Raw genomic sequence first — 71,109 nt, forward strand, 5'->3', positions numbered from 1 at the left:
CCGAGCTTTGTGTCTGGGGCCCTATGGCTGGGAGTGACCGGCTGGCTCCTGAAAAGCTACGATAGGCAGGATGGTGACCAGACCCATGGTGGCACCAGTGCCAAGTTGGGCTGATTTGATAGTACCAAGTGGCTCCTGCAATCTGCCATCAAAAGTCGGCAGGCGAATTATGTTTTCCAGGGAAAAGGGCCGTTGTTTTTGTTTGGGGGCCTGTGGCAGGGAGTGGCCGTCTGGCTCCTTAGAATCCACGATACGCACCATGGTTCCCAGACCTGAGGTGGCAACAGTGCCAAGTCGGGCTGGTTTGATAGTACCAAGTGGCTCCTGCAATCTGCCATCAAAAAGTTGGCAGGCGAGTTTTGTTTTCCAGGGAAAAGCGCCGTTGCTTGTGTTTGGGGGCCTGTGGCTGGGAGTGGCCGGCTGGCTCCTTAGAATCCACGATACGCAGGATGGTTCCCAGACCAGAGGTGGCACCATTGCCAAGTTGGGCTGGTTTGATAGTACCAAGTGGCTCCTGCAATCTGCCATCCAGAAGCTGGACAGCTTACTTTTGTTTGACAGGGAAACGGGCCGAGGTTTGTGTCTGGGGGCCTATGGCTGGGAGTGACCAGCTGGCTCCTGAAAAGCTACGATAGGCAGGATGGTGACCAGACCCATGGTGGCAGCAGTGCCAAGTTGGGCTGGTTTGATAGTACCAAGTGGCTCCTGCAATCTGCCATCAAAAACTTGGCACGCGAGTTTTGTTTTCCAGGGAAAAGCGCCGTTGTTTTTGTTTGGGGGCCTGTGGCTGGGAGGGGCCGGATGGCTAATTAGAATCCACAATACGCAGCATGGTTCCCAGACCAGAGGTGGCACCAGTGCCAAGTTGGGCTGATTTGATAGTACCAAGTGGCTCCTGCAATCTGCGATCCAGAAGCGGGGCAGCTTACTTGTGTTTGCCAGGGAAACGGGCCGAGGTTTGTGTCTGGGGGCCTATGGCTGGGAGTGACCGGCTGGCTCCTGAAAAGCTACGATAGGCAGGATGGTGACCAGACCCATAGTGGCACCAGTGCCAAGTTGGGCTGATTTGATAGTACCAAGTGGCTCCTGCAATCTGCCATCAAAAAGTCGGCAGGCGAGTTTTGATTTCCAGGGAAAGGCGCCGTTGTTTGTGTTTGGGCGCCTGTGGCAGGGAGTGGCCGGTTGGCTCCTTAGAATCCACGATACGCAGCATGGTTCCCAGACCCAAGGTGGCACCAGTGCCAAGTCGGGCTGGCTTGATAGTACCCAGTGGTTCCTGCAATCTGCCATCCAGAAGCGGGGCAGCTTACTTTTGTTTGCCAGGGAAACGGGCCGAGGTTTTTGTCTGGGGGCCTATGGCTGGGATTGACCGGCTGGCTCCTGAAAAGCTACGGTAGGCAGGATGGTGACCAGACCCATGGTGGCACCAGTGCCAAGTTGGGCTGGTTTGATAGTACCAAGTGGCTCCTGCAATCCGCCATCAAAAAGTTGGCAGGCGAGTTTTGTTTTCCAGGGAAAAGCGCCGTTGTTTGTGTTTGGGGGCCTGTGGCTGGGAGTGGCCGGCTGGCTGCTTAGAATCCACGATACGCAGGATGGTTCCCAGACCCAAGGTGGCACCAGTGCCAAGTTGGGCTGGTTTGATAGTACCAAGTGATTCCTGCAATCTGCCATCCAGAAGCGGGGCAGCTTACTTTTGTTTGCCAGGGAAACGGGCCGAGCTTTGTGTCTTGGGGCCTATGGCTGGGAGTGACAGTCTAGGTCCTGAAAAGCTACGATAGTCAGGATGGTGACCAGACCCATGGTGGCACCAGTGCCAAGTTGGGCTGGTTTGATAGTACCAAGTGGCTCCTGCAATCTGCCATCAAAAAGTTGGCAGGCGAGTTTTGTTTTCCAGGGAAAAGCGCCGTTGTTTGTGTTTGGGGGCCTGTGGCTGGGAGTGGACGGATGGCTAATTAGAATCCACGATACGCAGCATGGTTCCCAGACCAGAGGTGGCACCATTGCCAAGTCGGGCTAGTTTGATGGTGAAAAGTGGCTCCTGCAATCTGATATCCAGAAGCGGGGCAGCTTACTTTTGTTTGCCAGGGAAACAGGCCGAGCTTTGAGTCTGGGGGCCTATGGCTGGGAGTGACCGGCTGGCTCCTGAAAAGCTACGATAGGCAGGATGGTGACCAGACCCATGGTGGCAGCAGTGCCAAGTTGGGCTGGTTTGATAGTACCAAGTGGCTCCTGCAATCTGCCATCAAAAAGTTGGCAGGCGAGTTTTGTTTTCCAGGGAAAAGCGCCGTTGTTTGTGTTTGCGGGCCTGTGGCTGGGAGTGGCCGGCTGGCTCCTTAGAATCCACGATACGCAGGATGGTTCCCAGACCCAAGGTGGCACCAGTGCCAAGTTGGGCTGATTTGATAGTACCAAGTGGCTCCTGCAATCTGCGATCCAGAAGCGGGGCAGCTTACTTTTGTTTGCCAGGGAAACGGGCCGAGCTTTGTGTCTGGGGGCCTATGGCTGGGAGTGACCGGCTGGCTCCTGAAAAGCTACGATAGGCAGGATGGTGACCAGACCCATGGTGGCACCAGTGCCAAGTTGGGCTGATTTGATAGTACCAAGTGGCTCCTGCAATCTGCCATCAAAAAGTCGGCAGGCGAATTATGTTTTCCAGGGAAAAGGGCCGTTGTTTTTGTTTGGGGGCCTGTGGCAGGGAGTGGCCGGCTGGCTCCTTAGAATCCACGATACGCACCATGGTTCCCAGACCTGAGGTGGCACCAGTGCCAAGTCGGGCTGGTTTGATAGTACCAAGTGGCTCCTGCAATCTGCCATCAAAAAGTTGGCAGGCGAGCTTTGTTTTCCAGGGAAAAGCGCCGTTGCTTGTGTTTGGGGGCCTGTGGCTGGGCGTGGCCGGCTGGCTCCTTAGAATCCACGATACGCAGGATGGTTCCCAGACCAGAGGTGGCACCAGTGCCAAGTTGGGCTGATTTGATAGTACCAAGTGGCTCCTGCAATCTGCCATCCAGAACCTGGACAGCTTACTTTTGTTTGCCAGGGAAACGGGCCGAGGTTTGTGTCTGGGGGCCTATGGCTGGGAGTGACCAGCTGGCTCCTGAAAAGCTACGATAGGCAGGATGGTGACAAGACCCATGTTGGCACCAGTGCCAAGTTGGGCTGGTTTGATAGTACCAAGTGGCTCCTGCAATCTGCCATCAAAAACTTGGCAGGCGAGTTTTGTTTTCCAGGGAAAAGCGCCGTTGTTTTTGTTTGGGGGCCTGTGGCTGGAGTGGCCGGATGGCTAATTAGAATCCACGATACGCAGCATGGTTCCCAGACCAGAGGTGGCACCAGTGCCAAGTTGGGCTGGTTTGATAGTACCAAGTGGCTCCTGCAATCTGCCATCCAGAAGCGGGGCAGCTTACTTTTGTTTGCCAGGGAAACGGGCCGAGGTTTGTGTCTGGGGGCCTATGGCTGGGAGTGACCGGCTGGCTCCTGAAAAGCTACGATAGGCAGGATGGTGACCAGACCCATAGTGGCACCAGTGCCAAGTTGGGCTGATTTGATAGTACCAAGTGGCTCCTGCAATCTGCCATCAAAATGTCGGCAGGCGAGTTTTGATTTCCAGGGAAAGGCGCCGTTGTTTGTGTTTGGGCGCCTGTGGCAGGGAGTGGCCGGTTGGCTCCTTAGAATCCACGATACGCAGCATGGTTCCCAGACCCAAGGTGGCACCAGTGCCAAGTCGGGCTGGCTTGATAGTACCCAGTGGTTCCTGCAATCTGCCATCCAGAAGCGGGGCAGCTTACTTTTGTTTGCCAGGGAAACGGGCCGAGCTTTGTGTCTGGGGGCCTATGGCTGGGATTGACCGGCTGGCTCCTGAAAAGCTACGGTAGGCAGGATGGTGACCAGACCCATGGTGGCACCAGTGCCAAGTTGGGCTGGTTTGATAGTACCAAGTGGCTCCTGCAATCTGCCATCAAAAAGTTGGCAGGCGAGTTTTGTTTTCCAGGGAAAAGCGCCGTTGTTTGTGTTTGGGGGCCTGTGGCTGGGAGTGGCCGGCTTGATAATTGGAATCCCCGAGTCGCAGGATGGTTCCCAGACCAGAGGTGGCACCAGTGCCAAGTCGGGCTAGTTTGATGGTGCAAAGTGGCTCCTGCAATCTGCCATCCAGAAGCGGGGCAGCTTACTTTTGTTTGCCAGGGAAATGGGCCGAGGTTTGTGTCTGGGGGCCTATGGCTGGGAGTGACCGGCTGGCTCTTGAAAAGCTACGATAGGCAGGATGGTGACCAGACCCATGGTGGCACCAGTGCCAAGTTGGGCTGATTTGATAGTAGCAAGTGGCTCCTGCAATCTGCCATCAAAAATTTGGCAGGCGAGTTTTGTTTTCCAGGGAAAAGCGCCGTTGTTTGTGTTTGGGGGCCTGTGGCTGGGAGTGGCCGGCTGGCTGCTTAGAATCTACGATACGCAGGATGGTTCCCAGACCAGAGGTGGCACCAGTGCCAAGTTGGGCTGGATTTATAGTACCAAGTGGTTCCTGCAATCTGCCATCCAGAAGCGGGGCAGCTTACTTTTGTTTGCCAGGGAAACGGGCCGGGGTTTGTGTCTGGGGGCCTATGGCTGGGAGTGACCTGCTAGGTCCTGAAAAGCTACGATAGGCAGGATGGTGACCATATCCATGGTGGCACCAGTGCCAAGTTGGGCTGGTTTGATAGTACCAAGTGGCTCCTGCAATCCGCCATCAAAAAGTTGGCAGGCGAGTTTTGTTTTCCAGGGAAAAGCGCCGTTGTTTGTGTTTGGGGGCCTGTGGCTGGGAGTGGCCGGCTGGCTCCTTAGAATCCACGATACGCAGGATGGTTCCCAGACCCAAGGTGGCACCAGTGCCAAGTTGGGCTGGTTTGATAGTACCAAGTGATTCCTGCAATCTGCCATCCAGAAGCGGGGCAGCTTACTTTTGTTTGCCAGGGAAACGGGCCGAGCTTTGTGTCTTGGGGCCTATGGCTGGGAGTGACAGTCTAGGTCCTGAAAAGCTACGATAGGCCGGATGGTGACCAGACCCATGGTGGCACCAGTGCCAAGTTGGGCTGGTTTGATAGTACCAAGTGGCTCCTGCAATCTGCCATTCAAAAGTTGGCAGGCCAGTTTTGTTTTCCAGGGAAAAGTGCCGTTGTTTGTGTTTGGGGGCGTGTGGCTGGGAGTGGACGGATGGCTAATTAGAATCCACAATACGCAGGATGGTCCCCAGACCAGAGGTGGCACCATTGCCAAGTCGGGCTAGTTTGATGGTGAAAAGTGGCTCCTGCAATCTGATATCCAGAAGCGGGGCAGCTTACTTTTGTTTGCCAGGGAAACAGGCCGAGCTTTGAGTCTGGGGGCCTATGGCTGGGAGTGACCGGCTGGCTCCTGAAAAGCTACGATAGGCAGGATGGTGACCAGACCCATGGTGGCAGCAGTGCCAAGTTGGGCTGGTTTGAGAGTACCAAGTGGCTCCTGCAATCTGCCATCAAAAAGTTGGCAGGCGAGTTTTGTTTTCCAGGGAAAAGCGCCGTTGTTTGTGTTTGCGGGCCTGTGGCTGGGAGTGGCCGGCTGGCTCCTTTGAATCCACGATACGCAGGATGGTTCCCAGACCCAAGTTGGCACCAGTGACAAGTTGGGCTGATTTGATAGTACCAAGTGGCTCCTGCAATCTGCCATCCAGAAGCGGGGCATCTTACTTTTGTTTGCCAGGGAAACGGGCCGAGCTTTGTGTCTGGGGGCCTATGGCTGGGAGTGACCGGCTGGCTCCTGAAAAGCTACGATAGGCAGGATGGTGACCAGACCCATGGTGGCACCAGTGCCAAGTTGGGCTGATTTGATAGTACAAAGTGGCTCCTGCAATCTGCCATCAAAAAGTCGGCAGGCGAATTATGTTTTCCAGGGAAAAGGGCCGTTGTTTTTGTTTGGGGGCCTGTGGCAGGGAGTGGCCGGCTGGCTCCTTAGAATCCACGATACGCACCATGGTTCCCAGACCTGAGGTGGCAACAGTGCCAAGTCGGGCTGGTTTGATAGTACCAAGTGGCTCCTGCAATCTGCCATCAAAAAGTTGGCAGGCGAGTTTTGTTTTCCAGGGAAAAGCGCCGTTGCTTGTGTTTGGGGGCCTGTGGCTGGGAGTAGCCGGCTGGCTCCTTAGAATCCACGATACGCAGGATGGTTCCCAGACCAGAGGTGGCACCAGTGACAAGTTGGGCTGGTTTGATAGTACCAAGTGGCTCCTGCAATCTGCCATCCAGAAGCTGGACAGCTTACTTTTGTTTGCCAGGGAAACGGGCCGAGGTTTGTGTCTGGGGGCCTATGGCTGGAAGTGACCAGCTGGCTCCTGAAAAGCTACGTTAGGCAGGATGGTGACCAGACCCATGGTGGCAGCAGTGCCAAGTTGGGCTGGTTTGATAGTACCAAGTGGCTCCTGCACTCTGCCATCAAAATGTTGGCAGGCGAGTTTTGTTTTCCAGGGAAAAGCGCCGTTGTTTGTGTTTGGGGGCCTGTGGCTGGGAGTGGCCGGATGGCTAATTAGAATCCACAATACGCAGCATGGTTCCCAGACCAGAGGTGGCACCAGTGCCAAATTGGGCTGGTTTGATAGTACCAAGTGGCTCCTGCAATCTGCCATCCAGAAGCGGGACAGCTTACTTTTGTTTGCCAGGGAAACGGGCCGAGGTTTGTGTCTGGGGGCCTATGGCTGGGAGTGACCGGCTGGCTCCTGAAAAGCTACGATAGGCAGGATGGTGACCAGACCCATGGTGGCAGCAGTGCCAAGTTGGGCTGGTTTGATAGTACCAAGTGGCTCCTGCAATCTGCCATCAAAACTTGGCAGGCGAGTTTTGTTTCCCAGGGAAAAGCGCCGTTGTTGTGTTTGGGGGCCTGTGGCTGGGAGTGGCCGGCTGGCTAATTAGAATCCACGATAGGCAGGATGGTTCCCAGACCAGAGGTGACACCAGTGCCAAGTCGGGCTAGTTTGATGGTGAAAAGTGGCTCCTGCAATCTGCCATCCAGGAGAGGGTTAACTTACATTTGTTGGCCAGGGAAAAGGGCGAGGTTTTTGTCTGGGGGCCTATGGCTGGGAGTGACCGGCTGGCTCCTGAAAAGCTACGATAGGCAGGATGGTGACCAGACCCATGGTGGCACCAGTGCCAAGTTGGGCTGGTTTGATAGTACCAAGTGGCTCCTGCAATCTGCCATCAAAAACTTGGCAGGCGAGTTTGTTATCCAGGGAAAAGCGCCGTTGTTTTTGTTTGGGGGCCTGTGGCTGGGAGTGGCCGGCTGGCTCCTTAGAATCCACGATACGCAGGATGGTTCCCAGACCTGAGGTGGCACCAGTGCCAAGTTGGGCTGGTTTGATAGTAGCAAGTGGTTCCTGCAATCTGCCATCCAGAAGCGGGGCAGCTTACTTTTGTTTGCCAGGGAAACGGGCCGAGCTTTGTGTCTGGGGGCCTATGGCTGGGAGTGACCGGCTGGCTCCTGAAAAGCTACGATAGGCAGGATGGTGACCAGACCCATGGTGGCACCTGTGCCATGTTCGGCTGATTTCATATTACCAAGTGGCTCCTGCAATCTGCCATCAAAAAGTCGGCCGGCGAGTTTTGTTTTCCTGGGAAAAGCGCCGTTGTTTGTGTCTGCGGGCCTGTGGCTGGAGTGGCCGGCTGGCTCCTTAGAATCCACGATACGCAGCATGGTTCCCAGACCCAAGGTGGCACCAGTGCTAAGTTGGGCTGGTTTGATAGTACCAAGTGGCTCCTGCAATCTGCCATCAAAAATTTGGCAGGCGAGTTTTGTTTTCCAGGGAAAAGCGCCGTTGATTTTGTTTGGGGGCCTGTGGCTGGGAGTGGCCGGCTGGCTCCTTAGAATCCACGATACGCAGGATGGTTCCCAGACCCAAGGTGGCACCAGTGCCAAGTTGGGCTGGTTTGATAGTAGCAAGTGGTTCCTGCAATCTGCCATCCAGAAGCGGGGCAGCTTACTTTTGTTTGCCAGGGAAACGGGCCGAGCTTTGTGTCTGGGGGCCTATGGCTGGGAGTGACCGGCTGGCTCCTGAAAAGCTACGATAGGCAGGATGGTGACCAGACCCATGGTGGCACCAGTGCCAAGTTGGGTTGGTTTGATAGTACCAAGTGGCTCCTGCAATCTGCCATCAAAAACTTGGCAGGCGAGTTTTGTTTCCCAGGGAAAAGCGCCGTTGTTTGTGTTTGGGGGCCTGTGGGTGGGAGTGGCCGGCTGGCTAATTAGAATCCACGACAGGCAGGATGGTTCCCAGACCAGAGGTGACACCAGTGCCAAGTCGGGCTAATTTGATGGTGAAAAGTGGCTCCTGCAATCTGCCATCCAGAAGCGGGTTAACTTACTTTTGTTTGCCAGGGAAAAGGGCCGAGGTTTTTGTCTGGGGGCCTATGGCTGGGAGTGACCGGCTGTCTCCTGAAAAGCTACGATAGGCAGGATGGTGACCAGACCCATGGTGGCACCAGTGCCAAGTTGGGCTGGTTTGATAGTACCAAGTGGCTCCTGCAATCTGCCATCAAAAAGTTGGCAGGCGAGTTTCTTATCCAGGGAAAAGCGCCGTTGTTTTTGTTTGGGGGCCTGTGCCTGGGAGTGGCCGGATGGCTAATTAGAATCCACGATACGCAGCATGGTTCCCAGACCAGAGGTGGCACCAGTGCCAAGTTGGGCTGGTTTGATAGTACCAAGTGCGTCCTGCAATCTGCCATCCAGAAGCGGGGCAGCTTACTTTTGTTTGCCAGGGAAACGGGCCGAGCTTTGTGTCTGGGGGCCTATGGCAGGGAGTGACCGGCTGGCTCCTGAAAAACTACGATAGGCAGGATGGTGACCAGACCCATGGTGGCACCAGTGCCAAATTGGGCTGATTTGATAGTACCAAGTGGCTCCTGCAATCTGCCATCAAAATGTTGGCAGGCGAGTTTTGTTTTCCAGGGAAAAGCGCCGTTGTTTGTGTTTGGGGGCCTGTGGCTGGGAGTGGCCGGCTGGCTCCTTAGAATCCAAAATACGCAGGATGGTTCCCAGACCTGAGGTGGCAGCAGTGCCAAGTTGGGCTGGTTTGATAGTAGCAAGTGGTTCCTGCAATCTATCATCCAGAAGCGGGGCAGCTTACTTTTGTTTGCCAGGGAAACGGGCCGAGCTTTCTGTCTGGGGGCCTAAGGCTGGGAGTGACCGGCTGGCTCCTGAAAAGCTACGATAGGCAGGATGGTGACCAGACCCAAGGTGGCATCACAGCCAAGTCGGGCTGTTTTCGTAGTACCAAGTGCGTCCAGCAATTTGCCATCCAGAAGAGGGGCAGTTGAGTTTTGTTTACCAGAGAAAAGGGCCGTGGTTTGTGTTTGGGGGCATATGGCTGAGAGTGGCCGGCTGGCGCCTGAAAATCCACGATAGGCAGGATGGTTCCCAGAGCCAAGGTGGCACCAGTGCCATGTTGGCCTGGTTTGATAGTACCATGTGGCTCCTGCAATCTGCCATCCAGAAGCGGGGGAGCTTACTTTTGTTTGCCAGGGAAACGGGCCGAGGTATTTGTCTGGGGGCCTATGGCAGGGAGTGACCGCCTGGCTCCTGAAAAGCTACGATAGGCAAGATGGTGACCAGACCCATGGTGGCACCAGTGCCAAGTTGGGCTGGTTTGATAGTACCAAGTGGCTCCTGCAATCTGCCATCAAAAAGTTGGCAGGCGAGTTTTGTTTTCCAGGGTAACGCGCCGTTGATTTGTTTAGAGGCCTGTGGCTGGGAGTGTCCGCCTGTCCTCTTAGAATCTACGTTACGCAGCATGGTTCCCAGAGCCAAGGTGGCACCAGTGCCAAGTTGGGCTGGTTTGATAGTAGCAAGTGGTTCCTGCAATCTGCCATCCAGAAGAGGGGCAGCTGACTTTTGTTTGCCAGGGAAACGGGCCGAGGTATTTCTCTGGGGGCCTATGGCAGGGAGTGACCGGCCGGCTCCTGAAAAGCTAAGATAGGCAGGATGTTTACCAGACCCATGATGGCACCAGTGCCAAGTTGGGCTAATTTGATACTACCAAGTGGCTCCTGCAATCTGCCATCCAGAATCGGGGGTGCTTACTTTTGTTTTCCAGGGAAACGGGCCGAGGTTTGTGTCTGGGGGTTTATGGCTGGGAGTGACCGGCTGGCTCCTGAAAAGCTACGATAGGCAGGATGGTGACCAGACCCATGGTGGCACCAGTGCCAAGTTGAACTGGTTTGATAGTACCAAGTGGCTCCTGCAATCTGCCATCAAAAAGTTGGCAGGCGAGTTTTGTTTTCCAGGGAAAAGCGCCGTTGTTTGTGTTTGGGCGCCTGTGGCACGGAGTGGCCGGGTGGCTGCTTAGACTCCACGATACGCAGGATGGTTCCCAGACCCAAGGTGGCACCAGTGCCAAGTCGGGCTGGTTTGACACTACCAAGTGGCTCCTGCAATCTGCCATCCAGAATCGGGGCAGCTTAATTTTGTTTGCCAGGGAAACGGGCCGAGCTTTGTGTCTGGGGGCCTATGGCTGGGAGTGACCGGCTGGCTCCTGAAATGGTACAATTGGCAGGATGGTTCCCAGACCCATAGTGGCACCAGTGCCAAGTTGGGATGATTTGATAGTTCCAAGTGGCTCCTGCAATCTGCCATCAAAAAGCTGGCAGGCGAGTTTTGTTTTCCAGGGAAAAGCGCCGTTGTTTGTGTTTGGGGGCCTGTGGCTGGGAGTGGCCGCCTGGCGCCTTAGAATCTACGTTACGCAGCATGGTTCCCAGACCCAAAGTGGCACCAGTGTCAAGTTGGGCTGGTTTGATAGTACCAAGTGGCTCCTGCAATCTGCCATCCAGAAGCGGGGTAGCTTACTTTTGTTTGCCAGGGAAACGGGCAGAGCTTTCTGTCTGGGGGCCTATGGTTGGAAGTAACCGGCTGGCTCCTGAAAAGCTACGATAGGCAGGATGGTGACCAGACCCATGGTGGCACCAGTGCCAAGTCGGGGTGGTTTGATGGTGCAACGTGGCTCATGAAATCTGCCATCTTGACGCGGGGCAGCGGATTTTTGTTTCCAAGAGAAATGGTCCGTGGTTTGTTTTTGGGGCTATATGGCTGGGCGTGGCCTGCTGGCTCCTTAAAAAGCTACGATAGGCAGGATGGTTCCCTGACCCAAGGTGGCACCAGTGCCAAGTCGGGCGGTTTTCGTAGTACAAAGTGCGTCCTAAAATTTGCCATCCAGAAGAGGGGCAGTTGAGTTTTGTTTGCCAGAGAAAAGGGCCGTGGTTTGTTTTTGGGGGCATATGGCTGATAGTGGCCGTCTGGCGCCTGAAAATCCACGATAGGCAGGCTGGTTCCCAGACCAGAGGTGGCACCAGTGCCAAGTCGGGCTGGTTTGATAGCACTAAATAGCACCTGCAATCTGCCATGCAGAAGCGGGGCAGCTTACTTTTGTTTGCCAGGGAAACGGGCCGAGGTTTGTGTCTGGGGGCCTATGGCTGGGAGTGACCGCCTGGCTCCTGGAAAGCTACGATAGGCAGGATGGTGACCAGACCCATGGTGGCACCAGTGCCAAGTTGGGCTGGTTTGATAGTACCAAGTGGCTCCTGCAATCTGCCATCAAAATGTTGTCAGGCGAGTTTTGTTTTCCAGGGAAAAGCGCCGTTGTTTGTGTTTGGGGGACTGTGGGTGGGAGTGGCCGGCTGGCTCCTTAGAACACACGATACGCAGGATGGTTCCCAGACCAGAGGTGGCACCAGTGCCACGTCGGGCTGGTTTGATGGTGAAAAGTGGCTCCTGCAATCTGCCATCCTGAAGCGGGGTAGCTTACATTTGTGTGCCAGGGAAACGGGCCGAGGTTTATGACTGGGGGCCTAGGGCTAGGAGTGACCGGCTGGCTCCTGAAAAGCAACAATACGCAGGATGGTTCCCAGACCCAAGTTGGCACCAGTGCCAAGTTGGGCTGGTTTGATGGTACCAACTGGCTCCTGCAATCTGCCATCTAAAAGTTGTCAGGCGAGTTTTGTTTTCCAGGGAAAAGCGCCGTTGATTTTGTTTGGAGGCCTGTGGCTGGCAGTGGCTGCCTGTCGTCTTAGAATCCGGGTTACGCAGCATGGTTCCCAGAGCCAAGGTGGCACCAGTGCCAAGTTGGGCTGGTTTGATAGTACCAAGTGGCTCCTGCAATCTGCCATCCAGAAGTGCGGTAGCTTACTTTTGTTTGCCAGGGAAACAGGCCGAGGTTTGTGTCTGGGGTCTATGGCTGGGAGTGACCGGCTGGCTCCTGAAAAGCTACGATAGGCAGGATGGTGACCAGACCCATGGTGGCACCAGTGCCAAGTTGAGCTGGTTTGATAGTACCAAGTGGCTCCTGCAATCTGCCATCAAAAAGTTGGCAGGCGAGTTTTGTTTTCCAGGGAAAAGCGCCGTTGTGTGTGTTTTGGGGCCTGTGGCTGGGAGTGGCCAGCTGCCTCCTTAGAATCCACGATACGCAGGATGGTTCCCAGACCCAAGGTGGCACCAGTGCCAAGTCGGGCTGGTTTGTTAGTACCAAGTGGTTCCTGCAATCTGCCATCCAGAAGCAGGGCAGCTGAATTTTGTTTGCCAGAGAAAAAGGCTGTTGTTTGTGTTTCGGGGCCTGTGGCTGGCAGTGGACGGCTGGCTCCTGAAAATCCATGATACGCAGCATGGTTCCCAGACCCAAGGTGGCACCAGTGCCAAGTAGGGATGGTTTCATAGTACCCAGTGGCTCCTGCAATCTGCCATCCAGAAGAGGGGCAGTTGAGTTTTGTTTTCCAGAGAAAAGGGCCGTGGTTTGTGTTTGGGGCCTATGGCTGAGAGTGACCGGCTGGCTCCTGAAAAGCTACGATAGGCAGGATGGTGACCAGACCCATGGTGGCACCAGTGCCATGTCGGGCTGGTTTGATAATACTAAATAGCTCCTGCAATCTGCCATCCAGACACGGGGCAGCGGATTTTTGCTTGCTGGAGAAAAGATCCGTGGGTTTTTTTTGGGGGTATATGGCTGGACGTGGCCGGCTGACTCCTTAAAAACATCGATACGCAGGATGGTTCCCTGACCCAAGGTGGCATCACTGCCAAGTCGGGCTGTTTTCGCAGTACCAACTGCGTCCTGCAATTTGCCATCCAGAAGAGGGGCAGTTGAGTTTTGTTTACCAGAGAAAAGGGCCGTGGTTTGTGTTTGGGGGCATATGGCTGAGAGTGGCCGTCTGGCGCCTGAAAATCCACGATAGGCAGGTTGGTTCCCAGAGCCAAGGTGGCACCAGTGCCATGTTGGCCTGGTTTGATAGTACCATGTGGCTCCTGCAATCTGCCATCCAGAAGCGGGGCAGCTTACTTTTGTTTGCCAGGGAAACGGGCCGAGGTATTTGTATGGGGGCCTATGGCAGGGAGTGACCGCCTGGCTCCTGAAAAGCTACGATAGGCAGGATGGTGACCAGACCCATGGTGGCACCAGTGCCAAGTTGGGCTGGTTTGATAGTACCAAGTGGCTCCTGCAATCTGCCATCAAAATGTTGGCAGGCGAGTTTTGTTTTCCAGGGTAACGCGCCGTTGTTTTTGTTTAGAGGCCTGTGGCTGGGAGTGTCCGCCTGTCCTCTTAGAATCTACGTTACGCAGCATGGTTCCCAGAGCCAAGGTGGCACCAGTGCCAAGTTGGGCTGGTTTGATAGTAGCAAGTGGTTCCTGCAATCTGCCATCCAGAAGAGGGGCAGCTTACTTTTGTTTGCCAGGGAAACGGGCCGAGGTATTTCTCTGGGGGCCTAAGGCAGGGAGTGACCGGCCGGCTCCTGAAAAGCTAAGACAGGCAGGATGTTTACCAGACCCATGATGGCACCAGTGCCAAGTTGGGCTAATTTGATACTACCAAGTGGCTCCTGCAATCTGCCATCCAGAATCGGGGGTGCTTACTTTTGTTTTCCAGGGAAACGGGCCGAGGTTTGTGTCTGGGGGTTTATGGCTGGGAGTGACCGGCTGGCTCCTGAAAAGCTACAATAGGCAGGATGGTTCCCAGACCCATAGTGGCACCAGTGCCAAGTTGGGATGATTTGATAGTACCAAGTGGCTCCTGCAATCTGCCATCAAAAAGTTGGCAGGCGAGTTTTGTTTTCCAGGGAAAAGCGCCGTTGATTGTGTTTGGGGGCCTGTGGCTGGGAGTGGCCGCCTGGCGCCTTAGAATCTACGTTACGCAGCATGGTTCCCAGACCCAAAGTGGCACCAGTGCCAAGTCGGTGTGGTTTGATGGTGCAAAGTGGCTCCTGCAATCTGCCATCCTGACGCGGGGCAGCGGATTTTTGTTTCCATGAGAAATGGTCCGTGGTTTGTTTTTGGGGCTATATGGCTGGGCGTGGCCTGCTGGCTCCTTAAAAAGCTACGATAGGCAGGATGGTTCCCTGACCCAAGGTGGCACCAGTGCCAAGTCGGGCGGTTTTCGTAGTACAAAGTGCGTCCTAAAATTTGCCATCCAGAAGAGGGGCAGTTGAGTTTTGTTTACCAGAGAAAAGGGCCGTGGTTTGTTTTTGGGGGCATATGGCTGATAGTGGCCGTCTGGCCCCTGAAAATCCACGATAGGCAGGATGGTTCCCAGACCAGAGGTGGCACCAGTGCCAAGTCGGGCTGGTTTGATAGTACTAAATAGCACCTACAATCTGCCATGCAGAAGCGGGGCAGCTTACTTTTGTTTGCCAGGGAAACGGGCCGAGGTTTCTGTTTGGGGGCTTATGGCTGGGAGTGACCGCCTGGCTCCTGAAAAGCTACGATAGGCAGGATGGTGACCAGACCCATGGTGGCACCAGTGCCAAGTTGGGCTGGTTTGATAGTACCAAGTGGCTCCTGCAATCTGCCATCAAAAAGTTGGCAGGCCAGTTTTGTTTTCCAAAGAAAAGCGCCGTTGTTTGTGTTTGGGGGACTGTGGCTGGGAGTGGCCGGCTGGCTCCTTAGAACACACGATACGCAGGATGGTTCCCAGACCCAAGGTGGCACCAGTGCCACGTCGGGCTGGTTTGATGGTGAAAAGTGGCTCCTGCAATCTGCCATCCTGAAGCGGGGTAGCTTACATTTGTGTGCCAGGGAAACGGGCCGAGGGTTATGACTGGGGGCCTAGGGCTAGGAGTGACCAGCTGGCTCCTGAAAAGCAACAATAGGCAGGATGGTTCCCAGACCCAAGGTGGCACCAGTGCCAAGTTGGGCTGGTTTGATGGTACCAACTGGCTCCTGCAATCTGCCATCTAAAAGTTGTCAGGCGAGTTTTGTTTTCCAGGGAAAAGCGCCGTTGTTTTTGTTTGGAGGCCTGTGGCTGGCAGTGGCTGCCTGTCGTCTTAGAATCCGGGTTACGCAGCATGGTTCCCAGAGCCAAGGTGGCACCAGTGTCAAGTTGGGCTGGTTTGATAGTACCAAGTGGCTCCTGCAATCTGCCATCCAGAAGCGGGGCAGCTTACTTTTGTTTGCCAGGGAAACGGGCCGAGGTATTTGTCTGGGGACCTATGGCTGGGAGTGACCGGCTGGCTCCTGAAAAGCTACGATAGGCAGGATGGTGACCAGACCCATGGTGGCACCAGTGCCAAGTTGGGCTGGTTTGATAGTACCAAGTGGCTCCTGCAATCTGCCATCAAAAAGTTGGCAGGCCAGTTTTGTTTTCCAGGGAAAAGCGCCGTTGTTTGTGTTTGGGGGACTGTGGGTGGGAGTGGCCGGCTGGCTCCTTAGAACACACGATACGCAGGATGGTTCCCAGACCCAAGGTGGCACCAGTGCCAAGTCGGGCTGGTTTGATAACACCAAGTGGCTCCTGCAATCTGCCATCCAGAAGCGGGGCAGCTTACTTTTGTTTGCCAGGGAAACGGACCGAGGTTTTTTTCTGGGGGCCTATGGCTGGGAGTGACCGGCTGGCTCCTGAAAAGCTACGATAGGCAGGATGGTGACCAGACCCATGGTGGCACCAGTGCCAAGTTGGGCTGGTTTGATAGTACCAAGTGGCTCCTGCACTCTGCCATCAAAATGTTGGCAGGCGAGTTTTGTTTTCCAGGGAAAAGCGCCGTTGTTTGTGTTTGGGGGCCTGTGGCTGGGAGTGGCCGGCTGGCTCCTTAGAATCCACGATACGCAACATGGTTCCCAGACCAGAGGTGGCACCAGTGCCAAGTCGGGCTGGTTTGATGGTGCAAAGTGGCTCCTGCAATCTGCCATCCAGAAGTGCGGTAGCTTACTTTTGTTTGCCAGGGAAACGGGCCGAGGTTTGTGTCTGGGGGCCTATGGCTGGGAGTGACCGGCTGGCTCCTGAAAAGCTACGATAGGCAGGATGGTGACCAGACCCATGGTGGCACCAGTGCCAAGTTGAGCTGGTTTGATAGTACCAAGTGGCTCCTGCAATCTGCCATCAAAAAGTTGGCAGGCGAGTTTTGTTTTCCAGGGAAAAGCGCCGTTGTGTGTATTTTGGGGCCTGTGGCTGGGAGTGGCCAGCTGGCTCCTTAGAATCCACGATACGCAGGATGGTTCCCAGACCCAAGGTGGCACCAGTGCCAAGTCGGGCTGGTTTGATAGTACCAAGTGGTTCCTGCAATCTGCCATCCAGAAGCGGGGCAGCTGAATTTTGTTTGCCAGAGAAAAAGGCTGTTGTTTGTGTTTCGGGGCCTGTGGCTGGCAGTGGACGGCTGGCTCCTGAAAATCCATGATACGCAGCATGGTTCCCAGACCCAAGGTGGCACCAGTGCCAAGTAGGGCTGGTTTCATAGTACCCAGTGGCTCCTGCAATCTGCCATCCAGAAGAGGGGCAGTTGAGTTTTGTTTTCCAGAGGAAAGGGCCGTGGTTTGTGTTTGGGGCCTATGGCTGAGAGTGACCGGCTGGCCCCTGAAAATCCACGATAGGAAGGATGGTTCCCAGATCCAAGGTGGCACCAGTGCCATGTTGTGCTGGTGTGATAGTCCCAAGTGGCTCCTGCACTCTGCCATCCAGAAGTGGGGCAGCTGAATTTTGTTTGCCAGAGAAAATAGCTGTGGTTTTTGTTTGGGGGCCTATGGCTGGGAGTGGCCGGCTGGCTCCTGAAAATCCATGATACGCAGCATGGTTCCCAGACCCAAGGTGGCACCAGTGCCAAGTGGGGCTGGTTTCACAGTGTCAAGTGCCTCCTGCAATCTCCCATCCAGAAGCGGGGCAGCTGAGTTTTGTTTGCCTGTGAAACGGGCCGTTGTTTCTGATTGGGGTCTGTGGCCGAGAGTGTTCAGCTGGCTCCTGACAATCCACAATACGCAGGATGGTTCCCAGACCCAAGGTGGCACCAGTGCCAAGTCGGGCTGGTTTGATAGTACCAAGTGGCTCCTGCAATCTGCCATCCAGAAGCGGTGCAGTTGAGTTTTGTTTGCCAGAGGAAAGGGCCGTGGGTTGTGTTCGGGGGCATATGGCTGGGAGTGGCCGGCTGTCTCATTAAAAAGATCGATACGCACGATGGTTCCCAGACCCAAGGTGGCACCAGTGCCAAGTCAGGCTGTTTTTATAGTACCAAGTGCGTCCTGCAATTTGCCATCCAGAAGAGGGGCAGTTGAGTTTTGTTTGCCAGAGAAAAGCGCCGTTGTTTGTGTTTGGGGGCTTGTGGCTGGGAGTGGCCGACTGGCGCCTTAGAATCTGCGATACGCAGCATGGTTCCCAGACCCAAGGTGGCACCAGTTCCAAGCTGGGCTGGTTTGATAGTACCAAGTGGCTCCTGCAATCTGCCATCCAGAAGCGGGGCAGCTTACTTTTGTTTGCCAGGGAAACGGGCCGAGGTTTGTGTTTGGGGGCCTATGGCTGGGAGTGACCGGCTGGCTCCTGGAAAGCTACAATAGGCAGGATGGTTACCAGACCCATGGTGGCACCAGTGCCAAGTTGGGCTGATTTGATAGTACCAAGTTGCTCCTGCAATCTGCCATCAAAAAGTTGGCAGGCGAGTTTTGTTTTCCAGGGAAAAGTGCCGTTGTTTGTATTTGGGGGCCTGTGGCTGGGAGTGGCCGGCTGGCTCCTTAGAATCCACGATACGCAGGATGGTTCCCAGACCCAAGGTGGCACCAGTGCCAAGTCGGGCCGGTTTGATACTACCAAGTGGTTCCTGCAATCTGCCATCCAGAAGCGGGGCAGCTTACTTTTGTTTGCCAGGGAAACGGGCCGTGGGTTTTGTTTGGGGGCATATAGCTGAGAGTGGCCGGCTGGCCCCTGAAAATCCACGCTAGGCAGCATGGTTCCAGGATGCAAGGTGGCACCAGTGCCAAGTCGGGCTGGTTTGATGGTGCAAAGTGGCTCCTGCAATCTGCCATCCAGAAGCGGGGCAGCTGATTTTTGTTTGCCAGAGAAAAATTCCGTGGATTGTTTTTGGGGGCATATTGCTGGGAGTGGCCGGCTGGCTCCTTAAAATGCTCGATACGCATGATGGTTCCCAGGCCCAAGGTGTCACCACTACCAGGTCGGCCTGCGGTTTTAGTATCAAGTTCATCCTGCAATTTGCCATCCAGAAGAGGGGCAGTTGAGTTTTGTTTGCCAGAGAAACGGGCCGAGGTTTCTGTTTGGGGGCATATGGCTGAGAGTGGCCGGCTGGCCCCTGAAAATCCACGATACACAGCATGGTTCCCAGATCCAAGGTGGCACCAGTGCCAAGTTGGGCTGGTTTGATAGTCCCAAGTGTCTCCTGCAATCTGCCATCCAGAAGCGGGGCAGCTTACTTTTGTTTGCCAGAGAAATAGGCCTAGGTTTTTGTTTGGGGGCCTGTGGCTAGGAGTGGCCGGATGGCTCCTAAGAATCCACGATACGCAGGATGTTTACCAGACCCATGGTGGCACCAGTGCCAAGTTGGGCTGGTTTGATAGTACCAAGTGGCTCCTGCAAACTCCATCAAAAAGTTGGCAGGCGTGTTTTGTTTTCCAGGGAACAGCGCCGTTGATTTTGTTTGGGGGCCTGTGGCTGGGAGTGGCCGGCTGGCTCCTTAGAATCCACGATACGCAGGATGGTTCCCAGACCCAAGGTGGCACCAGTGCCAAGTCGGGCTGGTTTGATTACACCAAGTGGCTCCTGCAATCTGCCATCCAGAAGTGAGGCAGCTAAGTTTTGTTTGCGAGAAAAAAGGGCCGTGGTTTTTGTTGGGGGCCTGTGGCTGGGAGTAGCCGGCTGGCTCCTTAGAATCCACGATACGCAGCATGGTTCCCAGACCCAAGGTGGCACCAGTGCCAAGTCGGGCTGGTTTGATAGTACCAAGTGGCTCCTGCAATCTGCCATCCAGAAGCGGGGCAGCTGAGTTTTGTTTGCCAGAGAAAAAGGCTGTGGTTTTTGTTTGGGGGCCTGTGGCTGGCAGTGGCCGGCTGGCTCCTGAAAATCCACGATACGCAGCATGGTTCCCAGACCCAAGGTGGCACCAGTACAAAGTGGGGCTCGTTTGACAGTGTCAAGTGCCTCCTGCAATCTCCCATCCAGAAGCGGGGCAGCTGAGTTTTTTTTGCCAGGGAAACGGACCTTTGTTTTTGATTGGGGTCTGTGGCCGAGAGTGGTCGGCTGTCTCCTGACAATCCACAATACGCAGGATGGTTCCCAGACCAAAGGTGGCACCAGTGCCAAGTCGGGCTGGTTTGATAGTACCAAGTGTCTCCTGCAATCTGCCATCCAGAAGCGGGGCAGCTGAGTTTTGTTTTCCAGAGAAAAGGGCCGTGGGTTGTGTTTGGGGGCATATGGCTGGGAGTGGCCACCTGGCTCCTTAAAATGCACGATACGCCGCATGGTAACCAGACGCAAGGTGGCACCAGTGCCAAGTCGGGCTGTTTTTGTAGTACCCAGTGGCTCCTGCAATTTGCCATCCAGAAGCGGGGCAGCTAAATTTTGTTTGCTAGAGAAAAGGGCTGTGGTTTGTGTTTGGGGGCCTATGGCCGAGAGTGGTAGGCTGGCCCCTGAAAATCAACGATAGGCAGGATGGTTCCCAGATCCAAGGTGGCACCAGTGCCAAGTTGGGCTGGTTGTATGGTTCAAAGTGACTCCTGCAATCTGCCATCCAGAAGCGGGACAGCTGAGTTTTTTTTGCCAGAGAAAAGGTCCGTGGTTTCTTTTTGGGGCATACGGCTGGGAATTGCCGGCTGGCTCCTTAAAATGCTCGATACGCAGGATGGTTCCCAGAGCCAAGGTGGCACCACTGCCAAGTCGGGCTCTTTTTGTAGTACCAAGTGCGTCCTGCAATTTGCCATCCAGAAGAGGGGCAGTTGAGTTTTGTTTGCCAGAGAAAAGGGCCGAGGTTTGTGTTTGGGAGCATATGGCTGGGAATGACCGGCTGGCCCCTGAAAATCCACGATACGCCGGATGGTTCCCAGATCCAAGGTGGCAGCAGTGCCATGTTCTGCTGGTGTGATAGTCCCAAGTGGCTCCTGCAATCTGCCATCCAGAAGTGGGGCAGCTGATTTTTGTTTGCCAGAGAAAAGGTCCGTGGTTTGTGTTTGGGGGCCTATGGCTGGGAGTGACCGGCTGGCTCCTGAAAAGCTACGATAGGCAGGATGGTTCCCAGAGCCAAGGTGGCACCAGTGCCAAGTTGGGCTGGTTTGATAGTACCAAGTGGCTCCTGCAATCTGCCATCCAGAAGCAGGGCAGCTGAGTTTTGTTTGCCAGAGAAAAGGGCTTGGTTTGTGTTTGGGGGCATATGGCTGCATGTGGCCAGCTGGCTCCTTAAAATGCACGATATGCAACATGGCTCCCAGACCCATAGTGGCACCAGTGCCAAGTCGGGCTGGTTTGATAGTACCAAGTGGCTCCTGCAATCTTCCATGATCACGTGGAGAAATACTTTCTGGTTTCAGCCATATGCTCTTTCTTCTCTCCCTCAACTTCTCTATCACCTCTCATCTGGTTCACATGCGCTGTCTTCAAGGTCCACAGGCTACTTTTCACAGAATCTTCTGGCCTGATGAAGTAAGAATGATGAATAGAACAGAGCTGGGATCTATTTTCCAGTTTGGATAAAATGCATTCTGCACACAAATCCAAGTAGAACGTGCTGCCCCAATGCCCAGAAAATCTTTCACTCCTGCTAGTGTTCTACGTCAACCGCAACTTAGTCTGAAAGAAAAGCTTTTTCTCTGAGAGCATCTGAGAGGTTTGCATGAAGCCCTGATATCTGACATATGCAATTTTGAATAGGAGAGGAAAAAGAAAATGGCAAGGAGTTTTTAATTTTAGTGGTTTCAATTTTAATTTCCGTGCACTTTTTCAAAACTTGTGAGCTCAAATGCCCATCAACATCTTTTAGTCATCTGTAAGTCAGTATTCATATAAAATGTGCTTCAAATCCAAAGAATTTCAAATTTGCACTCCAAGCTTCTATGCCTAGATTTATGATTTCCTACACATATTAGATGAAAGGAAGGCCTTTTTTACTGTGGGAGTGCTGGAACACTGGAACAGGTTGCCCAGGGAAGTTGTGGGTGTCCCATCCCTGAAAGTATTCAAGGTCACCTTGGACGGGGCTTGGAGCAGCAACAAAGGAGAAGCTTGATGGTAGAGAAACAAAGTTGGACTATAGAAGAAACTCGGATTCAAGTATAGGATCAAGTTTTCTCTCAGCTCTTGGGGTAAATTCAAAGTTGTACAAAATGACATTTATCTGTGCTATTCACTACTGTAACAGAAAGTTTCATGAAAACTGTACAGAAGATAGTAAATTTTAAAAGAGATAAGAATTACAGCATAAAATCCATGGGATAGGTTACAACATGAGACACTCTCTAAGAGAAAATCTCTGTGTTTCAGCACTTCATCGGGGTAAGATTTCATGAAGTGCCAAAGAAGGCGGCAAAATATCATTCGGGACATTATTTACTGGAATTCAGCCTGGCCATTAGTAGGAACTGCCTTTGAACATATCATGTAGATATACCACACACGCTTTCCCTTCACTGAAAAATTACTGTTTACAACAAATAAGCAATTGACGATCAAAATTGATTGAAAGCATCTTAAACATGTCAAGTATTTCATTGTAGATGATCTGTGATCCAAATGCTTCTTCCACCTTCGAGAGGGACAGAAGAATTCTTCCATATCATGATGGTTTAAAATTGTATCAACCAATGTTTTCTGCTGAAAAGATATCATCTATTTTTTTCTATTTTTGGAAGAAAATATTCCTAGACATACAACAGGTGAGAACTAAGTAATTTTAAAGAAACAAATGAAATGAAAATATTCTGTAAATAGAATGAAATGAAAAGCTGTGTTTTAAATAGGAGCTAAATATTAAACAGAATTTTTGTACCAGGCATTTGAATTACTGCACCAGCTCTTTTGCCCATCAAGAGAGGCATTTAGCATTTCAGTCTTTTCCAAGGTGTTCATGATCTGCTATGCTGATCTCTGTGTGTGCCTAGGTGTGTGTGGAGGGGGGGGCATATGAAGGGGAGTGTGTATGTTTGCTTTACAATTGTTGTGGCAGATTCATGCCTCAGCTCCACATTTTGTTTTAAAAAGGTCACACCGAGTGGATATGAAGTTTACTATCAACAAGAGATCGATTCCCAAATCATCCATTTGACTCTCCCTTATAAATCATGTGCTTTGTTGCATATTTTATCAAATATACTTTCAAGCCAGATGGAGGAAGGAGGATGTGGGAATCCCTCCACCATCTTGCAACTTTTATGTAAGTAGGTTTTCAAGAAAATCATCATTTCTCTTTTAAATATGTCTGGAACAGGCATGATGGTAGTGTCAACCTGTTGGAGTTTTTGTTGCTGGAAGAAGTTGTACAAAAGGATTGGTTTTTACATTGACCAGTTACTGAATCAAGCGCAGGAATACATTGGAAATTTAGCTGGGGGTTCCTTTTCCCAGCAGACTACTTCTAGAACGAGCTTGTACACTGAAGCTGACTCTTTTGCTCTCTTTTTGTTTCTTTCCTATTTTCTTGGCTTCTTTGCCACTATCTAGACAATTTTGGAACTTTGTTCCCAACTAAAATGGTTTCAATAGTCTGATTGTGATCATACATTTTTACAAGGAATTTTTAAAATCTTTCCTCGAGTCCAGAAAGTCAAGGACTTAGATCTTTTTCTTCCCTTATCAATATTGCCATGAAATTGATAAATAAAGACCAACTCTTTATTTTTGTTTTTAACCCACGTAGATAATTCCCATCCATTAATCCATTTTGTGGACCAATAGCTGCCATTCTGATGGAAGCTGTCACTTCTTAACAATAGGCATTCTGTGACTATGTTGACTGCACTTTGGGTGAAGATCCTAACTGGTCTTAGATATACATAGGGAGAAATTTGCTCAGCCAGTGTCAGTCTTAAGCATGCGTATCAGAAGATCTTTCTAGAGCTGGGAATTTTCCCATGAAAGGGATTCAGTTAGGGAAGAGACACTTGTGCCAGAGTTTTACATTCTTCTTGAACACTGCTTAAGGAACTTAGATGCCATGTCCATTTGGATCTCTGTCTGCACAGAACTTTGTCATGCCAGCGCTTTGAAATGCATCTTGAAGAGAATTCACTAGCACAGAATGAAAGAGAGTGGAAGGGGTTGGTGGGGCTAACCAGGCCCAACCCCCCTGCCTAAACCAGGATACCTAGAGCCTCTTGCCCAGGATTCTATCTGGGTGTACTTTTAATGTCTTCAAAGATCCAGGCTCCACAATCTTTCTGGGCAGTCTGTGCCGTGGTTCAGTCACCCTGACAGTAAAGAAACATTTACTGATGTTCAAAGGCAATCTCCTGTATTTCAGTGTGTGCCCACTGCCTCTTGTCTTTTCCCTCAGCATCACTGAAAAGACACTGATTCCCTCCCCTTTGCACTATTGCTTCCATATGTATGTGTGATGCCATGTAGAGGTATGTCAAAAACCTCCCTGAAGCCCAGGCAGATAATATTCCCTTCATCTACCAGTCAAGTTGATTCATCAGAGGAGTTTAAAGTGATGTTCAGCATGAAATTCCCCTGAAAAATCATGCTAACTACATTATTTGGTCATCTGTCATGTGCCTGGCAAGGATTTCCAGGAAGAGCTGCTTCATCAACTTCCTGGGGATAAAAAAGAGGCTAGCTGGTTTGTACTATGGCGAGTTCTCTTAATTGCCTTTTTTGAAGATGGATGTCATTTGCTAACATCCACTCTTTAGCCTCTCTTGTCGTCTACATCTTAGCAAAACGCTTTTCCACTATGTCTGGCTAGGAAAAACTGTGCCAGCACAGAAAACATCTCCCATCGTGTTCTAGAAGTTGCACGGATGTCTGCCAAGTGTTTGGCAGGAAGAAAAGAAAAGTTGTCCAAAACAGCTTCCAATCGAATGTTCCTGTGATTGGAAAAGTCAGGAGAGTGCAAAGGTACTGTTTTCTATCAGTTGGCAAGGTGCGCACACAATCCCAGTGTTGTACAGCTTGCTTCTTCACCTTCCCGAAGCTGCCGCTCTCGCCGGCTGCCGGAGCCCAAGAAGCTGCTTCTTCGCGCAAAGACGATTGTGCCGCTCACAGTGCTCTCCTTAGCGCGGCTTCTGCCGAAAGACGCCCGGCAGCGGCTCTTACCTCCGGAGAGCATCCTACCTTCGTCTTTAGCTCCTCTTCTCATCTACACCTCGGCAAAAAGCTTTTCCACTATGTCTGGCTAGGAAAAACTGTGCCAGCACAGAAAACATCTCCCATCGTGTTCTAGAAGTTGCACGGATGTCTGCCAAGTGTTTGGCAGGAAGAAAAGAAAAGTTGTCCAAAACAGCTTCCAATCGAATGTTCCTGTGATTGGAAAAGTCAGGAGAGTGCAAAGGTACTGTTTTCTATCAGTTGGCAAGGTGCGCACACAATCCCAGTGTTGTACAGCTTGCTTCTTCACCTTCCCGAAGCTGCCGCTCTCGCCGGCTGCCGGAGCCCAAGAAGCGGCTTCTTCGCGCAAAGACGATTGTGCCGCTCACAGTGCTCTCCTTAGCGCGGCTTCTGCCGAAAGACGCCCGGCAGCGGCTCTTACCTCCGGAGAGCATCCTACCTTCATCTTTAGCTCCTCTTCTCATCTACACCTCGGCAAAAAGCTTTTCCACTATGTCTGGCTAGGAAAAACTGTGCCAGCACAGAAAACATCTCCCATCGTGTTCTAGAAGTTGCACGGATGTCTGCCAAGTGTTTGGCAGGAAGAAAAGTTGTCCAAAACAGCTTCCAATCGAATGTTCCTGTGATTGGAAAAGTCAGGAGAGTGCAAAGGTACTGTTTTCTATCAGTTGGCAAGGTGCGCACACAATCCCAGTGTTGTACAGCTTGCTTCTTCACCTTCCCGAAGCTGCCGCTCTCGCCGGCTCCCGGAGCCCAAGAAGCGGCTTCTTCGCGCAAAGACGATTGTGCCGCTCACAGTGCTCTCCTTAGCGCGGCTTCTGCCGAAAGACGCCCGGCAGCGGCTCTTACCTCCGGAGAGCATCCTACCTTCGTCTTTCGCGTCTTATGTAGTCTACACCTCGGCAAAAAGCTTTTCCACTATGTCTGGCTAGGAAAAACTGTGCCAGCACAGAAAACATCTCCCATCGTGTTCTAGAAGTTGCACGGATGTCTGCCAAGTGTTTGGCAGGAAGAAAAGAAAAGTTGTCCAAAACAGCTTCCAATCGAATGTTCCTGTGATTGGAAAAGTCAGGAGAGTGCAAAGGTACTGTTTTCTATCAGTTGGCAAGGTGCGCACACAATCCCAGTGTTGTACAGCTTGCTTCTTCACCTTCCCGAAGCTGCCGCTCTCGCCGGCTGCCGGAGCCCAAGAAGCGGCTTCTTCGCGCAAAGACGATTGTGCCTCTCACAGGGCTCTCCTTAGCGCGGCTTCTGCCGAAAGACGCCCGGCAGCGGCTCTTACCTCCGGAGAGCATCCTACCTTCGTCTTTAGCTCCTCTTCTCATGTACACCTCGGCAAAAAGCTTTTCCACTATGTCTGGCTAGGAAAAACTGTGCCAGCACAGAAAACATCTCCCATCGTGTTCTAGAAGTTGCACGGATGTCTGCCAAGTGTTTGGCAGGAAGAAAAGAAAAGTTGTCCAAAACAGCTTCCAATCGAATGTTCCTGTGATTGGAAAAGTCAGGAGAGTGCAAAGGTACTGTTTTCTATCAGTTGGCAAGGTGCGCACACAATCCCAGTGTTGTACAGCTTGCTTCTTCACCTTCCCGAAGCTGCCGCTCTCGCCGGCTGCCGGAGCCCAAGAAGCGGCTTCTTCGCGCAAAGACGATTGTGCCGCTCACAGTGCTCTCCTTAGCGCGGCTTCTGCCGAAAGACGCCCGGCAGCGGCTCTTACCTCCGGAGAGCATCCTACCTTCGTCTTTAGCTCCTCTTCTCATCTACACCTCGGCAAAAAGCTTTTCCACTATGTCTGGCTAGGAAAAACTGTGCCAGCACAGAAAACATCTCCCATCGTGTTCTAGAAGTTGCACGGATGTCTGCCAAGTGTTTGGCAGGAAGAAAAGAAAAGTTGTCCAAAACAGCTTCCAATCGAATGTTCATGTGATTGGAAAAGTCAGGAGAGTGCAAAGGTACTGTTTTCTATCAGTTGGCAAGGTGCGCACACAATCCCAGTGTTGTACAGCTTGCTTCTTCACCTTCCCGAAGCTGCCGCTCTCGCCGGCTGCCGGAGCCCAAGAAGCGGCTTCTTCGCGCAAAGACGATTGTGCCGCTCACAGGGCTCTCCTTAGCGCGGCTTCTGCCGAAAGACGCCCGGCAGCGGCTCTTACCTCCGGAGAGCATCCTACCTTCGTCTTTAGCTCCTCTTCTCATCTACACCTCGGCAAAAAGCTTTTCCACTATGTCTGGCTAGGAAAAACTGTGCCAGCACAGAAAACATCTCCCATCGTGTTCTAGAAGTTGCACGGATGTCTGCCAAGTGTTTGGCAGGAAGAAAAGAAAAGTTGTCCAAAACAGCTTCCAATCGAATGTTCATGTGATTGGAAAAGTCAGGAGAGTGCTAAGGTACTGTTTTCTATCAGTTGGCAAGGTGCGCACACAATCCCAGTGTTGTACAGCTTGCTTCTTCACCTTCCCGAAGCTGCCGCTCTCGCCGGCTGCCGGAGCCCAAGAAGCGGCTTCTTCGCGCAAAGACGATTGTGCCGCTCACAGTGCTCTCCTTAGCGCGGCTTCTGCCGAAAGACGCCCGGCAGCGGCTCTTACCTCCGGAGAGCATCCTACCTTCGTCTTTAGCTCCTCTTCTCATCTACACCTCGGCAAAACGCTTTTCCACTATGTCTGGCTAGGAAAAACTGTGCCAGCACAGAAAACATCTCCCATCGTGTTCTAGAAGTTGCACGGATGTCTGCCAAGTGTTTGGCAGGAAGAAAAGAAAAGTTGTCCAAAACAGCTTCCAATCGAATGTTCCTGTGATTGGAAAAGTCAGGAGAGTGCAAAGGTACTGTTTTCTATCAGTTGGCAAGGTGCGCACACAATCCCAGTGTTGTACAGCTTGCTTCTTCACCTTCCCGAAGCTGCCGCTCTCGCCGGCTGCCGGAGCCCAAGAAGCGGCTTCTTCGCGCAAAGACGATTGTGCCGCTCACAGTGCTCTCCTTAGCGCGGCTTCTGCCGAAAGACGCCCGGCAGCGGCTCTTACCTCCGGAGAGCATCCTACCTTCGTCTTTCGCGTCTTTTGTAGTCTACATCTTAGCAAAACGCTTTTCCACTATGTCTGGCTAGGAAAAACTGTGCCAGCACAGAAAACATCTCCCATCGTGTTCTAGAAGTTGCACGGATGTCTGCCAAGTGTTTGGCAGGAAGAAAAGAAAAGTTGTCCAAAACAGCTTCCAATCGAATGTTCCTGTGATTGGAAAAGTCAGGAGAGTGCTAAGGTACTGTTTTCTATCAGTTGGCAAGGTGCGCACACAATCCCAGTGTTGTACAGCTTGCTTCTTCACCTTCCCGAAGCTGCCGCTCTCGCCGGCTGCCGGAGCCCAAGAAGCGGCTTCTTCGCGCAAAGACGATTGTGCCGCTCACAGTGCTCTCCTTAGCGCGGCTTCTGCCGAAAGACGCCCGGCAGCGGCTCTTACCTCCGGAGAGCATCCTACCTTCGTCTTTCGCGTCTTATGTAGTCTACACCTCGGCAAAAAGCTTTTCCACTATGTCTGGCTAGGAAAAACTGTGCCAGCACAGAAAACATCTCCCATCGTGTTCTAGAAGTTGCACGGATGTCTGCCAAGTGTTTGGCAGGAAGAAAAGAAAAGTTGTCCAAAACAGCTTCCAATCGAATGTTCCTGTGATTGGAAAAGTCAGGAGAGTGCTAAGGTACTGTTTTCTATCAGTTGGCAAGGTGCGCACACAATCCCAGTGTTGTACAGCTTGCTTCTTCACCTTCCCGAAGCTGCCGCTCTCGCCGGCTGCCGGAGCCCAAGAAGCGGCTTCTTCGCGCAAAGACGATTGTGCCTCTCACAGGGCTCTCCTTAGCGCGGCTTCTGCCGAAAGACGCCCGGCAGCGGCTCTTACCTCCGGAGAGCATCCTACCTTCGTCTTTAGCTCCTCTTCTCATCTACACCTCGGCAAAACGCTTTTCCACTATGTCTGGCTAGGAAAAACTGTGCCAGCACAGAAAACATCTCCCATCGTGTTCTAGAAGTTGCACGGATGTCTGCCAAGTGTTTGGCAGGAAGAAAAGAAAAGTTGTCCAAAACAGCTTCCAATCGAATGTTCCTGTGATTGGAAAAGTCAGGAGAGTGCAAAGGTACTGTTTTCTATCAGTTGGCAAGGTGCGCACACAATCCCAGTGTTGTACAGCTTGCTTCTTCACCTTCCCGAAGCTGCCGCTCTCGCCGGCTGCCGGAGCCCAAGAAGCGGCTTCTTCGCGCAAAGACGATTGTGCCGCTCACAGTGCTCTCCTTAGCGCGGCTTCTGCCGAAAGACGCCCGGCAGCGGCTCTTACCTCCGGAGAGCATCCTACCTTCGTCTTTAGCTCCTCTTCTCATCTACACCTCGGCAAAAAGCTTTTCCACTATGTCTGGCTAGGAAAAACTGTGCCAGCACAGAAAACATCTCCCATCGTGTTCTAGAAGTTGCACGGATGTCTGCCAAGTGTTTGGCAGGAAGAAAAGAAAAGTTGTCCAAAACAGCTTCCAATCGAATGTTCCTGTGATTGGAAAAGTCAGGAGAGTGCAAAGGTACTGTTTTCTATCAGTTGGCAAGGTGCGCACACAATCCCAGTGTTGTACAGCTTGCTTCTTCACCTTCCCGAAGCTGCCGCTCTCGCCGGCTGCCGGAGCCCAAGAAGCGGCTTCTTCGCGCAAAGACGATTGTGCCGCTCACAGGGCTCTCCTTAGCGCGGCTTCTGCCGAAAGACGCCCGGCAGCGGCTCTTACCTCCGGAGAGCATCCTACCTTCCTTCGTCTTTAGCTCCTCTTCTCATCTACACCTCGGCAAAACGCTTTTCCACTATGTCTGGCTAGGAAAAACTGTGCCAGCACAGAAAACATCTCCCATCGTGTTCTAGAAGTTGCACGGATGTCTGCCAAGTGTTTGGCAGGAAGAAAAGTTGTCCAAAACAGCTTCCAATCGAATGTTCCTGTGATTGGAAAAGTCAGGAGAGTGCAAAGGTACTGTTTTCTATCAGTTGGCAAGGTGCGCACACAATCCCAGTGTTGTACAGCTTGCTTCTTCACCCTCCCGAAGCTGCCACTCTCAGGAGGTAAGAGCCGCTGCCGGGCGTCTTTCGGCAGAAGCCGCGCTAAGGAGAGCCCTGTGAGCGGCACAATCGTCTTTGCGCGAACAAGCCGCTTCTTGGGCTCCGGCAGCCGGCGAGAGCGGCAGCTTCGGGAAGGTGAAGAAGCAAGCTGTACAACACTGGGATTGTGTGCGCACCTTGCCAACTGATAGAAAACAGTACCTTTGCACTCTCCTGACTTTTCCAATCACAGGAACATTCGATTGGAAGCTGTTTTGGACAACTTTTCTTTTCTTCCTGCCAAACACTTGGCAGACATCCGTGCAACTTCTAGAACACGATGGGAGATGTTTTCTGTGCTGGCACAGTTTTTCCTAGCCAGACATAGTGGAAAAGCGTTTTGCTAAGATGTAGACTACAAAAGACGCGAAAGACGAAGGTAGGATGCTCTCCGGAGGTAAGAGCCGCTGCCGGGCGTCTTTCGGCAGAAGCCGCGCTAAGGAGAGCCCTGTGAGCGGCACAATCGTCTTTGCGCGAAGAAGCCGCTTCTTGGGCTCCGGCAGCCGGCGAGAGCGGCAGCTTCGGGAAGGTGAAGAAGCAAGCTGTACAACACTGGGATTGTGTGCGCACCTTGCCAACTGATAGAAAACAGTACCTTTGCACTCTCCTGACTTTTCCAATCACAGGAACATTCGATTGGAAGCTGTTTTGGACAACTTTTCTTTTCTTCCTGCCAAACACTTGGCAGACATCCGTGCAACTTCTAGAACACGATGGGAGATGTTTTCTGTGCTGGCACAGTTTTTCCTAGCCAGACATAGTGGAAAAGCTTTTTGCCGAGGTGTAGATGAGAAGAGGAGCTAAAGACGAAGGTAGGATGCTCTCCGGAGGTAAGAGCCGCTGCCGGGCGTCTTTCGGCAGAAGCCGCGCTAAGGAGAGCACTGTGAGCGGCACAATCGTCTTTGCGCGAAGAAGCCGCTTCTTGGGCTCCGGCAGCCGGCGAGAGCGGCAGCTTCGGGAAGGTGAAGAAGCAAGCTGTACAACACTGGGATTGTGTGCGCACCTTGCCAACTGATAGAAAACAGTACCTTTGCACTCTCCTGACTTTTCCAATCACAGGAACATTCGATTGGAAGCTGTTTTGGACAACTTTTCTTTTCTTCCTGCCAAACACTTGGCAGACATCCGTGCAACTTCTAGAACATGATGGGAGATGTTTTCTGTGCTGGCACAGTTTTTCCTAGCCAGACATAGTGGAAAAGCTTTTTGCCGAGGTGTAGATGAGAAGAGGAGCTAAAGACGAAGGTAGGATGCTCTCCGGAGGTAAGAGCCGCTGCCGGGCGTCTTTCGGCAGAAGCCGCGCTAAGGAGAGCCCTGTGAGCGGCACAATCGTCTTTGCGCGAAGAAGCCGCTTCTTGGGCTCCGGCAGCCGGCGAGAGCGGCAGCTTCGGGAAGGTGAAGAAGCAAGCTGTACAACACTGGGATTGTGTGCGCACCTTGCCAACTGATAGAAAACAGTACCTTTGCACTCTCCTGACTTTTCCAATCACATGAACATTCGATTGGAAGCTGTTTTGGACAACTTTTCTTTTCTTCCTGCCAAACACTTGGCAGACATCCGTGCAACTTCTAGAACACGATGGGAGATGTTTTCTGTGCTGGCACAGTTTTTCCTAGCCAGACATAGTGGAAAAGCGTTTTGCTAAGATGTAGACTACAAAAGACGCGAAAGACGAAGGTAGGATGCTCTCCGGAGGTAAGAGCCGCTGCCGGGCGTCTTTCGGCAGAAGCCGCGCTAAGGAGAGCACTGTGAGCGGCACAATCGTCTTTGCGCGAAGAAGCCGCTTCTTGGGCTCCGGCAGCCGGCGAGAGCGGCAGCTTCGGGAAGGTGAAGAAGCAAGCTGTACAACACTGGGATTGTGTGCGCACCTTGCCAACTGATAGAAAACAGTACCTTTGCACTCTCCTGACTTTTCCAATCACAGGAACATTCGATTGGAAGCTGTTTTGGACAACTTTTCTTTTCTTCCTGCCAAACACTTGGCAGACATCCGTGCAACTTCTAGAACACGATGGGAGATGTTTTCTGTGCTGGCACAGTTTTTCCTAGCCAGACATAGTGGAAAAGCTTTTTGCCGAGGTGTAGATGAGAAGAGGAGCTAAAGACGAAGGTAGGATGCTCTCCGGAGGTAAGAGCCGCTGCCGGGCGTCTTTCGGCAGAAGTCGCGCTAAGGAGAGCCCTGTGAGCGGCACAATCGTCTTTGCGCGAAGAAGCAGCTTCTTGGGCTCCGGCAGCCGGCGAGAGCGGCAGCTTCGGGAAGGTGAAGAAGCAAGCTGTACAACACTGGGATTGTGTGCGCACCTTGCCAACTGATAGAAAACAGTACCTTTGCACTCTCCTGACTTTTCCAATCACAGGAACATTCGATTGGAAGCTGTTTTGGACAACTTTTCTTTTCTTCCTGCCAAACACTTGGCAGACATCCGTGCAACTTCTAGAACACGATGGGAGATGTTTTCTGTGCTGGCACAGTTTTTCCTAGCCAGACATAGTGGAAAAGCTTTTTGCCGAGGTGTAGACTACAAAAGACGCGAAAGACGAAGGTAGGATGCTCTCCGGAGGTAAGAGCCGCTGCCGGGCGTCTTTCGGCAGAAGCCGCGCTAAGGAGAGCACTGTGAGCGGCACAATCGTCTTTGCGCGAAGAAGCCGCTTCTTGGGCTCCGGCAGCCGGCGAGAGCGGCAGCTTCGGGAAGGTGAAGAAGCAAGCTGTACAACACTGGGATTGTGTGCGCACCTTGCCAACTGATAGAAAACAGTACCTTAGCACTCTCCTGACTTTTCCAATCACAGGAACATTCGATTGGAAGCTGTTTTGGACAACTTTTCTTTTCTTCCTGCCAAACACTTGGCAGACATCCGTGCAACTTCTAGAACACGATGGGAGATGTTTTCTGTGCTGGCACAGTTTTTCCTAGCCAGACATAGTGGAAAAGCGTTTTGCTAAGATGTAGACTACAAAAGACGCGAAAGACGAAGGTAGGATGCTCTCCGGAGGTAAGAGCCGCTGCCGGGCGTCTTTCGGCAGAAGCCGCGCTAAGGAAAGCCCTGTGAGCGGCACAATCGTCTTTGCGCGAAGAAGCCGCTTCTTGGGCTCCGGCAGCCGGCGAGAGCGGCAGCTTCGGGAAGGTGAAGAAGCATGCTGTACAACACTGGGATTGTGTGCGCACCTTGCCAACTGATAGAAAACAGTACCTTTGCACTCTCCTGACTTTTCCAATCACAGGAACATTCGATTGGAAGCTGTTTTGGACAACTTTTCTTTTCTTCCTGCCAAACACTTGGCAGACATCCGTGCAACTTCTAGAACACGATGGGAGATGTTTTCTGTGCTGGCACAGTTTTTCCTAGCCAGACATAGTGGAAAAGCTTTTTGCCGAGGTGTAGATGAGAAGAGGAGCTAAAGACGAAGGTAGGATGCTCTCCGGAGGTAAGAGCCGCTGCCGGGCGTCTTTCGGCAGAAGCCGCGCTAAGGAGAGCACTGTGAGCGGCACAATCGTCTTTGCGCGAAGAAGCCGCTTCTTGGGCTCCGGCAGCCGGCGAGAGCGGCAGCTTCGGGAAGGTGAAGAAGCAAGCTGTACAACACTGGGATTGTGTGCGCACCTTGCCAACTGATAGAAAACAGTACCTTTGCACTCTCCTGACTTTTCCAATCACAGGAACATTCGATTGGAAGCTGTTTTGGACAACTTTTCTTTTCTTCCTGCCAAACACTTGGCAGACATCCGTGCAACTTCTAGAACATGATGGGAGATGTTTTCTGTGCTGGCACAGTTTTTCCTAGCCAGACATAGTGGAAAAGCTTTTTGCCGAGGTGTAGATGAGAAGAGGAGCTAAAGACGAAGGTAGGATGCTCTCCGGAGGTAAGAGCCGCTGCCGGGCGTCTTTCGGCAGAAGCCGCGCTAAGGAGAGCACTGTGAGCGGCACAATCGTCTTTGCGCGAAGAAGCCGCTTCTTGGGCTCCGGCAGCCGGCGACAGCGGCAGCTTCGGGAAGGTGAAGAAGCAAGCTGTACAACACTGGGATTGTGTGCGCACCTTGCCAACTGATAGAAAACAGTACCTTTGCACTCTCCTGACTTTTCCAATCACAGGAACATTCGATTGGAAGCTGTTTTGGACAACTTTTCTTTTCTTCCTGCCAAACACTTGGCAGACATCCGTGCAACTTCTAGAACACGATGGGAGATGTTTTCTGTGCGGGCACAGTTTTTCCTAGCCAGACATAGTGGAAAAGCGTTTTGCCGAGGTGTAGATGAGAAGAGGAGCTAAAGACGAAGGTAGGATGCTCTCCGGAGGTAAGAGCCGCTGCCGGGCGTCTTTCGGCAGAAGCCGCGCTAAGGAGAGCACTGTGAGCGGCACAATCGTCTTTGCGCGAAGAAGCCGCTTCTTGGGCTCCGGCAGCCGGCGAGAGCGGCAGCTTCGGGAAGGTGAAGAAGCAAGCTGTACAACACTGGGATTGTGTGCGCACCTTGCCAACTGATAGAAAACAGTACCTTTGCACTCTCCTGACTTTTCCAATCACAGGAACATTCGATTGGAAGCTGTTTTGGACAACTTTTCTTTTCTTCCTGCCAAACACTTGGCAGACATCCGTGCAACTTCTAGAACACGATGGGAGATGTTTTCTGTGCTGGCACAGTTTTTCCTAGCCAGACATAGTGGAAAAGCGTTTTGCCGAGGTGTAGATGAGAAGAGGAGCTAAAGACGAAGGTAGGATGCTCTCCGGAGGTAAGAGCCGCTGCCGGGCGTCTTTCGGCAGAAGCCGCGCTAAGGAGAGCACTGTGAGCGGCACAATCGTCTTTGCGCGAAGAAGCCGCTTCTTGGGCTCCGGCAGCCGGCGAGAGCGGCAGCTTCGGGAAGGTGAAGAAGCAAGCTGTACAACACTGGGATTGTGTGCGCACCTTGCCAACTGATAGAAAACAGTACCTTTGCACTCTCCTGACTTTTCCAATCACAGGAACATTCGATTGGAAGCTGTTTTGGACAACTTTTCTTTTCTTCCTGCCAAACACTTGGCAGACATCCGTGCAACTTCTAGAACACGATGGGAGATGTTTTCTGTGCTGGCACAGTTTTTCCTAGCCAGACATAGTGGAAAAGCGTTTTGCTAAGATGTAGACTACAAAAGACGCGAAAGACGAAGGTAGGATGCTCTCCGGAGGTAAGAGCCGCTGCCGGGCGTCTTTCGGCAGAAGCCGCGCTAAGGAGAGCACTGTGAGCGGCACAATCGTCTTTGCGCGAAGAAGCCGCTTCTTGGGCTCCGGCAGCCGGCGAGAGCGGCAGCTTCGGGAAGGTGAAGAAGCAAGCTGTACAACACTGGGATTGTGTGCGCACCTTGCCAACTGATAGAAAACAGTACCTTTGCACTCTCCTGACTTTTCCAATCACAGGAACATTCGATTGGAAGCTGTTTTGGACAACTTTTCTTTTCTTCCTGCCAAACACTTGGCAGACATCCGTGCAACTTCTAGAACATGATGGGAGATGTTTTCTGTGCTGGCACAGTTTTTCCTAGCCAGACATAGTGGAAAAGCGTTTTGCCGAGGTGTAGATGAGAAGAGGAGCTAAAGACGAAGGTAGGATGCTCTCCGGAGGTAAGAGCCGCTGCCGGGCGTCTTTCGGCAGAAGCCGCGCTAAGGAGAGCACTGTGAGCGGCACAATCGTCTTTGCGCGAAGAAGCCGCTTCTTGGGCTCCGGCAGCCGGCGAGAGCGGCAGCTTCGGGAAGGTGAAGAAGCAAGCTGTACAACACTGGGATTGTGTGCGCACCTTGCCAACTGATAGAAAACAGTACCTTTGCACTCTCCTGACTTTTCCAATCACAGGAACATTCGATTGGAAGCTGTTTTGGACAACTTTTCTTTTCTTCCTGCCAAACACTTGGCAGACATCCGTGCAACTTCTAGAACACGATGGGAGATGTTTTCTGTGCTGGCACAGTTTTTCCTAGCCAGACATAGTGGAGAAGCGTTTTGCTAAGATGTAGACTACAAAAGACGCGAAAGACGAAGGTAGGATGCTCTCCGGAGGTAAGAGCCGCTGCCGGGCGTCTTTCGGCAGAAGCCGCGCTAAGGAGAGCCCTGTGAGCGGCACAATCGTCTTTGCGCGAAGAAGCCGCTTCTTGGGCTCCGGCAGCCGGCGAGAGCGGCAGCTTCGGGAAGGTGAAGAAGCAAGCTGTACAACACTGGGATTGTGTGCGCACCTTGCCAACTGATAGAAAACAGTACCTTTGCACTCTCCTGACTTTTCCAATCACATGAACATTCGATTGGAAGCTGTTTTGGACAACTTTTCTTTTCTTCCTGCCAAACACTTGGCAGACATCCGTGCAACTTCTAGAACACGATGGGAGATGTTTTCTGTGCTGGCACAGTTTTTCCTAGCCAGACATAGTGGAAAAGCGTTTTGCTAAGATGTAGACTACAAAAGACGCGAAAGACGAAGGTAGGATGCTCTCCGGAGGTAAGAGCCGCTGCCGGGCGTCTTTCGGCAGAAGCCGCGCTAAGGAGAGCACTGTGAGCGGCACAATCGTCTTTGCGCGAAGAAGCCGCTTCTTGGGCTCCGGCAGCCGGCGAGAGCGGCAGCTTCGGGAAGGTGAAGAAGCAAGCTGTACAACACTGGGATTGTGTGCGCACCTTGCCAACTGATAGAAAACAGTACCTTTGCACTCTCCTGACTTTTCCAATCACAGGAACATTCGATTGGAAGCTGTTTTGGACAACTTTTCTTTTCTTCCTGCCAAACACTTGGCAGACATCCGTGCAACTTCTAGAACACGATGGGAGATGTTTTCTGTGCTGGCACAGTTTTTCCTAGCCAGACATAGTGGAAAAGCGTTTTGCCGAGGTGTAGATGAGAAGAGGAGCTAAAGACGAAGGTAGGATGCTCTCCGGAGGTAAGAGCCGCTGCCGGGCGTCTTTCGGCAGAAGCCGCGCTAAGGAGAGCACTGTGAGCGGCACAATCGTCTTTGCGCGAAGAAGCCGCTTCTTGGGCTCCGGCAGCCGGCGAGAGCGGCAGCTTCGGGAAGGTGAAGAAGCAAGCTGTACAACACTGGGATTGTGTGCGCACCTTGCCAACTGATAGAAAACAGTACCTTTGCACTCTCCTGACTTTTCCAATCACAGGAACATTCGATTGGAAGCTGTTTTGGACAACTTTTCTTTTCTTCCTGCCAAACACTTGGCAGACATCCGTGCAACTTCTAGAACACGATGGGAGATGTTTTCTGTGCTGGCACAGTTTTTCCTAGCCAGACATAGTGGAAAAGCGTTTTGCTAAGATGTAGACTACAAAAGACGCGAAAGACGAAGGTAGGATGCTCTCCGGAGGTAAGAGCCGCTGCCGGGCGTCTTTCGGCAGAAGCCGCGCTAAGGAGAGCACTGTGAGCGGCACAATCGTCTTTGCGCGAAGAAGCCGCTTCTTGGGCTCCGGCAGCCGGCGAGAGCGGCAGCTTCGGGAAGGTGAAGAAGCAAGCTGTACAACACTGGGATTGTGTGCGCACCTTGCCAACTGATAGAAAACAGTACCTTAGCACTCTCCTGACTTTTCCAATCACAGGAACATTCGATTGGAAGCTGTTTTGGACAACTTTTCTTTTCTTCCTGCCAAACACTTGGCAGACATCCGTGCAACTTCTAGAACACGATGGGAGATGTTTTCTGTGCTGGCACAGTTTTTCCTAGCCAGACATAGTGGAAAAGCTTTTTGCCGAGGTGTAGACTACATAAGACGCGAAAGACGAAGGTAGGATGCTCTCCGGAGGTAAGAGCCGCTGCCGGGCGTCTTTCGGCAGAAGCCGCGCTAAGGAGAGCCCTGTGAGCGGCACAATCGTCTTTGCGCGAAGAAGCCGCTTCTTGGGCTCCGGCAGCCGGCGAGAGCGGCAGCTTCGGGAAGGTGAAGAAGCAAGCTGTACAACACTGGGATTGTGTGCGCACCTTGCCAACTGATAGAAAACAGTACCTTTGCACTCTCCTGACTTTTCCAATCACAGGAACATTCGATTGGAAGCTGTTTTGGACAACTTTTCTTTTCTTCCTGCCAAACACTTGGCAGACATCCGTGCAACTTCTAGAACACGATGGGAGATGTTTTCTGTGCTGGCACAGTTTTTCCTAGCCAGACATAGTGGAAAAGCTTTTTGCCGAGGTGTAGATGAGAAGAGGAGCTAAAGACGAAGGTAGGATGCTCTCCGGAGGTAAGAGCCGCTGCCGGGCGTCTTTCGGCAGAAGCCGCGCTAAGGAGAGCCCTGTGAGCGGCACAATCGTCTTTGCGCGAAGAAGCCGCTTCTTGGGCTCCGGCAGCCGGCGAGAGCGGCAGCTTCGGGAAGGTGAAGAAGCAAGCTGTACAACACTGGGATTGTGTGCGCACCTTGCCAACTGATAGAAAACAGTACCTTTGCACTCTCCTGACTTTTCCAATCACATGAACATTCGATTGGAAGCTGTTTTGGACAACTTTTCTTTTCTTCCTGCCAAACACTTGGCAGACATCCGTGCAACTTCTAGAACACGATGGGAGATGTTTTCTGTGCTGGCACAGTTTTTCCTAGCCAGACATAGTGGAAAAGCTTTTTGCCGAGGTGTAGATGAGAAGAGGAGCTAAAGACGAAGGTAGGATGCTCTCCGGAGGTAAGAGCCGCTGCCGGGCGTCTTTCGGCAGAAGCCGCGCTAAGGAGAGCACTGTGAGCGGCACAATCGTCTTTGCGCGAAGAAGCCGCTTCTTGGGCTCCGGCAGCCGGCGAGAGCGGCAGCTTCGGGAAGGTGAAGAAGCAAGCTGTACAACACTGGGATTGTGTGCGCACCTTGCCAACTGATAGAAAACAGTACCTTTGCACTCTCCTGACTTTTCCAATCACAGGAACATTCGATTGGAAGCTGTTTTGGACAACTTTTCTTTTCTTCCTGCCAAACACTTGGCAGACATCCGTGCAACTTCTAGAACACGATGGGAGATGTTTTCTGTGCTGGCACAGTTTTTCCTAGCCAGACATAGTGGAAAAGCTTTTTGCCGAGGTGTAGATGAGAAGAGGAGCTAAAGACGAAGGTAGGATGCTCTCCGGAGGTAAGAGCCGCTGCCGGGCGTCTTTCGACAGAAGCCGCGCTAAGGAGAGCACTGTGAGCGGCACAATCGTCTTTGCGCGAAGAAGCCGCTTCTTGGGCTCCGGCAGCCGGCGAGAGCGGCAGCTTCGGGAAGGTGAAGAAGCAAGCTGTACAACACTGGGATTGTGTGCGCACCTTGCCAACTGATAGAAAACAGTACCTTAGCACTCTCCTGACTTTTCCAATCACAGGAACATTCGATTGGAAGCTGTTTTGGACAACTTTTCTTTTCTTCCTGCCAAACACTTGGCAGACATCCGTGCAACTTCTAGAACACGATGGGAGATGTTTTCTGTGCTGGCACAGTTTTTCCTAGCCAGACATAGTGGAAAAGCTTTTTGCCGAAGTGTAGATGAGAAGAGGAGCTAAAGACGAAGGTAGGATGCTCTCCGGAGGTAAGAGCCGCTGCCGGGCGTCTTTCGGCAGAAGCCGCGCTAAGGAGAGCACTGTGAGCGGCACAATCGTCTTTGCGCGAAGAAGCCGCTTCTTGGGCTCCGGCAGCCGGCGAGAGCGGCAGCTTCGGGAAGGTGAAGAAGCAAGCTGTACAACACTGGGATTGTGTGCGCACCTTGCCAACTGATAGAAAACAGTACCTTAGCACTCTCCTGACTTTTCCAATCACAGGAACATTCGATTGGAAGCTGTTTTGGACAACTTTTCTTTTCTTCCTGCCAAACACTTGGCAGACATCCGTGCAACTTCTAGAACACGATGGGAGATGTTTTCTGTGCTGGCACAGTTTTTCCTAGCCAGACATAGTGGAAAAGCTTTTTGCCGAGGTGTAGATGAGAAGAGGAGCTAAAGACGAAGGTAGGATGCTCTCCGGAGGTAAGAGCCGCTGCCGGGCGTCTTTCGGCAGAAGCCGCGCTAAGGAGAGCACTGTGAGCGGCACAATCGTCTTTGCGCGAAGAAGCCGCTTCTTGGGCTCCGGCAGCCGGCGAGAGCGGCAGCTTCGGGAAGGTGAAGAAGCAAGCTGTACAACACTGGGATTGTGTGCGCACCTTGCCAACTGATAGAAAACAGTACCTTTGCACTCTCCTGACTTTTCCAATCACAGGAACATTCGATTGGAAGCTGTTTTGGACAACTTTTCTTTTCTTCCTGCCAAACACTTGGCAGACATCCGTGCAACTTCTAGAACACGATGGGAGATGTTTTCTGTGCTGGCACAGTTTTTCCTAGCCAGACATAGTGGAAAAGCGTTTTGCTAAGATGTAGACTACAAAAGACGCGAAAGACGAAGGTAGGATGCTCTCCGGAGGTAAGAGCCGCTGCCGGGCGTCTTTCGGCAGAAGCCGCGCTAAGGAGAGCCCTGTGAGCGGCACAATCGTCTTTGCGCGAAGAAGCCGCTTCTTGGGCTCCGGCAGCCGGCGAGAGCGGCAGCTTCGGGAAGGTGAAGAAGCAAGCTGTACAACACTGGGATTGTGTGCGCACCTTGCCAACTGATAGAAAACAGTACCTTTGCACTCTCCTGACTTTTCCAATCACAGGAACATTCGATTGGAAGCTGTTTTGGACAACTTTTCTTTTCTTCCTGCCAAACACTTGGCAGACATCCGTGCAACTTCTAGAACACGATGGGAGATGTTTTCTGTGCTGGCACAGTTTTTCCTAGCCAGACATAGTGGAAAAGCTTTTTGCCGAGGTGTAGATGAGAAGAGGAGCTAAAGACGAAGGTAGGATGCTCTCCGGAGGTAAGAGCCGCTGCCGGGCGTCTTTCGGCAGAAGCCGCGCTAAGGAGAGCCCTGTGAGCGGCACAATCGTCTTTGCGCGAAGAAGCCGCTTCTTGGGCTCCGGCAGCCGGCGAGAGCGGCAGCTTCGGGAAGGTGAAGAAGCAAGCTGTACAACACTGGGATTGTGTGCGCACCTTGCCAACTGATAGAAAACAGTACCTTTGCACTCTCCTGACTTTTCCAATCACATGAACATTCGATTGGAAGCTGTTTTGGACAACTTTTCTTTTCTTCCTGCCAAACACTTGGCAGACATCCGTGCAACTTCTAGAACACGATGGGAGATGTTTTCTGTGCTGGCACAGTTTTTCCTAGCCAGACATAGTGGAAAAGCTTTTTGCCGAGGTGTAGATGAGAAGAGGAGCTAAAGACGAAGGTAGGATGCTCTCCGGAGGTAAGAGCCGCTGCCGGGCGTCTTTCGGCAGAAGCCGCGCTAAGGAGAGCCCTGTGAGCGGCACAATCGTCTTTGCGCGAAGAAGCCGCTTCTTGGGCTCCGGCAGCCGGCGAGAGCGGCAGCTTCGGGAAGGTGAAGAAGCAAGCTGTACAACACTGGGATTGTGTGCGCACCTTGCCAACTGATAGAAAACAGTACCTTTGCACTCTCCTGACTTTTCCAATCACATGAACATTCGATTGGAAGCTGTTTTGGACAACTTTTCTTTTCTTCCTGCCAAACACTTGGCAGACATCCGTGCAACTTCTAGAACACGATGGGAGATGTTTTCTGTGCTGGCACAGTTTTTCCTAGCCAGACATAGTGGAAAAGCTTTTTGCCGAGGTGTAGATGAGAAGAGGAGCTAAAGACGAAGGTAGGATGCTCTCCGGAGGTAAGAGCCGCTGCCGGGCGTCTTTCGGCAGAAGCCGCGCTAAGGAGAGCACTGTGAGCGGCACAATCGTCTTTGCGCGAAGAAGCCGCTTCTTGGGCTCCGGCAGCCGGCGAGAGCGGCAGCTTCGGGAAGGTGAAGAAGCAAGCTGTACAACACTGGGATTGTGTGCGCACCTTGCCAACTGATAGAAAACAGTACCTTTGCACTCTCCTGACTTTTCCAATCACAGGAACATTCGATTGGAAGCTGTTTTGGACAACTTTTCTTTTCTTCCTGCCAAACACTTGGCAGACATCCGTGCAACTTCTAGAACACGATGGGAGATGTTTTCTGTGCTGGCACAGTTTTTCCTAGCCAGACATAGTGGAAAAGCTTTTTGCCGAGGTGTAGATGAGAAGAGGAGCTAAAGACGAAGGTAGGATGCTCTCCGGAGGTAAGAGCCGCTGCCGGGCGTCTTTCGACAGAAGCCGCGCTAAGGAGAGCACTGTGAGCGGCACAATCGTCTTTGCGCGAAGAAGCCGCTTCTTGGGCTCCGGCAGCCGGCGAGAGCGGCAGCTTCGGGAAGGTGAAGAAGCAAGCTGTACAACACTGGGATTGTGTGCGCACCTTGCCAACTGATAGAAAACAGTACCTTAGCACTCTCCTGACTTTTCCAATCACAGGAACATTCGATTGGAAGCTGTTTTGGACAACTTTTCTTTTCTTCCTGCCAAACACTTGGCAGACATCCGTGCAACTTCTAGAACACGATGGGAGATGTTTTCTGTGCTGGCACAGTTTTTCCTAGCCAGACATAGTGGAAAAGCGTTTTGCCGAGGTGTAGATGAGAAGAGGAGCTAAAGACGAAGGTAGGATGCTCTCCGGAGGTAAGAGCCGCTGCCGGGCGTCTTTCGGCAGAAGCCGCGCTAAGGAGAGCACTGTGAGCGGCACAATCGTCTTTGCGCGAAGAAGCCGCTTCTTCGGTTCCGGGAGCCGGCGAGAGCGGCAGCTTCGGGAAGGTGAAGAAGCAAGCTGTACAACACTGGGATTGTGTGCGCACCTTGCCAACTGATAGAAAACAGTACCTTTGCACTCTCCTGACTTTTCCAATCACAGGAACATTCGATTGGAAGCTGTTTTGGACAACTTTTCTTTTCTTCCTGCCAAACACTTGGCAGACATCCGTGCAACTTCTAGAACACGATGGGAGATGTTTTCTGTGCTGGCACAGTTTTTCCTAGCCAGACATAGTGGAAAAGCTTTTTGCCGAAGTGTAGATGAGAAGAGGAGCTAAAGACGAAGGTAGGATGCTCTCCGGAGGTAAGAGCCGCTGCCGGGCGTCTTTCGGCAGAAGCCGCGCTAAGGAGAGCACTGTGAGCGGCACAATCGTCTTTGCGCGAAGAAGCCGCTTCTTGGGCTCCGGCAGCCGGCGAGAGCGGCAGCTTCGGGAAGGTGAAGAAGCAAGCTGTACAACACTGGGATTGTGTGCGCACCTTGCCAACTGATAGAAAACAGTACCTTAGCACTCTCCTGACTTTTCCAATCACAGGAACATTCGATTGGAAGCTGTTTTGGACAACTTTTCTTTTCTTCCTGCCAAACACTTGGCAGACATCCGTGCAACTTCTAGAACACGATGGGAGATGTTTTCTGTGCTGGCACAGTTTTTCCTAGCCAGACATAGTGGAAAAGCTTTTTGCCGAGGTGTAGATGAGAAGAGGAGCTAAAGACGAAGGTAGGATGCTCTCCGGAGGTAAGAGCCGCTGCCGGGCGTCTTTCGGCAGAAGCCGCGCTAAGGAGAGCACTGTGAGCGGCACAATCGTCTTTGCGCGAAGAAGCCGCTTCTTGGGCTCCGGCAGCCGGCGAGAGCGGCAGCTTCGGGAAGGTGAAGAAGCAAGCTGTACAACACTGGGATTGTGTGCGCACCTTGCCAACTGATAGAAAACAGTACCTTTGCACTCTCCTGACTTTTCCAATCACAGGAACATTCGATTGGAAGCTGTTTTGGACAACTTTTCTTTTCTTCCTGCCAAACACTTGGCAGACATCCGTGCAACTTCTAGAACACGATGGGAGATGTTTTCTGTGCTGGCACAGTTTTTCCTAGCCAGACATAGTGGAAAAGCTTTTTGCCGAGGTGTAGATGAGAAGAGGAGCTAAAGACGAAGGTAGGATGCTCTCCGGAGGTAAGAGCCGCTGCCGGGCGTCTTTCGACAGAAGCCGCGCTAAGGAGAGCACTGTGAGCGGCACAATCGTCTTTGCGCGAAGAAGCCGCTTCTTGGGCTCCGGCAGCCGGCGAGAGCGGCAGCTTCGGGAAGGTGAAGAAGCAAGCTGTACAACACTGGGATTGTGTGCGCACCTTGCCAACTGATAGAAAACAGTACCTTAGCACTCTCCTGACTTTTCCAATCACAGGAACATTCGATTGGAAGCTGTTTTGGACAACTTTTCTTTTCTTCCTGCCAAACACTTGGCAGACATCCGTGCAACTTCTAGAACACGATGGGAGATGTTTTCTGTGCTGGCACAGTTTTTCCTAGCCAGACATAGTGGAAAAGCGTTTTGCCGAGGTGTAGATGAGAAGAGGAGCTAAAGACGAAGGTAGGATGCTCTCCGGAGGTAAGAGCCGCTGCCGGGCGTCTTTCGGCAGAAGCCGCGCTAAGGAGAGCACTGTGAGCGGCACAATCGTCTTTGCGCGAAGAAGCCGCTTCTTCGGTTCCGGGAGCCGGCGAGAGCGGCAGCTTCGGGAAGGTGAAGAAGCAAGCTGTACAACACTGGGATTGTGTGCGCACCTTGCCAACTGATAGAAAACAGTACCTTTGCACTCTCCTGACTTTTCCAATCACAGGAACATTCGATTGGAAGCTGTTTTGGACAACTTTTCTTTTCTTCCTGCCAAACACTTGGCAGACATCCGTGCAACTTCTAGAACACGATGGGAGATGTTTTCTGTGCTGGCACAGTTTTTCCTAGCCAGACATAGTGGAAAAGCTTTTTGCCGAAGTGTAGATGAGAAGAGGAGCTAAAGACGAAGGTAGGATGCTCTCCGGAGGTAAGAGCCGCTGCCGGGCGTCTTTCGGCAGAAGCCGCGCTAAGGAGAGCACTGTGAGCGGCACAATCGTCTTTGCGCGAAGAAGCCGCTTCTTGGGCTCCGGCAGCCGGCGAGAGCGGCAGCTTCGGGAAGGTGAAGAAGCAAGCTGTACAACACTGGGATTGTGTGCGCACCTTGCCAACTGATAGAAAACAGTACCTTAGCACTCTCCTGACTTTTCCAATCACAGGAACATTCGATTGGAAGCTGTTTTGGACAACTTTTCTTTTCTTCCTGCCAAACACTTGGCAGACATCCGTGCAACTTCTAGAACACGATGGGAGATGTTTTCTGTGCTGGCACAGTTTTTCCTAGCCAGACATAGTGGAAAAGCTTTTTGCCGAGGTGTAGATGAGAAGAGGAGCTAAAGACGAAGGTAGGATGCTCTCCGGAGGTAAGAGCCGCTGCCGGGCGTCTTTCGGCAGAAGCCGCGCTAAGGAGAGCACTGTGAGCGGCACAATCGTCTTTGCGCGAAGAAGCCGCTTCTTGGGCTCCGGCAGCCGGCGAGAGCGGCAGCTTCGGGAAGGTGAAGAAGCAAGCTGTACAACACTGGGATTGTGTGCGCACCTTGCCAACTGATAGAAAACAGTACCTTTGCACTCTCCTGACTTTTCCAATCACAGGAACATTCGATTGGAAGCTGTTTTGGACAACTTTTCTTTTCTTCCTGCCAAACACTTGGCAGACATCCGTGCAACTTCTAGAACACGATGGGAGATGTTTTCTGTGCTGGCACAGTTTTTCCTAGCCAGACATAGTGGAAAAGCGTTTTGCTAAGATGTAGACTACAAAAGACGCGAAAGACGAAGGTAGGATGCTCTCCGGAGGTAAGAGCCGCTGCCGGGCGTCTTTCGGCAGAAGCCGCGCTAAGGAGAGCCCTGTGAGCGGCACAATCGTCTTTGCGCGAAGAAGCCGCTTCTTGGGCTCCGGCAGCCGGCGAGAGCGGCAGCTTCGGGAAGGTGAAGAAGCAAGCTGTACAACACTGGGATTGTGTGCGCACCTTGCCAACTGATAGAAAACAGTACCTTTGCACTCTCCTGACTTTTCCAATCACAGGAACATTCGATTGGAAGCTGTTTTGGACAACTTTTCTTTTCTTCCTGCCAAACACTTGGCAGACATCCGTGCAACTTCTAGAACACGATGGGAGATGTTTTCTGTGCTGGCACAGTTTTTCCTAGCCAGACATAGTGGAAAAGCTTTTTGCCGAGGTGTAGATGAGAAGAGGAGCTAAAGACGAAGGTAGGATGCTCTCCGGAGGTAAGAGCCGCTGCCGGGCGTCTTTCGGCAGAAGCCGCGCTAAGGAGAGCCCTGTGAGCGGCACAATCGTCTTTGCGCGAAGAAGCCGCTTCTTGGGCTCCGGCAGCCGGCGAGAGCGGCAGCTTCGGGAAGGTGAAGAAGCAAGCTGTACAACACTGGGATTGTGTGCGCACCTTGCCAACTGATAGAAAACAGTACCTTTGCACTCTCCTGACTTTTCCAATCACATGAACATTCGATTGGAAGCTGTTTTGGACAACTTTTCTTTTCTTCCTGCCAAACACTTGGCAGACATCCGTGCAACTTCTAGAACACGATGGGAGATGTTTTCTGTGCTGGCACAGTTTTTCCTAGCCAGACATAGTGGAAAAGCTTTTTGCCGAGGTGTAGATGAGAAGAGGAGCTAAAGACGAAGGTAGGATGCTCTCCGGAGGTAAGAGCCGCTGCCGGGCGTCTTTCGGCAGAAGCCGCGCTAAGGAGAGCACTGTGAGCGGCACAATCGTCTTTGCGCGAAGAAGCCGCTTCTTGGGCTCCGGCAGCCGGCGAGAGCGGCAGCTTCGGGAAGGTGAAGAAGCAAGCTGTACAACACTGGGATTGTGTGCGCACCTTGCCAACTGATAGAAAACAGTACCTTTGCACTCTCCTGACTTTTCCAATCACAGGAACATTCGATTGGAAGCTGTTTTGGACAACTTTTCTTTTCTTCCTGCCAAACACTTGGCAGACATCCGTGCAACTTCTAGAACACGATGGGAGATGTTTTCTGTGCTGGCACAGTTTTTCCTAGCCAGACATAGTGGAAAAGCTTTTTGCCGAGGTGTAGATGAGAAGAGGAGCTAAAGACGAAGGTAGGATGCTCTCCGGAGGTAAGAGCCGCTGCCGGGCGTCTTTCGACAGAAGCCGCGCTAAGGAGAGCACTGTGAGCGGCACAATCGTCTTTGCGCGAAGAAGCCGCTTCTTGGGCTCCGGCAGCCGGCGAGAGCGGCAGCTTCGGGAAGGTGAAGAAGCAAGCTGTACAACACTGGGATTGTGTGCGCACCTTGCCAACTGATAGAAAACAGTACCTTAGCACTCTCCTGACTTTTCCAATCACAGGAACATTCGATTGGAAGCTGTTTTGGACAACTTTTCTTTTCTTCCTGCCAAACACTTGGCAGACATCCGTGCAACTTCTAGAACACGATGGGAGATGTTTTCTGTGCTGGCACAGTTTTTCCTAGCCAGACATAGTGGAGAAGCGTTTTGCTAAGATGTAGACTACAAAAGACGCGAAAGAAGAAGGTAGGATGCTCTCCGGAGGTAAGAGCCGCTGCCGGGCGTCTTTCGGCAGAAGCCGCGCTAAGGAGAGCCCTGTGAGCGGCACAATCGTCTTTGCGCGAAGAAGCCGCTTCTTGGGCTCCGGCAGCCGGCGAGAGCGGCAGCTTCGGGAAGGTGAAGAAGCAAGCTGTACAACACTGGGATTGTGTGCGCACCTTGCCAACTGATAGAAAACAGTACCTTTGCACTCTCCTGACTTTTCCAATCACAGGAACATTCGATTGGAAGCTGTTTTGGACAACTTTTCTTTTCTTCCTGCCAAACACTTGGCAGACATCCGTGCAACTTCTAGAACACGATGGGAGATGTTTTCTGTGCTGGCACAGTTTTTCCTAGCCAGACATAGTGGAAAAGCTTTTTGCCGAGGTGTAGATGAGAAGAGGAGCTAAAGACGAAGGTAGGATGCTCTCCGGAGGTAAGAGCCGCTGCCGGGCGTCTTTCGGCAGAAGCCGCGCTAAGGAGAGCACTGTGAGCGGCACAATCGTCTTTGCGCGAAGAGGCCGCTTCTTCGGTTCCGGGAGCCGGCGAGAGCGGCAGCTTCGGGAAGGTGAAGAAGCAAGCTGTACAACACTGGGATTGTGTGCGCACCTTGCCAACTGATAGAAAACAGTACCTTTGCACTCTCCTGACTTTTCCAATCACAGGAACATTCGATTGGAAGCTGTTTTGGACAACTTTTCTTTTCTTCCTGCCAAACACTTGGCAGACATCCGTGCAACTTCTAGAACACGATGGGAGATGTTTTCTGTGCTGGCACAGTTTTTCCTAGCCAGACATAGTGGAAAAGCGTTTTGCCGAGGTGTAGATGAGAAGAGGAGCTAAAGACGAAGGTAGGATGCTCTCCGGAGGTAAGAGCCGCTGCCGGGCGTCTTTCGGCAGAAGCCGCGCTAAGGAGAGCACTGTGAGCGGCACAATCGTCTTTGCGCGAAGAAGCCGATTCTTCGGTTCCGGGAGCCGGCGAGAGCGGCAGCTTCGGGAAGGTGAAGAAGCAAGCTGTACAACACTGGGATTGTGTGCGCACCTTGCCAACTGATAGAAAACAGTACCTTTGCACTCTCCTGACTTTTCCAATCACAGGAACATTCGATTGGAAGCTGTTTTGGACAACTTTTCTTTTCTTCCTGCCAAACACTTGGCAGACATCCGTGCAACTTCTAGAACACGATGGGAGATGTTTTCTGTGCTGGCACAGTTTTTCCTAGCCAGACATAGTGGAAAAGCGTTTTGCTAAGATGTAGACGACAAGAGAGGCTAAAGAGTGGATGTTAGCAAATGACACCCATCTTCAAAAAAGGCAATTAAGAGGACTCGCCATAGTACAAACCAGCTAGCCTCTTTTTTATCCCCAGGAAGTTGATGAAGCAGCTCTTCCTGGAAATCCTTGCCAGGCACATGACAGATGACCAAATAATGTAGTTAGCATGATTTTTCAGGGGAATTTCATGCTGAACATCACTTTAAACTCCTCTGATGAATCAACTTGACTGGTAGATGAAGGGAATATTATCTGCCTGGGCTTCAGGGAGGTTTTTGACATACCTCTACATGGCATCACACATACATATGGAAGCAATAGTGCAAAGGGGAGGGAATCAGTGTCTTTTCAGTGATGCTGAGGGAAAAGACAAGAGGCAGTGGGCACACACTGAAATACAGGAGATTGCCTTTGAACATCAGTAAATGTTTCTTTACTGTCAGGGTGACTGAACCACGGCACAGACTGCCCAGAAAGATTGTGGAGCCTGGATCTTTGAAGACATTAAAAGTACACCCAGATAGAATCCTGGGCAAGAGGCTCTAGGTATCCTGGTTTAGGCAGGGGGGTTGGGCCTGGTTAGCCCCACCAACCCCTTCCACTCTCTTTCATTCTGTGCTAGTGAATTCTCTTCAAGATGCATTTCAAAGCACTGGCATGACAAAGTTCTGTGCAGACAGAGATCCAAATGGACATGGCATCTAAGTTCCTTAAGCAGTGTTCAAGAAGAATGTAAAACTCTGGCACAAGTGTCTCTTCCCTAACTGAATCCCTTTCATGGGAAAATTCCCAGCTCTAGAAAGATCTTCTGATACGCATGCTTAAGACTGACACTGGCTGAGCAAATTTCTCCCTATGTATATCTAAGACCAGTTAGGATCTTCACCCAAAGTGCAGTCAACATAGTCACAGAATGCCTATTGTTAAGAAGTGACAGCTTCCATCAGAATGGCAGCTATTGGTCCACAAAATGGATTAATGGATGGGAATTATCTACGTGGGTTAAAAACAAAAATAAAGAGTTGGTCTTTATTTATCAATTTCATGGCAATATTGATAAGGGAAGAAAAAGATCTAAGTCCTTGACTTTCTGGACTCGAGGAAAGATTTTAAAAATTCCTTGTAAAAATGTATGATCACAATCAGACTATTGAAACCATTTTAGTTGGGAACAAAGTTCCAAAATTGTCTAGATAGTGGCAAAGAAGCCAAGAAAATAGGAAAGAAACAAAAAGAGAGCAAAAGAGTCAGCTTCAGTGTACAAGCTCGTTCTAGAAGTAGTCTGCTGGGAAAAGGAACCCCCAGCTAAATTTCCAATGTATTCCTGCTCTTGATTCAGTAACTGGTCAATGTAAAAACCAATCCTTTTGTACAACTTCTTCCAGCAACAAAAACTCCAACAGGTTGACACTACCATCATGCCTGTTCCAGACATATTTAAAAGAGAAATGATGATTTTCTTGAAAACCTACTTACATAAAAGTTGCAAGATGGTGGAGGGATTCCCACATCCTCCTTCCTCCATCTGGCTTGAAAGTATATTTGATAAAATATGCAACAAAGCACATGATTTATAAGGGAGAGTCAAATGGATGATTTGGGAATCGATCTCTTGTTGATAGTAAACTTCATATCCACTCGGTGTGACCTTTTTAAAACAAAATGTGGAGCTGAGGCATGAATCTGCCACAACAATTGTAAAGCAAACATACACACTCCCCTTCATATGCCCCCCCCTCCACACACACCTAGGCACACACAGAGATCAGCATAGCAGATCGTGAACACCTTGGAAAAGACTGAAATGCTAAATGCCTCTCTTGATGGGCAAAAGAGCTGGTGCAGTAATTCAAATGCCTGGTACAAAAATTCTGTTTAATATTTAGCTCCTATTTAAAACACAGCTTTTCATTTCATTCTATTTACAGAATATTTTCATTTCATTTGTTTCTTTAAAATTACTTAGTTCTCACCTGTTGTATGTCTAGGAATATTTTCTTCCAAAAATAGAAAAAAATAGATGATATCTTTTCAGCAGAAAACATTGGTTGATACAATTTTAAACCATCATGATATGGAAGAATTCTTCTGTCCCTCTCGAAGGTGGAAGAAGCATTTGGATCACAGATCATCTACAATGAAATACTTGACATGTTTAAGATGCTTTCAATCAATTTTGATCGTCAATTGCTTATTTGTTGTAAACAGTAATTTTTCAGTGAAGGGAAAGCGTGTGTGGTATATCTACATGATATGTTCAAAGGCAGTTCCTACTAATGGCCAGGCTGAATTCCAGTAAATAATGTCCCGAATGATATTTTGCCGCCTTCTTTGGCACTTCATGAAATCTTACCCCGATGAAGTGCTGAAACACAGAGATTTTCTCTTAGAGAGTGTCTCATGTTGTAACCTATCCCATGGATTTTATGCTGTAATTCTTATCTCTTTTAAAATTTACTATCTTCTGTACAGTTTTCATGAAACTTTCTGTTACAGTAGTGAATAGCACAGATAAATGTCATTTTGTACAACTTTGAATTTACCCCAAGAGCTGAGAGAAAACTTGATCCTATACTTGAATCCGAGTTTCTTCTATAGTCCAACTTTGTTTCTCTACCATCAAGCTTCTCCTTTGTTGCTGCTCCAAGCCCCGTCCAAGGTGACCTTGAATACTTTCAGGGATGGGACACCCACAACTTCTCTGGGCAACCTGTTCCAGTGTTCCAGCACTCCCACAGTAAAAAAGGCCTTCCTTTCATCTAATATGTGTAGGAAATCATAAATCTAGGCATAGAAACTTGGAGTGCAAATTTGAAATTCTTTGGATTTGAAGCACATTTTATATGAATACTGACTTACAGATGACTAAAAGATATTGATGGGCATTTGAGCTGACAAGTTTTGAAAAAGTGCACGGAAATTAAAATTGAAACCACTAAAATTAAAAACTCCTTGCCATTTTCTTTTTCCTCTCCTATTCAAAATTGCATATGTCAGATATCAGTGCTTCATGCAAACCTCTCAGATGCTCTCAGAGAAAAAGCTTTTCTTTCAGACTAAGTTGCGGTTGACGTAGAACACTAGCAGGAGTGAAAGATTTTCTGGGCATCGGGGCAGCCCGTTCTCCTTGGATTTGTGTGCAGAATGCATTTTATCCAAACTGGAAAATAGATCCCAGCTCTGTTCTATTCATCATTCTTACTTCATCAGGCCAGAAGATTCTGTGAAAAGTAGCCTGTGGACCTTGAAGACAGCGCATGTGAACCAGATGAGAGGTGATAGAGAAGTTGAGGGAGAGAAGAAAGAGCATGAGGCTGAAACCAGAAAGTATTTCTCCACGTGATCATGGAAGATTGCAGGAGCCACTTGGTACTATCAAACCAGCCCAACTTGGCACTGGTGCCACCTTGGGTCTGGGAGCCATGTTGCATATCGTGCATTTTAAGGAGCCAGCTGGCCACACCCAGCCATATGCCCCCAAACACAAACCAAGGCCCTTTTCTCTGGCAAACAAAACTCAGCTGTCCTGCTTCTGGATGGCAGATTGCAGGAACCACTTGGTACTATCAAACCAGCCCAACTTGGCACTGGTGCCACCATGGGTCTGGTCACCATCCTGCCTATTGTAGCTTTTCAGGAGCCAGCCGAACACTCCCAGCCACAGGCCCCCAAACACAAACAATGGCCCATTTCCCTGGCAAACAAAACTCAGCTGCCCCGCTTCTGGATGGCAGTTTGCAGGAGCCACTTGGGACTATCAAACCAGCCCGACTTGGTAATGGTACCACCTTGGATCTGGGAACCATCCGGCGTATCGTGGATTTTCAGGGGCCAGCCGGTCATTCCCAGCCATATGCTCCCAAACACAAACCTCGGCCCTTTTCTCTGGCAAACAAAACTCAACTGCCCCGCTTCTGGATGGCAAATTGCAGGACGCACTTGGTACTACAAAAAGAGCCCGACTTGGCAGTGGTGCCACTTTGGCTCTGGGAACCATCCTGCGTATCGAGCATTTTAAGGAGCCATCCGGCAATTCCCAGCCGTATGCCCCAAAAAGAAACCATGGACCTTTTCTCTGGCAAAAAAAACTCAGCTGTCCCGCTTCTGGATGGCAGATTGCAGGAGTCACATTGAACCATACAACCAGCCCAACTTGGCACTGGTGCCACCTTGGGTCTGGGAACCATCCTGCCTATCGTTGATTTTCAGGGGCCAGCCGGCCACTCTCAGCCATAGGCCCCCAAACACAAACCACAGCCCTTTTCTCTAGCAAACAAAATTTAGCTGCCCCGCTTCTGGATGGCAAATTGCAGGAGCCACTGGGTACTACAAAAACAGCCCGACTTGGCACTGGTGCCACCTTGCGTCTGGTTACCATGCGGCGTATCGTGCATTTTAAGGAGCCAGGTGGCCACTCCCAGCCATATGCCCCCAAACACAACCCACGGCCCTTTTCTCTGGCAAACAAAACTCAGCTGCCCCGCTTCTGGATGGCAGATTGCAGGAGCCACTTGGTACTATCAAACCAGCCCGACTTGGCACTGGTGCCACCTTGGGTCTGGGAACCATCCTGCGTATCGTGGATTCTAAGGAGCCAGCCGGCCACTCCCAGCCACAGGCCCCCAAACAAAATCAACAGCGCTGTTCCCTGGAAAACAAAACACGCCTGCCAACTTTTTGATGGAGTTTGCAGGAGCCACTTGGTGTAATCAAACCAGCCCGACTTGGCACTGGTGCCACCTTGGGTCTGGGAAACATCCTGCGTATCGTGGATTCTTAGGAGCCAGCCGGCCACTCCTAGCCACAGGCCCCCAAGCAAACACCTAGGCCTATTTCTCTGGCGAACAAAAGTAAGCTGCCCTGCTTCTGGATGGCAGATTGCAGGAGACACTTGGGACTATCAAACCAGCCCAACTTGGCACTGGTGCCACCTTGGATCTGGGAACCATGCTGTGTATCGTGGATATTCAGGGGCCAGCCGGCCACTCTCAGCCATATGCCCCCAAACAGAAACCTCGGCCCGTTTCTCTGGCAAACAAAACTCAACTGCCCCTCTTCTGGATGGCAAATTGCAGGATGAACTTGATACTAAAACCGCAGGCCGACTTGGTAGTGGTGACACCTTGGGCCTGGGAACCATCATGCGTATCGAGCATTTTCAGGAGCCAGCCGGCCACTCCCAGCAATATGCCCCCAAAAACAATCCACGGAATTTTTCTCTGGCAAACAAAAATCAGCTGCCCCGCTTCTGGATGGCAGATTGCAGGAGCCACTTTGCACCATCAAACCAGCCCGACTTGGCACTGGTGCCACCTTGCATCTGGGAACCATGCTGCCTAGCGTGGATTTTCAGGAGCCAGCCGGCCACTCTCAGCTATATGCCCCCAAACAAAACCCACGGCCCGTTTCCCTGGCAAACAAAATTAAGCTGCCCCGCTTCTGCATGGCAGATTGCAGGACGCACTTGGTAGTATCAAACCAGCCCGACTTGGCACTGGTGCCACCTTGGGTCTGGGAACCATCCTGCGTATCGTGGGTTCAAAGGAGCCAGCCGGCCACTCCCAGCCACAGGCCCCCAAATACAAACAACGGCGCTTTTCCCTGGAAAACAAAACTCGCCTGCCAACTTTTTGATGGCAGATTGCAGGAGCCACTTGGTACTATCAAACCAGCCCAACTTGGCACTGGTGCCACCATGGGTCTGGTCACCATCCTGCCTATTGTAGCTTTCCAGGAGCCAGCCGGTCACTCCCAGCCATAGGTCCCCAGTCACAAACCTCGGCCCGTTTCCCTGGCAAACAAAAGTAGGCTGCCCCGCTTCTGGATGGCAGATTGCAGGAGCCACTTGGTACTATCAAACCAGCCCAACTTGTCACTGGTGCCACCTTGGGTCTGGGAACCATGCTGCGTATCGTGGATTCTAATTAGCCATCCGGCCACTCCCAGCCACAAGCCCCCAAACACAAACAACGGCGCTATTCTCTGGCAAAAAAAACTCAGCTGCCCTTCTTCTGGATGGCAAATTGCAGGACGCACTTGGTACTATAAAATCAGCCCTACTTGGCACTGTTGCCACCTTGGGTCTGGGAACCATCCTGCGTATCGATCTTTTTAATGAGAGAGCCGGCCACTCCCAGCCATATGCCCCCAAACACAACCCAGGGCCCTTTTCTCTGGCAAACAAAACTCAACTGCACCGCTTCTGGATGGCAGATTGCAGGAGCCACTTGGTACTATCAAACCAGCCCGACTTGGCACTGGTGCCACCTTGGGTCTGGGAACCATCCTGCGTATTGTGGGTTGTCAGGAGCCAGCCGAACACTCTCGGCCACAGACCCCAATCAAAAACAACGGCCCGTTTCACAGGCAAACAAAACTCAGCTGCCCCACTTCTGGATGGCAGATTGCAGGAGCCACTTGGGACTATCACACCAGCACAACATGGCACTGCTGCCACCTTGGATCTGGGAACCATCCTTCCTATCGTGGATTTTCAGGGGCCAGCCGGTCACTCTCAGCCATAGGCCCCAAACACAAACCACGGCCCATTTCTCTGGAAAACAAAACTCAACTGCCCCTCTTCTGGATGGCAGATTTCAGGAGCCACTGGGTACTATGAAACCAGCCCAACTTGGCACTGGTGCCACCTTGGGTCTGGGAACCATGCTGCGTATCATGGATTTTCAGGAGCCAGCGGGCCACTCTCAGCCATAGGCCCCCAAACACAAACCACAGCCCTTTTCTCTAGCAAACAAAATTTAGCTGCCCCGCTTCTGGATGGCAAATTGCAGGAGCCACTGGGTACTACAAAAACAGCCCGACTTGGCAGTGGTGCCACCTTGCGTCTGGTTACCATGCGGCGTATCGTGCATTTTAAGGAGCCAGGTGGCCACTCCCAGCCATATGCCCCCAAACACAACCCACGGCCCTTTTCTCTGGCAAACAAAACTCCGCTGCCCCGCTTCTGGATGGCAGATTGCAGGAGACACTTGGTACTATCAAACCAGCCCGACTTGGCACTGGTGCCACCTTGGGTCTGGGAACCATCCTGCGTATTGTGGATTGTCAGGAGACAGCCGACCACTCTCGGCCACAGACCCCAATCAAAAACAAAGGTCCGTTTCCCTGGCAAAAAAAACTCAGCTGTCCCGCTTCTGGATGGGAGATTTCAGGAGGCACTTGACACTCTCAAACGAGCCCCACTTGGCACTGGTGCCACCTTGGGTCTGGGAACCATGCTGCGTATCGTGGATTTTCAGAAGCCAGCCGGCCACTGCCAGCCACAGGCCCCCAAACACAAACCACAGCCTTTTTCTCTGGCAAACAAAACTCAGCTGCCCCGCTTCTGGATGGCAGATTGCAGGAGCCACTTGGTACTATCAAACCAGCCCGACTTGGCACTGGTGCCACCTTGGGTCTGGGAACCATCCTGCCTATCGTGGATTTTAAGGAGCCAGCCGGCTACTCCCAGCCACAGGCCCCCAACAAAAACCACGGCCCTTTTTTCTGGCAAACAAAACTTAGCTGCCTCACTTCTGGATGGCAGATTGCAGGAGCCACTTGGTGTAATCAAACCAGCCCGACTTGGCACTGGTGCCACCTTGGGTCTGGGAACCATCCTGCGTATCGTGGATTCTAAGGAGCCAGCCGGCCACTCCCAGCCACAGGCCCCCAAACAAAATCAACAGCGCTGTTCCCTGGAAAACAAAACACGCCTGCCAACTTTTTGATGGAGTTTGCAGGAGCCACTTGGTACTATCAAACCAGCCCGACTTGGCACTGGTGCCACCTTGGGTCTGGGAAACATCCTGCGTATCGTGGATTCTTAGGAGCCAGCCGGCCACTCCTAGCCACAGGCCCCCAAACAAAAACCTAGGCCTATTTCTCTGGCAAACAAAAGTAAGCTGCCCCGCTTCTGGATGGCAGATTGCAGGAGACACTTGGGACTATCAAACCAGCCCAACTTGGCACTGGTGCCACCTTGGATCTGGGAACCATGCTGTGTATCGTGGATATTCAGGGGCCAGCCGGCCACTCTCAGCCATATGCCCCCAAACAGAAACCTCGGCCCGTTTCTCTGGCAAACAAAACTCAACTGCCCCTCTTCTGGATGGCAAATTGCAGGATGAACTTGATACTAAAACCGCAGGCCGACTTGGTAGTGGTGACACCTTGGGCCTGGGAACCATCATGCGTATCGAGCATTTTCAGGAGCCAGCCGGCCACTCCCAGCAATATGCCCCCAAAAACAATCCACGGAATTTTTTTCTGGCAAACAAAAATCAGCTGCCCCGCTTCTGGATGGCAGATTGCAGGAGCCACTTTGCACCATCAAACCAGCCCGACTTGGCACTGGTGCCACCTTGCATCTGGGAACCATGCTGCCTAGCGTGGATTTTCAGGAGCCAGCCGGCCACTCTCAGCTATATGCCCCCAAACAAAACCCACGGCCCGTTTCCCTGGCAAACAAAATTAAGCTGCCCCGCTTCTGCATGGCAGATTGCAGGACGCACTTGGTACTATCAAACCAGCCCGACTTGGCGCTGGTGCCACCTTGGGTCTGGGAACCATCCTGCGTATCGTGGGTTCAAAGGAGCCAGCCGGCCACTCCCAGCCACAGGCCCCCAAATACAAACAACGGCGCTTTTCCCTGGAAAACAAAACTCGCCTGCCAACTTTTTGATGGCAGATTGCAGGAGCCACTTGGTACTATCAAACCAGCCCAACTTGGCACTGGTGCCACCATGGGTCTGGTCACCATCCTGCCTATTGTAGCTTTCCAGGAGCCAGCCGGTCACTCCCAGCCATAGGTCCCCAGTCACAAACCTCGGCCCGTTTCCCTGGCAAACAAAAGTAAGCTGCCCCGCTTCTGGATGGCAGATTGCAGGAGCCACTTGGTACTATCAAACCAGCCCAACTTGTCACTGGTGCCACCTTGGGTCTGGGAACCATGCTGCGTATCGTGGATTCTAATTAGCCATCCGGCCACTCCCAGCCACAGGCCCCCAAACACAAACAACGGCGCTATTCTCTGGCAAACAAAACTCAACTGCCCTTCTTCTGGATGGCAAATTGCAGGACGCACTTGGTACTATAAAATCAGCCCTACTTGGCACTGGTGCCACCTTGGGTCTGGGAACCATCCTGCGTATCGATCTTTTTAATGAGAGAGCCGGCCACTCCCAGCCATATGTCCCCAAACACAACCCACGGCCCTTTTCTCTGGCAAACAAAACTCAACTGCACCGCTTCTGGATGGCAGATTGCAGGAGCCACTTGGTACTATCAAACCAGCCCGACTTGGCACTGGTGCCACCTTGGGTCTGGGAACCATCCTGCGTATTGTGGGTTGTCAGGAGCCAGCCGAACACTCTCGGCCACAGACCCCAATCAAAAACAACGGCCCGTTTCACAGGCAAACAAAACTCAGCTGCCCCACTTCTGGATGGCAGATTGCAGGAGCCACTTGGGACTATCACACCAGCACAACATGGCACTGCTGCCACCTTGGATCTGGGAAGATCCGTCCTATCGTGGATTTTCAGGGGCCAGCCGGTCACTCTCAGCCATAGGCCCCAAACACAAACCACGGCCCATTTCTCTGGAAAACAAAACTCAACTGCCCCTCTTCTGGATGGCAGATTTCAGGAGCCACTGGGTACTATGAAACCAGCCCAACTTGGCACTGGTGCCACCTTGGGTCTGGGAACCATGCTGCGTATCATGGATTTTCAGGAGCCAGCGGGCCACTCTCAGCCATAGGCCCCCAAACACAAACCACAGCACTTTTCTCTAGCAAACAAAATTTAGCTGCAACGCTTCTGGATGGCAAATTGCAGGAGCCACTGGGTACTACAAAAACAGCCCGACTTGGCACTGGTGCCACCTTGGGTCTGGTTACCATGCGGCGTATCGTGCATTTTAAGGAGCCAGGTGGCCACTCCCAGCCATATGCCCCCAAACACAACCCACGGCCCTTTTCTCTGGCAAACAAAACTCAGCTGCCCCGCTTCTGGATGGCAGATTGCAGGAGACACTTGGTACTATCAAACCAGCCCGACTTGGCACTGGTGCCACCTTGGGTCTGGGAACCATCCTGCGTATTGTGGATTGTCAGGAGACAGCCGACCACTCTCGGCCACAGACCCCAATCAAAAACAAAGGTCCGTTTCCCTGGCAAAAAAAACTCAGCTGTCCCGCTTCTGGATGGGAGATTTCAGGAGGCACTTGACACTGTCAAACGAGCCCCACTTGGCACTGGTGCCACCTTGGGTCTGGGAACCATGCTGCGTATCGTGGATTTTCAGGAGCCAGCCGGCCACTGCCAGCCACAGGCCCCCAAACACAAACCACAGCCTTTTTCTCTGGCAAACAAAACTCAGCTGCCCCGCTTCTGGATGGCAGATTGCAGGAGCCACTTGGTACTATCAAACCAGCCCGACTTGGCACTGGTGCCACCTTGGGTCTGGGAACCATCCTGCCTATCGTGGATTTTAAGGAGCCAGCCGGCTACTCCCAGCCACAGGCCCCCAACAAAAACCACGGCCCTTTTTTCTGGCAAACAAAACTTAGCTGCCTCACTTCTGGATGGCAGATTGCAGGAGCCACTTGGTGTAATCAAACCAGCCCGACTTGGCACTGGTGCCACCTTGGGTCTGGGAACCATCCTGCGTATCGTGGATTCTAAGGAGCCAGCCGGCCACTCCCAGCCACAGGCCCCCAAACAAAATCAACAGCGCTGTTCCCTGGAAAACAAAACACGCCTGCCAACTTTTTGATGGAGTTTGCAGGAGCCACTTGGTACTATCAAACCAGCCCGACTTGGCACTGGTGCCACCTTGGGTCTGGGAAACATCCTGCGTATCGTGGATTCTTAGGAGCCAGCCGGCCACTCCTAGCCACAGGCCCCCAAACAAAAACCTAGGCCTATTTCTCTGGCAAACAAAAGTAAGCTGCCCCGCTTCTGGATGGCAGATTGCAGGAGACACTTAGGACTATCAAACCAGCCCAACTTGGCACTGGTGCCACCTTGGATCTGGGAACCATGCTGTGTATCGTGGATATTCAGGGGCCAGCCGGCCACTCTCAGCCATATGCCCCCAAACAGAAACCTCGGCCCGTTTCTCTGGCAAACAAAACTCAACTGCCCCTCTTCTGGATGGCAAATTGCAGGATGAACTTGATACTAAAACCGCAGGCCGACTTGGTAGTGGTGACACCTTGGGCCTGGGAACCATCATGCGTATCGAGCATTTTCAGGAGCCAGCCGGCCACTCCCAGCAATATGCCCCCAAAAACAATCCACGGAATTTTTCTCTGGCAAACAAAAATCAGCTGCCCCGCTTCTGGATGGCAGATTGCAGGAGCCACTTTGCACCATCAAACCAGCCCGACTTGGCACTGGTGCCACCTTGCATCTGGGAACCATGCTGCCTAGCGTGGATTTTCAGGAGCCAGCCGGCCACTCTCAGCTATATGCCCCCAAACAAAACCCACGGCCCGTTTCCCTGGCAAACAAAATTAAGCTGCCCCGCTTCTGCATGGCAGATTGCAGGACGCACTTGGTACTATCAAACCAGCCCGACTTGGCACTGGTGCCACCTTGGGTCTGGGAACCATCCTGCGTATCGTGGGTTCAAAGGAGCCAGCCGGCCACTCCCAGCCACAGGCCCCCAAATACAAACAACGGCGCTTTTCCCTGGAAAACAAAACTCGCCTGCCAACTTTTTGATGGCAGATTGCAGGAGCCACTTGGTACTATCAAACCAGCCCAACTTGGCACTGGTGCCACCATGGGTCTGGTCACCATCCTGCCTATTGTAGCTTTCCAGGAGCCAGCCGGTCACTCCCAGCCATAGGTCCCCAGTCACAAACCTCGGCCCGTTTCCCTGGCAAACAAAAGTAAGCTGCCCCGCTTCTGGATGGCAGATTGCAGGAGCCACTTGGTACTATCAAACCAGCCCAACTTGTCACTGGTGCCACCTTGGGTCTGGGAACCATGCTGCGTATCGTGGATTCTAATTAGCCATCCGGCCACTCCCAGCCACAAGCCCCCAAACACAAACAACGGCGCTATTCTCTGGCAAACAAAACTCAACTGCCCTTCTTCTGGATGGCAAATTGCAGGACGCACTTGGTACTATAAAATCAGCCCTACTTGGCACTGGTGCCACCTTGGGTCTGGGAACCATCCTGCGTATCGATCTTTTTAATGAGAGAGCCGGCCACTCCCAGCCATATGCCCCCAAACACAACCCACGGCCCTTTTCTCTGGCAAACAAAACTCAACTGCACCGCTTCTGGATGGCAGATTGCAGGAGCCACTTGGTACTATCAAACCAGCCCGACTTGGCACTGGTGCCACCTTGGGTCTGGGAACCATCCTGCGTATTGTGGGTTGTCAGGAGCCAGCCGAACACTCTCGGCCACAGACCCCAATCAAAAACAACGGCCCGTTTCACAGGCAAACAAAACTCAGCTGCCCCACTTCTGGATGGCAGATTGCAGGAGCCACTTGGGACTATCACACCAGCACAACATGGCACTGCTGCCACCTTGGATCTGGGAACCATCCTTCCTATCGTGGATTTTCAGGGGCCAGCCGGTCACTCTCAGCCATAGGCCCCAAACACAAACCACGGCCCATTTCTCTGGAAAACAAAACTCAACTGCCCCTCTTCTGGATGGCAGATTTCAGGAGCCACTGGGTACTATGAAACCAGCCCAACTTGGCACTGGTGCCACCTTGGGTCTGGGAACCATGCTGCGTATCATGGATTTTCAGGAGCCAGCCGGCCACAGCACACCACCGGCCCCGAAACACAAACAACAGCCTTTTTCTCTGGCAAACAAAATTCAGCTGCCCCGCTGCTGGATGGCAGATTGCAGGAACCACTTGGTACTAACAAACCAGCCCGACTTGGCACTGGTGCCACCTTGGGTCTGGGAACCATGCTGCGTATCGTGGATTCCAAGGAGCCAGCTGGCCACTCCCAGCCACAGGCCCCAAAACACACACAACGGTGCTTTTCCCTGGAAAACAAAACTCGCCTGCCAAACATTTGCTGGCAGATTGCAGGAGCCACTTGGTACTATCAAACCAGCCCAACTTGGCACTGGTGCCACCATGGGTCTGGTCACCATCCTGCCTATCGTAGCTTTTCAGGAGCCAGCCAGCCACCCCCAGCCAGAGGCCCCCAGACAAATATTTCGGCCCGTTTCCCTGGCAAACAAAAGTAAGCTACCCCGCTTCTGGATGGCAGATTCCAGGAGCCACTTTGCACCATCAAACCAGCCCAACTTGGCACTGGTGCCACCTCTGGTCTGGGAACCATCCTGCGTATCGTGGGTTCTAAGGAGCCAGCTGGCCACTCCCAGCCACAGGCCCCCAAACACAAACAACGGCGCTTTTCCCTGGAAAACAAAACTCGCCTGCCAACTTTTTGATGGCAGATTGCAGGAGCCACTTGGTATTATGAAACCAGCCCAACTTGGCACTGGTGCCACCATGGGTCTGGTCACCATCCTGCCTAACGTAGCTTTTCAGGAGCCAGCCGGTCACTCCCAGCCATAGGCCCCCAGACACAAACCTCGGCCCGTTTCCCTGGCAAACAAAAGTAAGCTGGCCCGCTTCTGCATGGCAGATTGCAGGAGCTACTTAGTACTATCAAACCAGCCCGACTTGGCACTGGTGCCACCTCAGGTCTGGGAACCATCCTGCGTATCGTGGATTCTAAGGAGCCAGCCGGCCACTCTCAGCCATATGCCCCCAAAAACAAACCACGGCCCTTTTCTCTGGCAAAAAAAAACTTAACTGCCCCTCTTCTGGATGGCAAATTTTAGGACGCACTTTGTACTACGAAAACCGCCCGACGTGGCACTGGTGCCACCTTGTGTCAGGGAACCATCCTGCATATCGAGCTTTTTAAGGAGCCAGCCGGCCACGCCCAGCCATATACCCCCAAAAACAAACCACGGACCCATTTCGATTGGAAACAAAAATCCGCTGCCCCGCGCCTGGATGGCAGATTGCAGGAGCCACTTTGCACCATCAAACCAGCCCGACTTGGCACTGGTGCCACCTTGGGTCTGGGAACAATCCTGCATATCGTGGATTCTAAGGAGCCAGCCGGCCACTCCCAGCCACAGGCCCCCAAATACAAACAACGGCGCTTTTCCCTGGAAAACAAAATTCGCCTGCCAGCTTTTTGATGGCAGATTGAAGGAGCCACTTGGTACTATCAAATCATCCCAACTTGGCACTGGTGCCACTATGGGTCTGGGAACCATCCTGCCTATCGTAGCTTTTCAGGAGCCAGCCGGTCACTCCCAGCCATAGGCCCCCAGACACAAACCTCGGACCGTTTCCTTGGCAAACAAAATTAAGCTGCCCCGATTCTGGATGGCAGATTGCAGGAGCCACTTGGTAGTGTCAAACCAGCCCGACTTGGCACTGGTGCCACCTTGGGTCTTGGAACCATCCTGCGTATCGTGGATTCTAAGCAGCCACCCGGCCACTCTGAGCCACAGGCCCCCAAACACAAACAACGGCGCTTTTCCCTGGAAAACAAAACTCGCCTGCCAACATTTTGATGGCAGATTGCAGGAGCCACTTGGTAATATCAAACCAGCCCAACTTGGCACTGGTGCCACCATGGGTCTGGTCACCATCCTGCCTATCGTAGCTTTTCAGGAGCCAGCCGGTCACTCCCAGCCATAGACCCCCAGACACAAACCTCGGCCCGTTTCCCTGGAAAACAAAAGTAAGCTGCCCCGATTCTGGATGGCAGATTGCAGGAGCCACTTGGTACTATGAAATCAGCACAACTTGGCACTGGTGCCACCATGGGTCTGGTAAACATCCTGCCTATCGTAGATTTTCAGGAGCCAGCCAGTCACTCCCTGCCATAGGCCCCCAGACACAAACCTCGGCCCGTTTCCCTGGCAAACAAAAGTGAGCTACCCCGCTTTTGGATGGCAGATTGCAGGAGCCACTTGGTACTATCAAACCAGCCCGACTTGGCCCTGGTGCCACCTTGGCTCTGGGAACCATGCTGCGTAACGTAGATTCTACGAGGACAGGTGGCCACACCCAGCCACAGGCCTCTAAACAAAAACAACGGCGCTGTTCCCTGGAAAACAAAACTCGCCTGCCAACTTTTTGATGGCAGATTGCAGGAGCCACTTGCTACTATGAAATCAGCCCAACTTGGCATTGGTGCCACCATGGGTCTGGTCACCATCCTGCCTATCGTAGCTTTTCAGGAGCCAGCCGGTCACTCCCAGCCATAGGCCCCCAGAGAAAATCCTCGGCCCGTTTCCCTGGCAAACAAAAGTAAGCTACCCCGCTTCTGGATGGCAGATTGCAGGAGCCACATTGCACCATCAAACTAGCCCGACTTGGCACTGGTGCCACCTCAGGTCTGGGAACCATCCTGCGTATGGTTCATTGTAAGGAGCCAGCCGGCCACTCCAGCCACAGGCCCCCAGACACAAACAACGGCGCTTTTCCCTGGAAAACAAAACTCGCCTGCCAACTTTTTGATGGCAGATTGCAGGAGCCACTTGGTACTATCAAATCAGCACAACTTGGCACTGGTGCCACCATGGGTCTGGTCACCATCCTGCCTGTCGTAGCTTTTCAGGACCCAGCCGGTCACTCGCAGCCTTAGGCCCCCAGACACAATACTGGCCCGTTTCCCTGGCAAACAAAAGTAAGCTACCCCGCTTCTGGATGGCAGATTGCAGGAACCACTTGGTACTATCAAACCAGCCCAACTTGGCACTGGTGCCACCTTGGGTCTGGGAACCATCCTGCGTATCGTGGATTCTAAGCAGCCAGCCGGCCACTCCCTGCCACAGGCACCCAAACACAAACAACGGCGCTTTTCCCTGGAAAACAAAACTCGCCTGCCAACTTTTTGATGGCAGATTGCAGGAGCCACTTGGTGCTATCAAACCAGCACAACTTGGCACTTGTGCCACCATGGGTCTGGTCACCATCCTGCCTATCGTAGCTTTTCAGGAGCCAGCCGCTCACTCCCAGCCATAGGCCCCCAGACAAAAAGCTCGGCCCGTTTCCCTGGCAAACAAAAGTAAGCTGCCCCGCTTCTGGATGGCAGATTGCAGGACGCACTTGGTACTATCAAACCAGCCCGACTTGGTACTGGTGCCACCTCAGGTCTGGGAACCATCCTGCGTATCGTGGATTCTAAGGAGCCAGCCGACCACTCCCAGCCACAGGCCCCCAAACACACACAACGGCGCTTTTCCCTGGAAAACAAAACTCGCCTGCCGACATTTTGATGGCAGATTGCAGGAGCCACTTGGTACTATCAAACCAGCCCAACTTGGCACTGCTGCCACCATGGGTCTGGTCACCATCCTGCCTATCGTAGCTTTTCAGGAGCCAGCCGGTCACTCCCAGCCATAGGCCCCGAGACACAAAGCAAGGCCCTTTTCCCTGGCAAACAAAAGTAAGCTACCCCGCTTCTGGATGGCAGATTGCAGGAACCACTTGGTACTATCAAACCAGCCCAACTTGGCACTGGTGCCACCTTGGGTCTGGGAACCATCCTGCGTATCGTGGATTCTAAGCAGCCAGCCGGCCACTCCCTGCCACAGGCACCCAAACACAAACAACGGCGCTTTTCCCTGGAAAACAAAACTCGCCTGCCAACTTTTTGATGGCAGATTGCAGGAGCCACTTGGTGCTATCAAACCAGCACAACTTGGCACTTGTGCCACCATGGGTCTGGTCACCATCCTGCCTATCGTAGCTTTTCAGGAGCCAGCCGCTCACTCCCAGCCATAGGCCCCCAGACACAAAGCTCGGCCCGTTTCCCTGGCAAACAAAAGTAAGCTGCCCCGCTTCTGGATGGCAGATTGCAGGACGCACTTGGTACTATCAAACCAGCCCGACTTGGTACTAGTGCCACCTCAGGTCTGGGAACCATCCTGCGTATCGTGGATTCTAAGGAGCCGGCCGACCACTCCCAGCCACAGGCCCCCAAACACACACAACGGCGCTTTTCCCTGGAAAACAAAACTCGCCTGCCGACATTTTGATGGCAGATTGCAGGAGCCACTTGGTACTATCAAACCAGCCCAACTTGGCACTGCTGCCACCATGGGTCTGGTCACCATCCTGCCTATCGTAGCTTTTCAGGAGCCAGCCGGTCACTCCCAGCCATAGGCCCCGAGACACAAAGCAAGGCCCTTTTCCCTGGCAAACAAAAGTAAGCTGCCCCGCTTCTGGATGGCAGATTGCAGGAGCCACTTTGCACCATCCTACTAGCCCAACTTGGCACTGGTGCCACCTTGGGTCTGGGAACCATCCTGCGTATCGTGGATTCTAAGGAGCCAGCCGGCCACTCCCAGCCACAGGCCCCCAAACACAAACAACGGCGCTTTTCCCTGGAAAACTAAACTCTCCTGCCAACTTTTTGATGGCAGATTGCAGGAGCCACTTGGTTTTATCAAATCAGCCCAACTTGGCACTGGTGCCACCATGGGTCTGGTCACCATCCTGCCTATCGTAGCTTTTCAGGAGCCAGCCGGTCACTCCCAGCCATAGGCCCCCAGACAAAAAGCTCGGCCCGTTTCCCTGGCAAACAAAAGTAAGCTACCCCGCTTCTGGATGGCAGATTGCAGGAGCCACTTTGCACCATCAAACTAGCCCGACTTGGCACTGGTGCCACCTCTGGTCTGGGAACCATCCTGCGTATCGTGGATTCTAATTAGCCAGCCGGCCACTCCGAGCCACAGGCCCCAAACACAAACAACGGCGCTTTTCCCTGGAAAACAAAACTCGCCTGCCAAATTTTGATGGCAGATTGCCGGAGCCACTTGGTACTATCAAACCAGCCCAACTTGACACTGGTGCCACCATGGGTCTGGTCACCATCCTGCCTATCGTAGCTTTTCAGGAGCCAGCCGGTCACTCCCAGCCATAGGCCCCCAGACACAAACCTCGGCCCGTTTCCCTGGCAAACAAAAGTAAGCTACCCCGCTTCTGGATGGCAGATTGTAGGACGCACTTGGTACTATCAAACCAGCCCAACTTGGCACTGGTGCCACCTCTGGTCTGGGAACCATCCTGCGTATCGTGGATTCTAATTAGCCATCTGTCCACTCCCAGCCACAGGCCCCCAAACAAAACAACGGCGCTTTTCCCTGGAAAAAAAAACTCGCCTGCCAAATTTTGATGGCAGATTGCCGGAGCCACTTGGTACTATCAAACCAGCCCAACTTGACACTGGTGCCACCATGGGTCTGGTCACCATCCTGCCTATCGTAGCTTTTCAGGAGCCAGCCGGTCACTCCCAGCCATAGGCCCCCAGACAAAAACCTTGGCCCGTTTCCCTGGCAAACAAAAGTAAGTTATCCCGCTACTGGATGGCAGATTGCAGGAGCCACTTTTCACCATCAAACCAGCCCGACTTGGCACTGGTGCCACCTCAGGTCTGGGAACTATGCTGCGTATCGTGGATTCTAAGGAGCCACCCGGCCACTCTGAGCCACAGGCCCCCAAACACAAACAACGGCGCATTTCCCTGGATAACAAACTCGCCTGCCAACTTTTTGATGGCAGATTGCAGGAGCCACTTGGTACTATCAAACCAGCCCAACTTGGCACTGGTGCCACCATGGGTCTGGTCACCATCCTGCCTATCGTAGCTTTTCAGGAGCCAGCCGGTCACTCCCAGCCATAGGCCCCCAGACACAAACCTCGGCCCGTTTCCCTGACAAACAAAAGTAAGCTGTCCCGCTTCTGGATGGCAGATTCCAGGAGCCACTTGGTACTATCAAACCAGCCCGACTTGGCACTGGTGCCACCTCTGGTCTGGGAACCATCCTGCATATCGAGGATTCTAATTAGCCATCCGTCCACTCCCAGCCACAGCCCCCCAAACGCAAACAACGGCGCTTTACCCTGGAAAACAAAACTCGTCTGCCAACTTTTTAATGGCAGATTGCCGGAGCCACTTGGTACTATCAAACCAGCCCAACTTGGCACTGGTGCCACCTTGGGTCTGGGAACCATGCTGCGTATCGTGGATTCTAAGGAGCCAGCCGGCCACTCCCTGCCACAGGCCTCCAAACAGAAACAACGGCGCTTTTCCCTGGAAAACATAATTCGGCGGCCAACTTTTTGATGGCAGATTGCAGGAGCCACTTGGTACTATCAAATCAGCCCAACTTGGCACTGGTGCCACCACAGGTCTGGGAACCATCCTGCCTATCGTAGCTTTTCAGGAGCCAGCCGGTCACTCCCAGCCATAGGCGCCCAGACACAAAGCTCTGCCCGTTTCCCTGCCAAACCAAAGTAAGCTGCGCCGCTTCTTGATGGCAGATTGCAGGAACCACTTTTCACAATCAAAGTAGCCCGACTTGGAACTGGTGCCACCTCTGGTCTGGGAACCATGCTGCGTATCGTGGATTCTAAGGAGCCAGCCGGCCACTCCCAGCCATAGGCCCCCAAACACAAACAACGGCACTTTTCCCTGGAAAACAAAACTCGCCTGCCAACTTTTTGATGGCAGATTGCAGGAGCCACTTGCTACTATCAAACCAGCCCGACTTGGCACTGGTGCTACCATGAGTCTGGTAACCATCCTGCCTATCGTAGCTTTTCAGTAGCCAGCCGGTCACTCCCAGCCATAGGCCCCCAGACAAATACCTCGGCCCGTTTCCCTGGCAAACAAAAGTAAGCTGCCCCGCTTCTGGATGGCAGATTGCAGGAGCCACTTGGTACTATCAAACCAGCCCAACTTTGCAGTGGTGCCACCTTGGCTCTGGGAACCATCCTGCGTATCCTGCGTTCAAAGGAGGCAGCCGGCCACTCCCAGCCACAGGCCTCTAAACAAAAACAACGGCGCTTTTCCCTGGAAAACAAAACTCGCCTGACAACTTTTTGATGGAGTTTGCAGGAGCCACTTGGTACTATCAAACCAGCCCAACTTGGCACTGGTGCCACCTTGGGTTGGGAACCATCCGGCGTATCGTGTTTTGAAAGGAGCCAGCAGGCCACTCCCAGCCACAGGCCTCCAAACAAAAACAACGGCGCTTTTCCCTGGAAAACAAAATTCAACTGCCCCTCTTCTGGATGGAAAATTGCAGGACGCACTTGGTACTACAAAAACAGCCAAACTTGGCAATGGTGCCACCTTCGATCTGGGAACCATCCTGCGTATCGAACTTCTTAAGGAGCCAGCCGGCCACTCCCAGCCATATGCCCCCAAAAACAAACCACGGACCTTTACTCTCGCAAACAAAGATCCGCTGCCCCGCGTCAGGATGGCAGATTGCAGGACGGACTTGGTAATATCAAACCAGCCCGACTTGGCCCTGGTGCCACCTTGAGTCTGGGAACCATCCTGCGTATTGTGGATTGTCAGGAGCCAGTCGACCATTCTCGGCCACAGACCCCAATCAAAAACAACGGCCGGTTCACAGGCAAAAGAACTCAGCTGCCCCGTTTCTGGATGGGAGATTGCATGAGGCACTTGACACTGTCAAACCAGCCGCACTTGGCACTGGTTCCATCTTGGGTCTGGGAACCATGCTGCGTATCATGGATTTTCAGGAGCCAGCCGTCCACTGCCAGCCACAGGCCCCCAAACACAAAGCTCGGCCCGTTTCCCTGGCAAACAAAATTCAGCCGCCCCGATTCTGGATGGCAGATTGCAGGAACCACTTGGTATTATCAAACCAGCCCGACTTGGCACTGGTGCCACCTTGGGTCTGGGAACCATCCTGCGTATCGTGGATTCTAAGGAGCCAGCCGGCCACTCCCAGCCACAGGCCCGCAAACACAAACAACGGCGCTGTTCCCTGGAAAACAAAACTCGCCTGCCAACTTTTTGATGGCAGATTGCAGGAGCCACTTGGTACTATCAAACCAGCCCAACTTGGCACTGGTGCCACCATGGGTCTGGTCACCATCCTGCCTATTGTAGCTTTCCAGGAGCCAGCCGGTCACTCCCAGCCATAGGCCTCCAGACAAAAACCTCGGCCCGTTTCCCTGGCAAAAAAAAGTAAGCTACCCCGCTACTGGATGGCAGATTGCAGGAGCCACTTTGCACCATCAAACTAGCCCGACTTGGCACTGGTGCCACCTCTGGTCTGTGAACCATCCTGCGTGTCGTGGATTCTAAGGAGCCAGCCGGCCACTCCCACCCACAGGCCCCCAAACACAAACAACGGCGCTTTTTCCTGGAAAACAAAACTCGCCTGCCAACTTTTTGATGGCAGATTGCAGGAGCCACTTGCTACTATCAAACCAGCCCAACTTGGCACTGGTGCCACCATGGGTCTGGTCACCATCCTGCCTATCGTAGCTTTTCAGGACCTAGCCGGTCACTCCCAGCCATAGGCCCCCAGACACAAACCTCGGACGGTTCCCTGGCAAACAAAAGTAAGCTGCCCCGCTTCTGGATGGAAGATTGCAGGAGCCACTTTGCAACATCAAACTAGCCCGACTTGGCACTGGTGCCACCTCTGGTCTGGGAACCATGCTGCGTATCGTGGATTCTAATTAGCCATCCGGCAACTCCCATCCAGAGGCCCCCAAACAAAAACAACGGCGCTTTTCCCTGGATAAAAAACTCGCCTGCCAACTTTTTGATGGCAGATTGCAGGAGCCACTTGGTACTATGTAACCAGCCCAACTTGGCACTGGTGCCACCATGGGTCTGGTCACCATCCTGCCTATCGTAGCTTTTCAGGAGCCAGCCGGTCACTCCCAGCCATAGTCCCCCAGACAAAAACCTCGGCCTGTTTCCCTGGCAAACAAAAGTAAGTTAACCCGCTTCTGGATTGCAGATTGCAGGAGCCACTTTTCACCATCAAACTAGCCCGACTTGGCACTGGTGCCACCTCTGGTCTGGGAACCATCCTGCCTGTCGTGGATAATAATTAGCCAGCCGGCCACTCCCAGCCATAGGCCCCGAGACACAAAGCTCGGCCCGTTTCCCTGGCAAACAAAAGTAAGCTGCCCCGCTTCTGGATGGCAGATTGCAGAACGCACTTGGTACTATCAAACCAGCCCGACTTGGCACTGGTGTCACCTCTGGTCTGGGAACCATGCTGCGCATCGTGGATTCCAAGGAGCCAGCCGGCCACTCCCAGCCACAGGCCCCCAAACACAAACAACGGCGCTTTTCCCTGGAAAACAAAACTCGCCTGCCAAATATTGATGGCAGATTGCAGGAGCCACTTGGTGCTATCAAACCAGCCAAACTTGGCACTGGTGCCACCATGGGTCTGGTCACCATCCTGCCTATCGTAGCTTTTCAGGAGCCAGACGGTCACTCCCTGCCATAGGCCCCCAGACACAAACCTCGGCCCGTTTCCCTGGCAAACAAAAGTAAGCGGCCCCGCTTCTGGATGGCAGATTGCAGGACGCACTTGGTACTATCAAACCAGCCCGGCTTGGCACTGGTGCCACCTCTGGTCTGGGAACCATCCTGCGTATCGTGGATTCTAAGGAGCCAGCCGGCCACTCCCAGCCACAGGCCCTCAAACACAAACAACGGCGCTTTTCCCTGGAAAACAAAACTCGCCTGCCAAATTTTTGGTGGCAGATTGCAGGAGCCACTTGGTACTATAAAACCAGCCCAACTTGGCACTGGTGCCACCATGGGTCTGGTCAACATCCTGCCTATCGTAGCTTTTCAGGAGCCAGCCGGTCACTCCCAGCCATAGGCCCCCAGACACAAACCTCGGCCCGTTTCCCTGGCAAACAAAAGTAAGCTGCCCCGCTTCTGGATGGCAGATTGCCGGACGCACTTGGTACTATCAAGCCAGCCCAACTTGGCACTGGTGCCACCTTGGGTCTGGGAACCATCCGGCGTATCGTGGATTCTAATTAGCCATCCGGCCACTCCCAGCCACAGGGCCCCAAACAAAAACAACGGCGCTTTTCCCTGGAAAACAAAACTCGCCTGCCAATTTTTGA

This window comes from Melospiza melodia, chromosome 2, assembly GCF_035770615.1.
Source record: "Melospiza melodia melodia isolate bMelMel2 chromosome 2, bMelMel2.pri, whole genome shotgun sequence".
Lineage (NCBI taxonomy): Eukaryota > Metazoa > Chordata > Aves > Passeriformes > Passerellidae > Melospiza > Melospiza melodia.